Here is a 72089-nt window from a genome sequence, read left to right as displayed (position 1 = left end):
TTTGTGGTGATTATGAACAATGAAAATATACAATTTGCTTACAGTTCTTTGTAAGAAAATATATTTTCATTTCTGTTGGGAAAGTATCTTTGCATGGTATATTGCTGGGTTGTATGGTAACTGTATGTTTAACTTTAGAGCACCATACTGTTTTCCAAAGTGGCTGTACCTTTTGCATTCCCTTGAGCAGTGTATAAGAATTCCAGTTGCTCTGTATCTTCCCCAGGATTTGGTACTGTCAGTTTAAAAAAATTTTAGCCATTCTAATAAATGTATAGTTACAACATTGTTTAAATTTGCCTTTATCTAGTGACTTATGATAAAGTGCATCCTCTTATATGTTTGTGTATCTTCTTTTGAAAAGTGTTCAAATTGGGGACTTCTTGGGGGTAAGGGCAGGGGGTTGTTTGGGTTCTTTAATTATTCTGGTCATAAACCTTTATCAAATATATGTTTGCAAATCCTTTCTCCCAGTCTTCTCTTTGAGCTGGTGTTTGCCTTTTATTTCCTAACAGTGTATTTTACAGAGTAAAATTTTAAAATTTTGATGAAATCAAATGTGTCCAGTTTAAAATCTTTTATGATTAATGCTTTTTAATTCAATTTATGGGGGACACAGGTTTATGCTTTTTATATCCTATCTGTGAAATCTTTTTCTACCCCCAGGATCACAAGACTTTCTCCTGTGTTTTCTCCTAGAAGCTTTAGATTTTAGGCTTTACAATTAGGTCTATAATTAATTCCAGTTAACTTTTTATGCATGGCTTGAGGAAAGCCTCAAGATCAATTTTTGCATGTAGAAGTTGAATGTTCCAAAACCATTTGCTGCAAAGACTACTCTTTTACCACTGAATTGTATGTGTGGTTCTACTTTTGGATTCTCAATTCTGCTCCATTAATCTCTATCCCTATTTCAATACCACACTGTTTTGTTTCCTGTAGCTTTAGAATCAGTCTTGAAATCAAATAGTGTGAGTCCTTTTTTTTTTTTCTTTACCAAAATTATTTTGGCTATTCTAGGTACCTAGCTTTTCCATATAATTTTTATTATGTGATCTACATACTTTTTTCCTACATAGGTAATATCCAGTCTGTGATCTCAAGGTCAAATAGAGATCGCCTAGGACTTTAGGGGGGAAATTTTTTCTTAATTTTATTAGCATAAGGAATAATGTTTTTTACCAATGAATTTGAGTTTAGTCTAAATATGAGAAAAATTAGTTACTTGCTACACCAAGCACCTAAAACTGGTAAAAAGAGGTGAAAGGACTTAATAGATAATTAAAATTTACATGAAGAACCTTACCATAAGGATTATACTCTGAACCTTCAAATGAGGCTCACTGGTTGTTGTAATAGTGAAAATAATGAAGGCGGTACAGTCAATCTGAGACATTAATTAGTTAGGAGTAGTATTTAGGAGAAGCTGAAGTAAAGTCTTATGTTTGAGTTTATTTTAGTACAACCCTATGGCTATGTATCAGGAATGGTCCATTCAGAAAATGGAGAATATGCCTGTTGTTTTAACTGTGAGATTTCATATGAAGAATTTTTAGCCCAGACATTGGAAAACTCTAAAGTCAAAAAGGAATGCTGAAGCATCAAGGAGATAATAACAGCAAGAAGTAACTACAACCTAGGCTGAGGCAGGAAGTGGATGGGCTTAGAATTATACAGTAGAAGCTTGGAGGACAAGGGGCTCCAAGAATGAAGAGGCAGAATCTCTGAGGAGGGGGTCTCTGGTCAGCTGGTACTGCTATCTTCAATACTCAGAGGAGTGACCCTGCATAGTTGGAACCCAGACTATGAGAAGGAGGCACCCGCCAGCCATTGCCAGGATCTCTACAGGGGTTCAATGAGCCTGGTTTGGGAACACATTAGAAAAAAACTAAAATGCCTGCTACTACCAGAAAAAATATTTTTACTGCCAGAGTGAGGAAGCATTGCTGGAGTAACAATGACAGAAGCAAGTAATAAAATCAGGAATAGAAAATAAGCAGGAAGGAGTCTGTCCCTTCTTGGTCCTCCAGCCTCCTGGTCTTTCTCTAGTGCCTCCTGTAAGCCAAGCACAACAGGGAGTCAAGTGGCAAAACAGAGACGAAATTTCTAGAGTCCCAGCCTCAGCCTCCCAAAGCTGCATATGCTGTCTTGGTTGGTTTGAAGCTCACAGAACAGTGTAACAACTGACACAGCCAATGAAACTTGACAAAAGATTCACTAAACTGCTTCACCAGATCAGGCAATTTAAATAGATGTCCCTGGGAATCTCCAACTTGTTGGCTCACCAGTGGTTCACAAGATTGTATTTTTTACTGATACAACAGAGTAACCCAACACAATGAACTTGAAACTGGAGGAGGGAGTATAAGAACATTGCTGACTGGTTCCATGAAGTTGAGTTGCTTATGTGGCATTGGCCAGTGCCCACCATAGATTCCATTCCCTTCCATTGTTAAACTATTCTTTGGTGAATGGAACCATGGTTACTGAAGAACTATTGAGTTATTTACTGGAAATGCAGCTGCAAATTCAGGGAGGTTCACAATCTTTGAGCATAAATCAGGCTTTAAGTTTTTATGATTGCTTTTGAAGCATGAACCTGAGTGTGTGTGACTGAATTGGCAAGTATCTGCCATATCATTTAAAGATGATTTTATTCTGGCTGATTATATATAAAAGAGGCAACTTTAGATATAAACAGTATAAATAGAGAAAATTCCAAAACTATTCTGTAATTTTGGCCATGTGCCCACCATTGGCTCTGCAAAAGTATGTTCTCTTTCTTAAAAAATAATTAGACTAAAGCTTATTGTCATCCAGTCATTATCTGAATAAAAAAATATGGCCTGATTTGCATTCCTCAAAATATTGAGAATAATTTATTAACTACCTAACAATTTTTGTTGAAGATTTGAAACTTGAATGATTAATCATAGGATGATTTTTATGAAAAAAACAATTAAACTATCTGATAAATTGTGTTTATGTTACTTTTATAAGGTTTCATATTACATATTTGCTATGTATACATAGCTACAAGTAATACAAGTCAACAGACAATTCCCAAACCTTTGAGGCCAGACATGTTTCAGAACTCAGAAGATTTCTGACTTTAGAGAAGTAATATAGCACAAATACTCAAATACCATTTGGATAGTCACATTCACTGAGATCAATAAATAGTCCCTTGTTTGTGCATACAAAATCAGAATTTATCATCATTTATTATCAAATGAGTAACAAGAAAACCTTTTGATGTGTAGACCACGTGAGTTTTTAGAATTATGAATAATGTGTTGCAGACTTCTATATTATTAACTACTTCCATTTATAAAATACCCACATCTCTAAAAATTGGTATATCCAGTCTTATAACCTCTACTATGCATCAAGAAAGCTTTACCAACATGATTCTTCAATAGAAAAGGCTTTAACATGTTTCTATGCAGAAGCAGAGAAGTTAGTTGAGAGTTGAAGATATGACAGGTAAAAGTAATAGATTATCAATAGAGCATGCACAAAATAAGATGAGGGAGAATCTTCCATTTTTTCCCTCTAAACATCTACTGAACAACTTCTACATGCCAGAATTGTGCCAAATCTGCACAATACAAAGACAAATAAAACTCAGGTTTCTTGCCACTAAGAAGCTTTCACTCTAGTTAAAGAAATGAAATAAAGTATAAAAAAATCTTAGTTTGGAAATCCATAGAAGTACAGTAGAACAGAAAGAATGAAATAATCAATTCTTTCACATATGGGAGAGTCCAGACATTACATTGACAGATGATGCTTGAAAAATAAGTACTTAATTTTTTTTAGGTTAGGGGTGGAGACACTGAGGGGAAGGTGACTTTTAGGCATAAAAATAGTTTGAGCTAGTGCCCATGGTAGTGTGACAGTGTGTCATAAGAAAATTAATCAACAGGGTAGAGAAAGTCACCTTAAAATAAATGCAAAGAACAGGATTTTGAGTGCCTAGTATGTGCTATATCTACTTTGTACAGTAAGATAGCTGCTGAAACTTGTCATTATGAAGTTCTTGAAATGTGACTAGAGTGACTAAGCAAGATAATTTTTTATTGTATTTAATTTTCTTTTTGAATGGTTATTATTTACTTAAGGTAACCATAATAAACCCATTATATGTTAACAAGTAATATATTTCTTATGAAAATAACAATAGTTTTCAAACCACTCAGAGATATCCCAACCTGGGACCATTTCTAGCAATCTAGTATACCCATTTCTTAGTTGCTTGGGTTGTTTTTGGCAAGGTTCTTACCTGCAGCATTTCCTGAAGAATAACAAGGACTGCCTTGGAGCTAGTGGATCTGCCATACCCAAGGGTTCCCGGTTGCTTTACCCACTCTCCTGGTGTGTGTGGCACACTGTGTGGCATGGTGCACAAAAGTCTCAAACCAGGATAGACTCTGCAGCTCAAGTTACTGACCAGAGCTCCTTGGGGATAAGGACGAGACTAGACTTCACTTGCAATCATAGTTTGCTTAACTTTTTTTCCCTCCCAACTTGCCTTCCTCACTTTCTTATGGGTTTCCTCTGAGAACATTTCTTAATAAGTCACTTGCTCCCAAATCTTCCTCTCAAGACCTGCTTCTAGAGAAGCTAACCAAAGAAAGTACGTAAAAGTTGACATCTAAGGACATCCAGGTAAACATGTTAAGTAAAAGGGTGCATCCTGACCCTGGTGCTTAGAGAAGCAATCTGGACTTGGCATATCAATTAGGAAGTCAAGAAATTATCAAAATATGGCATTTTGATCAATGAGAATTTGTGTTACATAGAAATATAATGTCAAATGCTAAGCGAAGACAGAATCCTGACGGTAAGGTATGAGGAAGAGAAGAAGAAGCTAACAAAGACTGAAGGGTAAGGGTTACAGGTAGAATAGGGAGAGAACTATAAGACAATGAGATAAGGAAATTCAGAAGGAATGATGTTCAGTACGAAAAATGCAGATGGATGGTTGCACAGCTCAGCAAGACACAACCCAGACATCGTAGAACAAAAGAGTCACCATTGCATTAGGAGACATGCAGGTGATTGGTGGCATTTTCAGGGTAGTTCTGGTGAACTTGGTCATGGAAATCATATGATATTGGGGAGATGAGTGACAAGAGATGTTCAAGAAAATACAGTTTGTGGAAAAAGTGGAGCAGTTTGACTATTTTAGGCAGCAGAGAAATGAAGTATCTGAGACTGATTCAATAGAAAGAGATTGAAGTTGAAAAAAAGAGGGTAAAAATCAAAGAAGTCAATTTTTTTTAAAGAAAGTAAGGCCCACTGCTGAATCCCAAATCCAAAGATGTATATTTTAGAATTTTGTAATGTTATATCCACCAGACTTGAGAATAATTTTCGAAGACCTTTCAGGGTTTTGATCTTATTTTATTGGCCAAGCTTAACCTGTGAAGGGGTGAACTCTCGGAGTGTCCTGAGACACGGTGCCCAGAGGGCTGCAGATGAGAGTCGCGCCGAGCACTTACAGCTAAGTCCTTATATAGGGGCGAGCAAGCAAGAGTTGAACAGAAGCAGATGTGGCAGTTAGCTATTTGCTGACAGAGACCATGCGTGGGAACAGGGTGGGGTTTCAAAATTCAAAACTAAACAGATTACAATCTGCCTATCTTTCTCTAAGTAGGGCACTCACATGCTGCAGGCTGTCTGCTCAGCCTTTGTTTGCATGTTGTTCCTTGTTCCTGTTTTGCTGTGGTCAGGCTATGTTCTCAATTTCCCAGATCTCAACAGTAATGGCAGCACCAACACCCAGTATCAATGGCATTTAGAATTCAATTAAGAAAAGCATAACAAATATGAGTGACATGGGGTAGGAGTTCATTATAGGGATAGGAGTTCATTATAGGGTGGGTTCTGGGGAAATAATGATGGGGAAGGGGATCGGTTGATGATCAAAGAAATGTCACTAACCAGGGATCACAAACGGAAGATTTTCAAAAAGTCGGATAAAGGTTGCTGTCTTGACAAGTAAGGGTGAGTCTAAAGTCACTGTCAATCACCAACAAGAAAGGCAGCCAGGGAGGCAACTCGACATGTAGCGTGGAAAAGCTAGGACAAGCTGGAGCTTTTGAAGACAAATGGAATCCACAAGGACAAACTGCGAACCATTTTTTTCTCTCACTGTATCTAACCTCAATAACACAGGTGGCCCGCAGACAGAGTTGGTGCAGATTTCTATGGAGTTGTATACATGCCTGGTTCAGCACTCAGAGAACAGGAAAAGGCTGATCTGGCTGCTTCGCCTGAGGAGTTGAACCAGCCCGAGGCACTGCGACAGCCCTCAGAGCCTCGCATCTGCCTGGAGAGCAGGACCCAGAGAATTTTTTCTTTATGCAAACAGTATATAAACAAATACGGCTATGTTCCAATACGACTTTATTTACAAAAATAGACAGTGCATAGTATCTGATTCATAAGCCAGTCTGACAGCTATGCTTCAGAGTATAATGACTACTATTTCACACCCTTTTGCCAGATCCTACACAAATTTATCTTGCGGCCAACCCTGAACTTGTACCGTACAGATAAGGGAATTCTGGGAAACATCATTCCACATTAGGTATGGTGATATAATACAAAATCACCAAACCACATTCTCAAATTGTCTATAATTATCATACCTTACTCCTATAATCAGAAAAACAAAAACAAAAACTCAACAACTCACAAGCGCTATAAAAATACACCTGTAGTAACTATTCAGGTCTTGAGGGCTCAGCAGGTTTTGGTAAATATTAATGAGAGGACTTGGCCCTGGCAGGATTGAGAACCTTTCATAGGAAATGTCACAAGGGTGATTAAGTCTCTGAAGGAATCCATGACCTCTACAGGACTATCCCCACTGGGATGCGCAACTGAAATGGTAACCCTTAATCGAAAGATATTTTTGGCGGATGATATTTTACCTCATTCTGGATCCTATAATATGTATAGGTCAGTGTTTTTAAGAATATTTCTCAAAGAACAACTGTCTCTTCAGATGAAATCTTAATCAGAAGGAGAACTAAATAAAACATCGAGAGGAGCTTCTACATAGAAGTGTAAAGATATGAAAGAGATAGAACTTGAACACCTCCAGTTAAAACAGTGCTAGAGAGGAGTATTTGCATTACAAATATTATTCACTATGCACTGCAGGCCTTACCACTTTTCCATATGATTTACATGTAACTATATTATGGTACATTCCTAAGTTTTCATAAACAGTACTCTCTGCTCATGCTGTGCACTGACATCTCTTTTGCCAATGAGAACAGGTAAGAGCAAATATGAAGCATGAAGTCAGGGCAAAAGTAACCTGAATAAAGAAATAAGCTGTCATAGTTTCTCCTAACTCTGACATTATCTTTTGCTCTGATAACCCAGGCTACTTGGTATCCTGGGAGACCAATGTAAAGATATTTCTATATCTAGGTTTTCATTAATACCCTGGAAAAGGGTGGCAATTTTAATAAGACCTGAAAACAGCTTTTTCCTATAATTTCTAGGCAGATTGGGTACACCAACAACAATGATGAAGGAAAAGTCATCCTTTAAATTTTGTTTCCAGATATTGGTAGAGAGAGAACACAGATCACCTCCTGAAAAGATGCCTGAAGATCTAAAAATTCTAACCCTGTATCCTCTAAACACCTAGTAGATCTGCACAACAATTTGTCTGACTGACAGGAGAGAGCGATTTCAAATGCCAGTGGGTAGCCTTCCAGCGAACAAGACTACAACAAGGCTTTTCCCCCTGCTGCTAATGGCTAATCCTGGCACTGAGCCTTCGGCTGCTGCTTCTCAACATGGGTATCCTTTTAGGAAATGTGCCTGCCACAGCTTGCCTGGAACTGATATGGTGTCGAGATGCAGAGAAAAGAAATGAGTGTGAGAAAGAGACAACTGGACTCTATTAACATTGTATCCATTAATGAGCAGGGTGGAGTCAGCTGGAAGGGCAAACGGCCCTTGCCAGACAGGAAGTTCGTTTGTTCACTATGGTCAAATACTAGTTTCAAATGGTGAAATATTTTAACACTCTAACCCCCATCTATGTGTATTTCTCTTTCATTAGAATTTTTTTCTCCTCTTTAATCTTAAGAACAGAAGTATTCTGAAATTAAGGACAACGAAATATCTTAACCAATGCAGAGCTTATATAGTTTTTCATACTGTGAGATGAGAGCACAATGATGAGATCCATACTAGGCAAGCACGGCTTAGAGAAAAAATGTCCTGTTTTATGATTCCACAGCATTTGGACAGAGATTGCCCTTTGTCTCAGCATTGTAGCTGCTCTTTGAAAACCCTGGTGTGATTCCTGACTGTGCCTCTTAGGCTAAGTCACCTCGAAGTTTTTCCTGAAAAAAATTAAATGTGCCCTGGCTGGTGTAGCTCAGTGGATTGAGCGTGGGCCTGCGAACCAGGGGATCGTGGTTTGATTCCCAGTCAGGGCACATGCCTGGGTTTCGGGCCAGTTCCCAGCAGGGGACTCACAAGAGGCAACCACACATTGATATTTCTCTCTCTCTCTCTTTCCCTTCCCCTCTAAAGATAAATAAATAAAATCTTTTTTTAAAAAAAATTAAATGTAAAATATAATAACTACCATCTAAAATGGTACAATAAGAGTATGATAAAACAGAGAATATTTAAGTCCCCTTCTGGAAAGGCCAGTTTTCTAAAGAAGGCTTTGCAGTATTTTCTGCATAAATTATCGATATGGTAAGTGTGAGGTGAAAACTGGGTGTAATCTAACAGACACTAATCAAATAAAACTAATACATGTTCAAAAAAATAGAATAATATACATTTTTCTAGCGTTTCAAATACCTGCAAGAAATGGTTAAATAATCTCAGGAAGGAATACTAACTTTTAAAAGTAATATTTGTCAGATTTTTGTATAAAGGCTAGATAATTGGTACTTGTCAGACCAAAACAGGTAGAAAATCAGGAGTATGCACACCATCTGAAAGCATTTTAATATATGATTTTGGCATCCTTCCATTGATATATAATTAAATTACATTAGGCATTTATTGAAGCCTACTATGTACCCAGCATTGAACTAGATGCTAAAAATAGAAAAACAAATGACATTTATTTCTTGCCTCAGATTGGAGCTTGTAATTTCATGAAGGAGATGGAAACTATCAAAGATTGAATCCAATGTTGAAATTCTTGTTTGGTTAGGCTCACTTGGTGAACCACAGCATTTTCACTTGGTGAAAATCCACCTTCCCGAGTACGCCACTTTAGCACTAACGTGTTCAAACCATTGTGTGGTACCTGTGTGACAGACAAACAGTGTGAACCCAGGACTCTGGAAATGTGCTAGATGACACAGGAAGGTTTCGCAAAGGTGACAACGACTGAGTGGATCCTGGCTCAGTGAAGAAGGAAGGGAGGAAAGGAGGTTGGAGTGGACTGCTCTGTGGGGACGAGCGAGTCCTGAGGGGAGGCAGCTCATGGCGGATGCTGCCCAGGGGGCTCTGGCAGGGAAGGAGGGGTGAGAGGTAAATAAGAATTGAAATCATTCCATAAGGGAGCTAGATAGTTTTTGACCTAATAGGTTCCACTGATGTGATAACTCTATCTTCTGAACTTTGTAGTTTTAGGATTAACAGTGACACAGCTCTTTGTTCTACTCAGAGTTTTTTTTTTCCTGAACTCCTACCTGTTTTATCTCCATGTCACAATTAAACAAGCCATAAAGAGTAAATTCATAGCTACACATCCTGGTCAATGTATCAATAATTCTTTAGAATAGAGTCTAATATACATTTTAAAATAATAAGAGTCGAAGATAAAAATTTGTGAATCTTTGTAGCGTATTTCTATTTGAAAGAGCAAAACAAGTGGAGAATGAGGAAGTGGAAGAGGTAACAGCAGTGAAAAAGGAAAAAAAAGATAAATCTGAATGATGCTTTGAGGTAAGAATCAGAATTATTAAGAAGAAAAGGAGGCACCCTACACTCTACATTCTGGGAGAACAGGCTTTCCCTGCCATTGGGAGAGCAAGAGAGTGAGGCAAGGTCATCTGTGTGAATGCTCATCACCCTGCACCCCACTGGCCCCCCTTCTGTGTTCTGCTGTGTTGCCACCTGACGACCTCTCTTGCTGGGTAACCTCTAGTTAGGTCCTGCCAGTAGAGGCACTGGTGGGTGAGGAGAGAATCTTTCAACACGTAAGGCACACTGTCTTCCTCAGTCCTAGTTTCTGTGTATCATGCCCTCTTAACAGTGCTAGAACCTGGCTTCCCAGAATGCCCTTGACATCTTCAGTACTTGTTCCAGGACTATATTTGTACGTGTCAAGTAAGAAAATATCTTGAAGGCCTTCATGGCACTTCTGCATGGTTTTAGTCCCTCCTGGGGTGCCAAGACCTTTCTGTACTCCCAGTCACATTGTGGAGGGTTGTCACTAACCTCTCATAACACCAGTCATTCTTTCTTACCACTGACTTAGGGATATTAGCTGCATCCTGCATTAATTACTGGATGATATCACCTTCCTTTTTATGTTGTTGTTCTTTTGGCTCCTCGACACATTTTTAACTAGTTCCCTATAGTAAACTCCTCTTTGAAAAATAACGCATCCTTTCTCCTACTGACTGGACTCTAAGTTATCTAGTACTTGTTACAAACATTGGGCCAACGAAAAACATTCACCAAAATTGGATTCCTATAGTAAGTTGCTGAGCCTTCTGAGCTTCAAGGCAGGGATGCCATAAATCCCACAGGAAAGCAGGGTACTAGTAAACTGTGGCATGCATTGGAAATACGATTTCTTAAATTATCAGTTGAGATTATTTGGGATGAACATCCCATAACAGGCAATAATTTGAGAAGCAACTGGATGCTTCATTGAATTGTTATGATAGTATTGGTGATTTTTAAGTACTATGGGGTGAGATGTCTGCCTCTGGGGAATTTATACAAATTCATAAATTCAGGGCTTTAAACTCTCAGCACAAGGCATGATCAAAAATTGTACACAGGTTCCAACCAGTGGGACTCAGTTGGGCATCATACTGCAAACTGAAAGGTCACTGGTTCAATTCCCAGTCAGGGCACATGCCTGAGTTGTGGGTTTGGTCCCCAGCTGGGACACGTACAGAGGTCAGCCAATTGATGTTTCTCTCACATCAATGTTTCTCTAGCCTCTCTTTCTCCCTCCCTTCCCCTCTCTTGAAAACAAAAAATAAAAATAAAAAACAATAAATTTGTATAGTTTACCTAAAAGAATCATTTATTTATTTACTTATTTCAGTGTAGGGCACATATGCCTGAAAAATCAATTTTAAAAGCTAGTTATGCAGGGTGCTATGATAAACTCAGTCCCTTCTGAAGGTTTTCAGCTGAGAGTAAAAATATTGATGGAGAAAGAGTTTGGACCTTGCAACTTAAAGTGGAAACTTTGGAGTGGATAAGAAAGAATCTGAGATATATGAGCATCCCTGGCCAAGCAGAAGCAACACCTCCTCTCACCTCCTTTCTTAACCAAAGAAACTAATCTCCCCTAGCTTTAAGATCCTTGCTGTAATAACCTTTCAAGATGATAACTGTTGTCCTTAAGATAACCTCACCACCCATTATTGCTTCTATATCCATAACTAGAATCTACTTACATATTCTTCAATGGAAGCAGTTATAAAATCTGACCTTGGAAAAGATATTTTAATCACTAAGATAGTTGCAAGATTTCTCTAATAATATATCAGTAGACATTTGGAGAATATGGATAGGAATATATTCTAAGGGTAATAGGCAAAAATGGATATAATACTATATTAAACTAATTTTTAATCATTTTATTTATGTATTTGGTTTTAGAGAGAGGGGAAGGGAAGGAGAAAGAGAGGGAGAGAAACATGTGAAAGATCCATCTGTTGCCTCTCACACACCTCCAGCTGGAAACCTGGCCAGCAACCAGGCATGTGCTCTGACCAGGATTAGAACCTGAGACCTTTCAGTTCACAGACCAGCTCTTAATCCACTGAGCTACACCAGCCAGGGTGAAACAAGTTTTTAACTTTGGGTACATTTATTAAAAAAAACTGAAATTAATGTTAGCTTAAACAACAATAAATGGCTATGATGGTTAGCTTTGTTAGTTGATTAAATCAGGGGTCAAGGTGACCTATATTCAATAACCTTTATTCACTATTTAGTTGAAAACACCTCTGTAAAATAATGTCGAGGGAAGAATCCAAAAACTTACTAGATAGAAATGTTAAAGTGGATTTATATGTGATTCACCCCATTTCCCAGTTTCTCAGAAGGGCCCGGAGGCATTCATTTCCTGAGGCAGGGTAAAATGTATTAGTGAGGGAGGACCAACATATTGAAAATCTCTGTGGTTTCTGTGCCCTGAAGGTGACAGATGATAATAGAGAGAGCTGTCCCATTGACCTGAGTTCCCTGATTTCAATGGAAAACACAGGGAATGGAGTGTCAGAGGACAAACACCAGAGAAAAGCTGCATCCACTCAGTGTAACAGGCAGAGGGAGAGAATGACAACAAGACAAGAGTTCTATTTTGGTAAGGATATTCGATATCAGCTAAATAACTATAGTGTCTTTAAGAATAAAATAAATGGGTTAAATACTTAATCTATATGTCTACAAAAACTCTAGCAATCCAAAAATGACTCTGTAGTATCACTAGTCAAAGCAGGAATTTATTACGCTAAATGACATATGGAATTTAGACCCAGATTTGCCTCAGAATGTGCTCAGTGTCCATGGTTTGTTTTTTTGTTTTGTTTTTTTGTTTTGTTTTGGTTTGGTTCCAGAATATATATCGGAAATAGATAGAATTTCTGTATTGACTCTTTGACCATGGAGTGAGACACTAGATTAGTAAACCAATATCACATTTTTATGGAAATTGCCAAGATTATTGTGCTCACGGAAACTTGGAAAATGTAGTAGCAATGATGATACCCCCCAACTCCCAATGTGGCCATCTGAACCAAAGGCAGGTAGGCGCTAGAGAATGACTGTAGGTCGTGATGAATTTAATTATGCATTGATTCTAATCACAGCTGCTGTTCCATATGTGGGATCTTCAGATACGGTCTAGGTGTAAAGCAAATCAATTGAGAAATTAATTGTGCAGTTTTTTCTATGCCAATTATAAAAAACTACAAGAGCAATTTTCTTTTACCAGAAAGGGTCAGCAGTATCCTTTCACTGCACATTTTGAATTATATCAATTCCCCTGCTCTTTGTTATAACCTGGTCTTCAAGGACCTTGATAATCTGGACATTGCATAGGTGTGTTAGTGAACTAAATGATATCTAAGTGACTTTCTAAACATGATTGCCGACACATTGCATTCTTTGAAGCAGTTAAAATACATTGGTAATCTATTTTTCAAAGGTTTGATAAAGAATAAAGTCATGTGAGGTAGTGACTGACAAACTTCTCTATTTCTTCCATGAAATTATTCTAGTTTTTTTTTTTTACCTCTTTACTGGTTAATTTTTGTAAATTATGATTTCCTACAAAATTATTTTTTCTTTTATATCTTTTAAAGTCTTTTTAATTTTTAAAGACTTCATTTATTTTTAGAGAGAGGGGAAGGGAGGGAGAAAGAGAAGGAGGAAAACATCCATGCTTGAGAGAAACTTGGGTGGGCTGCCTCTTGCAATCCCCCACTCAGAACCTGGCCTGCAACTCAGGCAGGTGCCCTGAGTGGTGATCTAAGCACTGACCTTCGGCTTTGCAAGGTGATGCCCAACTCAGTGAGCCACAGCAGTCAGGGTTACATGTTTAATTTTTACTACTACCATAAGCTAAAAGGGAAGTTAAAGTCTTCTATAAAGTGTGTATTTCTCTATCTTGCAGGTTCTGTTTTATGAAGTTGAGGTATTTGACTCTTAGGTATTTAACACTAATATATTTTCATTTCACATGGTTCTTACTAGCGTTGCAGAATATCCTTTGTCTCAGTTAGTGATTTTTGGTCAGAAATGTGCATTGACTAGTAGATTATGATGCCACTTTCTTTTTGTTTGCCTTGTCTAGTACAGTTTGCCACTCTCTTATTCTCAATCTTTCTGAATTACTTCAGTTATTTATTATGTATATTTATGTAGAGTATACTTACATATTTATATAAAGTATTTCACTTTTTGAATTTTTTCTGAAAAATGTGTTTTTTCTGCACACATAAGTGTATAACTTTTACATTTTATTCTGGTTTTATAGTTACATATGTTCACTGTTCAACAAAGCAATGTCACCAACTATTTTACCAAAACTTCCCCAGTTCATCTCTTGGTTTAAATTCATTTTCAACTAGTTTTCTCAAAGAAGACTCATGGTTTCCCTTGATTTTTTTTAAATGTTCAAAGTTGTTTATCTGAGATCTTTTAACTTGAGACATCTTGGTTAAATAAAAAATGTCCTTGGCTCATTTTCTTCCCTTGAGTGTTTTGTAGCACTTCCCCTCTCTCTGTTGATGTGGAAAAGTCTATTTGCCCCCAAAATTATTTCTTTAGCTTTGAAGCCCAAGAAATTAATTTTACTAGGCTTATTCCCAATGTTGAGTTTTCTTATCAGCTTTTTTAAGGGGTTGATGAGGAGTGTTCTGGAGGAAGTGTACCCTTACAATATATAGATTTAAGGCTTTTAATTTTTGTGTGTTTTTTACATTGCAAGACAGCTCTTTTGAATTGTATCTTTAACATATTTTCTGTCACATTATTTTGATTTTATTTTTCAGATACTGCAGCTATGCATCATTTGAATATCTGTTGCCTGTCTCGTAGAATGTCTTTTTCTCTCTAATCTTCTAAAACTGTTTAAAATTCTGCATAATTTTGTTCCTGTTCCCTAAGCTATTTTTGGAAGCTTATGTGTGTGTGTGTGTGTGTGTACACGCACAGTCTATAAATTGTATCGATCCATAGTTTTAATGAAGATAGAGGTCATGGGTCTTTTTAAAAATGTATTTAATGTTTATTATATTTTTTAAATTACCATTTAGTCCCTTTACACCCTCCTCTGGACAACAAATCCACACTGTTGTCCAGGCCCATGAATCATTTTTCCTTTTTGTTCAATCCCTCTACCTCCTAACCACACAATTAGATGTCATCTGCTCTCCATCTATGAGTCTGTCTCTGTTTTGCTTGTTAGTTCAGTTTGTTCATTAGATTCCACATATGAGCGAAATTATATGGTACTTGTCTTTCTCTAACTGATTTCTTTCACTCAGCATAATAATCTCCAGGTCCATCCATACTGTATATGCTTGCTTCCTCTGCCAAATATTAATCGACTATAAAAGTGTGGGTTTATTTTTGGGCTCTTTATTCTGTTCCATTGTTTTATGGGTTTGTTCTTATGCCAGTACCATTCTGTTTTGATTACTATGGCCTTATAGTGTAGTTTGATATTAGGTAATGTGATTCCTCCAACTTTGTTCCTTTCCCAGGTTTGCTGTTGCTATGCGTGGCTTTTTGGTGTTCCATATAAATTTTTGAAATATTTGTTTTAGTTCTGTGAAATGTGTCATTGGAATTTTGACAGGAATTCATTGAACTTATAGATTTGGGTAGTATGGACATTTTAATGATTTAATTCTTCTAAGCCATGAACACGGTAGGTGCTTCCAACTTATTTGTATCTTCTTCAGTTTCTTTCTTCAGTGTCTTATAATTTTCCATATAGAGGTCATTTACATCCTTGATTATATTTATTCTAGGCATTTTATTCTTTTTGAAGCAATTGTGAATGGGGTTGTTTTTTTTTAAATTCCCTTTCTGCTAGTTTGTTATTGGCATATAAACATGCAACTGATTTCTGATATTAATTTTGTATCCTGTTACTTTGCTGAATTCATTTATCAGTTTGAGTACTTTCTTGGTGGAATCCTTGGGGTTTTCTATGTAAAGTATCATGTCATCTGCAAATAAAGAAGTTTTACCTCTTCCTTTCCAATCTGGATGCTTTTTATTTCTTCTTCTTGTCTGATTTCTATGGCTAGGACTCCTAGTACTATGTTGAATATGAGAGGTGAAAGCGGACATCCCTGTCTTATTCCTGATCTTAAAAAGCATGCTTGTAGTTTTTGCCTATTGATTATGATAGTGGGTGTGGGTCTTTCTTATTTCAAAAAATTATTGTTAATTCTGAGAAATTTCAAAGGAGAACTGATGTCTTATGAAACCATACTTATACAAGAGGTCTCTCTAGGAACAAAATTATGATTGTCAGATGGGAAGGTAGCTCCAGATATGAGTGAAAAGGGTAAAGGCAATTAAGAAATACAAGTTGCCAGTTATAAAAATAGTCATGGGGATGTGAAGTACAGCAAAAGGAATATAATCAATAATATATAACTATGAATGGTGTCAGGTGGTACCATCCATATTGGGGTGGTCACTTTGTAAGCTATGTAATTTCTAAACATTATGTTGTACACCTGAAACTAAGCTAATATTGTACTTTAACTGTAATTGAAACATTTTTAAAAATATTTAAAATAAATAAATAATATATAATAAAAAGAAGGCCTTTTAAGTATTTAAATTAAAATCAGCAACAAGATAAGGCTGTTCTCTAGAACCACTGCTATTTCAAGTTTTACCAAAGATCCTGGGATACAGTACAGAGAAGTAACAATAGTCAAAACAATTGGAAGGAAAAATAAATTGTCACCAATCACTAATATATGATGTTCTGCACAGAAAACTCAAACTAATTCACTTAGAAATTATTTAAATTAACAAGTTTAAAAGAAACTAGATAACACACCAGTGTAGAAATATCACTTTCATGTCTGTATCACAAAAACAATCAGTACAAAAATGTAAAGCAAAAAGATTACAATAGTAATAAAATACATAAGGTACCTAGGAATAATTCTTAAAACTATAAAGAGGTAAAAGATTTGTATGGAGAAAATCATAAAGCTCTATAGGATAACATTAAAGAAATTTAAGTTAGAGGGAATCATATGATCTGTATGGCGGACTCACTACAAAGAGGTCAGACCTGCCCACAGGGCACGAAAGATTTAAAGTGATTGAAGCCATAGGTATAGTTGAATCTAAAACAAAAATTTGACAAATTAGCACTAACGCATGTATAAAAGTGAAAAGGGTGAATTAGAACCAAGGCAATCCTGAAGAAGAAAAAATAAGTGAAGTGTTTTGTATTACTAATTATCGATTTATAGTATTGTTGTACAGTTTTGTTGTAGACCGCTCTGCCTGGTTTTAGGAATTGTTTCTCAATCCCTTGTGGCTAAGGGCGAGGAACAACCTCTGGAATGCCAGCTGGCAGGAGACAAAGCCTGTCTCTGGTAGCAAATGCTACCTCAGTTTCCTCTCCCTGCCCCCAAATCTTGGTAGGAAGTCAATGACAGGTTAGACCCCTCACAGTGGTGGGCAACCTAAGCCAGACTCGATCACCTGGGAGGCCTTCATGGAAGGACTTGGGGAGCTGCAACAAAGAGCAATGGACTCTCGCCCCCAGGCTTTGACAAAGCCCGAGTCCCCATGTTCTCTGGGAGAAGTGCTTCCTGGCTCTAATCCCCTTAAGCCTGAATACCTGATGGGGAGGGGTGCAGCTTCTTGCCTTGCTAGAGCATGTCCTGGGGAAAAATTTGGCACCACAAAGACTTCCTGATAAACCTGTGAAATCTGCTCTGCTAAGAGTGCTTTCATTCATATGTTAAGGGTTCCAGGAGAAACCCTAAAATTCTGATCCTGACAGACTCTGACTCGGACTAAGCCCTCAGATTTCTTTTAAATGTTATCTACTGTTTGATCCTTGCCGCCCTGCATTCCTGTGTATTACAACCCAATAAAAGCCCCTGGAGGAAGGGGCTCAATGCCTTTTCCCCTTGAGAAACTGGCTGCTGCTCACTTCTCCTCCCCAAGCAGATCACATCATGTCTCGGTCATATTTACTCTCATTCGTGGCACATGGGGGGACTTGCGAGGAAAGTCACCCCCACACAGTTTGATGTTGACACAGAGAAAGAAACCCTAGAAACATGCTTATGGACACAAATTTGTTATATGACAGAGGCTGCATTGCAATCAGTGGTAAATGAAGAAATATTCAATAATTCATGCTGATATAATTGATTGTATGTATAAAAAGAAAAATAAATTTGTTGAACTCCTACTTTAATTCCAAATAGATTAAGACTTACATGTAAAAGTACAACTCTGTAAAAGCTTAGAAGACATTACAGTAGTATATCTATACAACCTGAAATAAGAATGACTTCCTAAATATGACAGGGAAACCACTGACTATAAAAGAAGAGGTAATAAATACAACCACAGTAAATTTTTAAAATCTCCATTCATCAACTGACATCATTAAAAGACTTAAGCAATGAGCCACAAAGTGGGAGAAGATATTTGCAAAACATTTAGCCAGTAAAAGTTTATTTCAATAAATCGAATCAGTAGAAAAAGCAATCCATGTAACAACATGGAAAAAGAAAATTACAGAAAACTACACAGAGTGTACAAGCATGTCTGATAAAACTCTAAAACCAGCAAAACAAAAAGTTCTGTTTAGGGTTATGTACACTTGAGATACAAACCATTTTTTAAAGAAAATAAAGGGAAAATTAATAATAAAAATGCAAGCCAATATAGTAGTTACTTTTAAGAAGAAAAGATGGAAATGGACAAAGTGGAAGACAGATAAGTAAGTTTAAGGGTATTGATAAATTTTCATATTGTTATTTAGATAATACTTCCTGGTGCTTATAAAGACTGTAAAGAAATCTTTAAAGGTTTTCTGTATGTTACATACCTAAAATATATATGATTTATAGTCTTTTAAAATCAACTTTATTCTTTATTATAATGTGTGCACACAGAAAAATGCACAGTTCATAAGTGTTTATATAAGTTAACAAACTATCACCAAGTGATTACATTCACATAACCACCACCAAGGGTAAGAAATAAAACGCTACCTCGAATCAAATGCCCCCCCCTTTCTAGCTACTCTAACCTTCCTCCCTGTATAGCCAGTTCAAGTATGCTTTTGTATTTATGCAATTGTACATATAAATATCATACAGAATTTTAAGCAAGGGAAGTACACTTTTCTGAAGTTACCTATTTCCAGGAAAGTTTTCATCTCCAACCAAGTAAGAAATTTTATATAGTAAGGGAGGAATGGGGCACCTACCCTGCCTGCCAATCAAACTGTTACACCCTAATTGTTAAAGGGCTAGCAAAAGATAATTGCTGGAGTGCCCTGATATTTCATTATAGTTTGGTCTCAAGGAAATCTTCAGTTTAGCTTTATACATTTTTCTGGTTGAAAGCTCATCAATGTTTGAAGACAACTGCACTATGTCCCAAAATGTTCTCTTTTCTGAGCTATCTATGCTTCACTTTCTTTAGCCATTTTTTATGCTAGTTCCATTTTATAGAACTTGACCATCTGGGTGTGTTCCTCTGGGCATATGGCAATTTGAAAATGTCTGCCTTAAAAACATGGTGCCAGAAACTGAATCCAAAACATCAGCTGTGCTCTGACCATTGCAAAATCCAAGGGAACTATTACCTTCTTGGCATTATACTACTATGGCTGTAGCATAAAATTAGATTAACTGTGTTTTTTTCTATCAGGCCTGTAACTGACTTGGCTATCATAAATCACCGAGTCTACTTTCACATCAACTATTACAATTTTAACCTCTGTTCTCCTGCTCTTATTTAAATAATTAGCTTATTTTATTACAGCTATGTTTGGGCTTGTCTCATTACATGAGAGTCCATCTTTGGTGGTCTATCTTCCAGTATTTTGACTTGGGAGATAGACTGACATTAAATCTTACATCTATATGCTGATTGTTTTCCAATTAAAAAAAACAATCACCTGTATTATTTCATTTTCACAAAGTCCTCTAAGAAAGGACAAGGATTATTATTTCCACTCAAAAATTAGGGGAACTAAAAATCAAGAAATAGGCAATTTGCTCCAAATCAGGTTTATTAAGTGGCAGATTCTATACTTGAGCCAACATATTTTGGACTCAGAGTTATTTTTACTGCACTACACTGCCTTTCTAACACTAGGCTGTTTTAGATCGATTAAACTTATACTTTAAAAACTCATTAACTATAAAGACCTAGAATGGGAATGTGTATGCTGAGAAGAATCCCAGAATCTCTTCACTTTCATAAGTAAGTGCTAACTATATGGGTGATTCCAAGAATCATCAAAGAAAATTACAATACACATTTTGATAGCATAAGTCAAAACACACATGTCAAAAGGAATAATTAGATCATCTTGGCTTCAATTTAGGAAATTGTCAAGGTTTCATAACGCTCTTAACTTGTAAGGCAGCTCACATGCCGATGTTTCTATCCACTGCGAGAAATAAAGTAGGCTGAGGATGGGAAGTCTCACCTGGATTTACTGGAAGAAAGTCTGAAAAATCATGCATCAGAGTCCTCAGAGGCTTTGTACGAGGAAATGTGGGGCGAAAGTAGTGCTCTGGAGCCTCATTCAGAGGGAAAGCCTGTGCACATGAAATGTAACCAATTAGATGGTCCAAATTTCTCACTTTGGTGCCTTTACAATAGACCTGCCTGAATGGTTGCAATGGTCTTCAATTTGGCTTTACCAGTCATTGGGAAACTAAAGGTGATAGATGTTCTTCAAATTAAAGGAATTTATCTTGAAAACCAAATAGCACTAATTGAAAAGATCCATAATGTAGTAGGATGAACGAGAAATTAAAGCTCGTGTGTGCCCTTGGTCAAGTCATTTCACTATTTTGCACCACTATTTAGTGTCCAAAGTGTGAAAACTCAGAATTATTTTCAAAGCAAAACTGCAAAAAAGTTCACAATATATCCAAATAAAACTGATGTAAAGAGAGGAAGAAGAGCCAATGAAATTGTAAGGTCCAGAATGTTAACAAAGAAAACTGGAGTAGTTCCATTTATCTCTAAGACATCACACAGTCCTCAACTATTGAAAACAAGTCTATGTACTAAGTAAGTACTGTAAGCATTATACAATTGTGTATTAACTGGCATAAGCAGTCCTGGGTAGTATCAGATGTGTTTTCAGAAAACAACTTCTGGAAGCTGTGTATATTTTAATGAACAAAAAACAAGGCAGTTTGCAAAGTTCTGTCTCAGAAAGACAAACCAGGACTTAAAACAAGAAGCAGCCTATAGTGAGAGACTGTCTACCATTGCCAAGAGTTCTCACTCATTGCAATTCTCTGTCCAGGTTTTTTTCCCCTCTAGTATCGTTAGCAAGTCTGTAAGAAAGATTTACAAATACATAATTTCTCTTTAAAAAAAATTAGGAGAGCAAACAAAGATATCATATTGTCTTAACCCAAACTTTCTCCAGTGAACACAATGGCTAAATTTATAATCAGGCTTCCATCTCTATCAAAACTGGTGTCAACAAACAGATTGGACATTTTGCTTTTAGGTAAATGTACCACAGCTTCTGCACCCCGCCCACCTTATCTTCGGTGGATACGCTGCAAGACTTCCAGTAGACACCTGAAACCAAGGATACTACCAAATCCTATATATACTGTTTTTTTCCTTTTCATATACACCTGTGATAAGGTTTAATTGGTAATTTAGGCAGAATAAGAGATTGAAAACAATACCCAATAATAAAATAGAACAATGACAACACGATAGTATAATAAAAGCTATGTGAATGTTAGCTCCCTCAAAATACCTTACTGTGGTCACCTTTTCTCTTAAAGGAAGCGCGTTCTGCCTTCTCTTTGGCACATCTAAATTCCCAGCATCACTACTCGTGTTTTTTGGGTACATTGCTAAGTAAAATAAGGGCGACTTGAACACAAGAGGGCTACAAAGTGACTAAAGAGCAAGGAGTGTGAATACTTGTAGATATACTAGAAAAAGGGATGAGTCACATGCTGGGCAGGACAGAGCAAAACAGTGCTATTTCATCACACTATTCAAAATGGCACTCAATTTAAAACGAACAAATTGCTTATTTCTCGAATTTCCCATTTAGTATTTTCAGACTGCAAGCCCCTGAAGCCATGGGTAGCTAAAATAAATGAAATAACAGTGGGGGGGGGCTACTGTATTTTTTTACATTTTTACAACTATTGTAGGAGAGCAGAACCAGAAATATTTTAATTAGCTCTCTGATAACCAGTGAACAATGATGTATTCTCATTTTAATGGCTAGAAAGAGAAATAAAGAGAGAATGAAAGTTTGGATAAGCCAGTTCCATTCACTGTGAGCTTTCTACTTGGTTTGAAACATAAATTCACCCCAGCATATTAACAACCTGAGCCCTCCTCATTTGTCCTTTTGTGATGCCGAGAGGAAACCATCAGAGCCAGGACTGAGCCAGGACTTACATCTGTGAGGTCTGAGCAATCCACATACGCTGAGCTTTCAGGAAAAGCCAAAGCATCTTTTCCCTCATCAATCGCCAAGGGCGTTGGCAGACTCTGCTTAACACGAGTAAGACCACCTGGACCCCCGAAAAGTCCCACTTAATTAAGACATCAGCGCCTAACACACCACAGAAAGCTTCCTAGATTCATGTGTTGAGAGTAAAATAAGGCTTTCCTCACTGAGACGTGTTGAAATTTGCTCGCCGCTTGCTTTTGTGCGTAGCAACCCGCACGGCGTCGCGTGCCAGCCCAGCCTTGCTAACTTTGTTCGAGGGAGGGCCAACAGCAGCATAGCTGATGATGGAAGAAAAGGACGAGTCTCTGAATGATTCTTATAACATACCTAGTGTTATTATGGCACTCTGCCCAGGGCTCATCAAAGATAAATGAGGTTTGAAGAGAGCGGTTTTTTTTTTATGTTAAACTCAACAGACGTTCCCCCCTCTTTTTTTTCTTTCTTTTTTAAACTGGCAGGGGAATGAAAAGACATCAAAGCAGTTTTCCTATAAATCTTTATGAAAATGAATTTCAGAATTAACTTTTCTGCTTATGGTGTTTTTATTTTTTGGAAGCTGAAAGGGAACATAATTTAGTGTCTTTCAAATTGCTTTAGAGAAATATAATAAATCTATATATATGAAAAAGTTTATAGGGTTGGGGTTTTTTTGCTAAATATATACAACACAGATCTTTCTCTGATATTGGGATTGTCTCTAAAATAGTCTTCTTCAAAGTTCTTTATATATATTTTATTAGATTTTGTAGACATTTAGTAACTTACAATTCTGAAGTCCAATGACAGGAGGCAGGATTACTATTTTGACTATATAAATGGTCATCTTTCCTAGCCTGCTACTCCTAAAATCCTTATCTAAGTTTTAAAATACAGTAGCAATCTCTCATTTTAGTTTCCAAAACTAAAATTTTGATGGAAAATGGGGAATTAAAATCGCAACATTGGCCTCTGAATGTGCTCCTTGTGTGTGAAATTATATTTTTATGACACTTCTCTGGTTTTGTTTGAATCAGCTCAATTGAAAATCATCTTGAACACAATTTTTATCCAGTAACTGCCTCTCAATACACATTACTCTTATAACTGTTAAAGATTTGTTGGTTCAGCTTTTCAGGCAAGCCTATTTGAATGCACAAGGGGTTTGCCAGAAAGTTGTTATGACTATGTCAAAGTTAAACGAATCCAAAGTTGCTGAATTATATCAGGGGTTAAATCTCCATTACAAAGCCTATGTGTTAAGAGAAAGTTCAAAGTTCACAGCTTCAAAAAAGGATCTTAGTTCTAGTAACATAGTGTAAAATCCAGATTAATAAGTCAAAATGCCCATGGATTTAAAAGAAAGCTTCTTTGAGTGGGAGGTAGCTGCAGAACCTGGATAAATTCTTTTGACCAGAGTTCTGGGTAAGAATCTTAATTGTTCCCATAACTTTCTGAACACTGGGTTCATTTTATAAATGGTTTACCATTTAAAAAATAAATCCCAATTACCAGACACCTATGATTAATACCTAAACATCATCAGCCCTCCTCTCTGTTGGACCCAAAAGGATGCTATCTGTACTGACCGCAAGAACATGGGGCAGAGACAGATGTTTCTTCAGTTTTTTTTCATTTACTTAAACTGCAGTTGCCTTGCAGAGTGGAAGGAGGGAATTAACAGGCGTAGTAAAATTCTAGTGCTTTATATGGTACTCAAAACCATTAGTACAGCAAGGAAAAGTTTAAATAGATGTTAAAGAACTGAAAAAGATTTACCCTCTTGAAAGCCAACCTTTCTTAAGTGTTTCAAACAAAGTTGGCAGCCACTCAACAGTGTTAATGGTACAGAAACCATCCCAGATTTAGAAAAGGGTGGTGCATAAGATCCTTCCCACTGGACTCAACCAATGTGCCTCAACCCTAGCTAAACATTACAGTTGCCTAGAGACCCTGTGACTTAATTACTCAGTGTTGGAGAAAGGTATGTTTTCCGAGCTCTTCAGGTAACCCCCACGTGCAAAGATGGAGAACTATCAGATTCAAAATCTTCCAAACAGGTTGGAAATAGTAAAGAAAAATTTCAAAATATTCACAATTAAGACATATATGTATGCAGGCTCTCACCACCTCCACCACATAGAATAGCATCTTTTTCAAGGAAAGAGTATTATTCCAGAGTGAATGGAAGGAAAATGATCGCATTAGTAAATTGAGACCTGGTAAGTAGCAGAAGAATCTCTCCTTTTTATGCCATCTCCACCAGATGTAGCAGTGTTACAAAATGTAATATACTTAGTTAGGTTTGCAGAGAAAATAGATTGCCTTGATTGTGTCTATAGCTTCCCTCAAGATAATATCCTTTGGATAGCAGGAAAAATTCATATACTTAATAGAAGTTTAAGCTTAGTCTTAATAGTCCTGTCAGGTAGTATTGTCTTTCTTGAATAACAACAACAACAACAAAGTTCAATTTCACAGGCATCCTCATTTCCTATTTGCTTTCCCAAGATACTGAGCATAATGTGGTGTGTGGCTGGTGAGTGTTAATGACATGAAACAAGGGTGGAGTGGAATTGTGGTGACACAGGATCCCCAGGTATGTGTGGATACCATCGCTGGGTCTCTGGTAGGCTGGCCCACTATCTACTGTTCACTAAATAGCATGTTTGCTTTGCTTCTCACCTCTGGCTAGTGATCCTCTGATGTGGCTTTGATCAACTGCCTTATGCTGACTTAGCTTTTTTTCATCCTTGCTGTTTTTCAGGCTCTTGGGTATCTGCCCCATGGTCCATCCAACCTTACGCCTTCATAATCCACCTCGATCCTATGCTGTAGGCTAAACTCATGCACCACACTTTTTAGAAGACAGCAATCCTTCTATCACTTCATTTTCTTTCTGGAAGATATGATAATTTGTTATTTAAAAGCCCTCTTACATTATAATAATACAGAATAGCATTCAAATATATGTACTACTTGGAGGGCTCTAATTTTATCACTTTATATGGCAAGTTTCCCTCACTCATCACTCACTTTTTCCTGTCTTGGATTTTTTTTAATTCTATTCTCTTTTCTTCCTAGAAATGTGAGGATATAAAAGCTGGTTAGAGTTTATCTTTTTGGGTATGGATAGAAGCAATAAGGGGTTATATCAATTTTTACTTTTGCTTTTGTTTTGTTTTCTATTCCACTTCACTTCTCAGTTTGAGGGCCAAAGCACCGTGTCAGCACAAGCCCCAAAATGGTTTGTCAGCTTGACACTATGAGTCATTATGTAAGGAGTGAAAACTTCTTGAAGGAAAGTTAGAAATGCAGAAGCAACCAGGCTGTTGACCCATCTGGATATTATCTGTTTAGATATAGTGGGGGCTTCAATACATATTTTCTAAAAATACTTTTTGAGGGGAGGCAGAATTTGTTGAATTGGATACTAAAATCAAATGGCTATCAGAATTTTCAAACCTATAGTTCTTGAAATGCTAAGAAAAAAAGATTATATTCCACTGCTGCTTCTAGGATTCTCTCCTTCATTTTAATCTTGGCTAATATAATTATCATGTGCCTTGGTGTGTTCCTTCTTGGGTCCAACTTCTTTGGGACTCTCTGAGCTTCCTGGATTTCCTGGAAGTCTATTTCCTTTGCCAGAATGGGGAAGTTCTCTTTTATTATTTGTTCAAATAAGGTTTCCACTCATGACTGTTCCTCTTCCCCTTCTGGTACCCCTATAATTTGGGTGTTGGAGTGTTTAAAGATGTGCTGGAGGTTCCTAAGCCTCTCCTCATTTTTTTGAATTCTTGTTTCTTCATATTTTTCTGTTTGATCATTGTTTCCTTCCTTCTGGTCTGCTCCCTTGATATGAGTCCCAGTCTCCTTTCCATTACTATTGGTTTCCTGTGTATTACCATTCATTTCAATTAGTTTAGCCTTCATATGTTCCTCTAATTTGTGACTAAAATCAACCAGTTCTGTGAGCATCCTGATCACCAGTGTTTAAGGGGACAGTCACCTACAAAGAAGTTCCCATCAGACTGTCAGCAGATTTCTCAGAAGAGACCTAACAGGCAAGAAGGGGCTGGAAAGAGGTATTCCAAGTCATGAAATCCAAAGACCTACAACCAAGATTGCTCTATCCAGCAAAACTTTCATTTAGAATGGAAGGACAGATAAAGTTTTTCTCGGATAAGATCAAATTCAAAAAGTTCATCATCACCAAGCCCTTATTATATGAAATGTTAAAGGGACTTATCTAAGAAAAAGAAGATAAAAAAGATGAACAGTGAAAGGACAGCGAACTCACAGTTATTAACAACCACACCTAAAACAAAAGCAAACTAAAAGGACAGCTAGATCAGGAGTGGAAACATAGAAATGAAGATCTCAAGGAGGGTTAGCAACAGGGGAATGGGAGAAGGAGAAGGGGGGAGAAGGTACAGAAAATAAGTAGCATAGACAGTAGATAGAAAATAGATAGGGGGAGGGTAAGAATAGTAGGGGAAATATAGAATCTAAAGAACTTGAGACACGTGTTCATGAACTAAAGGGGGAGAATGGTGGGGGAGGGATTTGCAGGGTGGAGGGGAATGGAGGGGGGGAAATAGAACAAATGTAATGGCATAATCAGTAAAATAAAAAAGACTCCTAAAAAAGATTATGTTCCAGATAGAGTAGTCTTAGATGTTGGTCCTTGCCTTCCATGACTTCAAATATTTCTTTCCAGCCCCTTCCTGCCTGTAAGGTTTCTTTTGAGAAATCAGATGACAGTCTTATGGGAACACCTTTGCAGGTAATTATTTCTTTTTCTCTTGCTGCTTTTAAGATTTTCTCCTTATCTTTCATCTTGGGTAATGTAATTATGATGTGCCTTGGTGTGTGCTTCCTTGGGTCCAGCTTCTTTGGGACTCTCTGAGCTTCCTGGACATCCTGGAAGTCTATTTCCTTTGCCTGATTAGGGGAGTTCTCCTTCAGTATGTTTTCAAATAAGTTTTCATTTTCTTTCTCCCCCTCTTCTCTTTCTGGCACCCTTATGATTCAGATGTTGGAACATTTAAAGTAGTCCTGGAAGTTCCTAAGCCTTTCCTTATTTTTTTTTATTCTTGTTTCTGTTCTAGCTGAATTTTTGTGTCTTCATTTTGTTCCAAATAGTTGATTTGAGTCCGGTTTCCTTCCCTTCACTGTTGGTTCCCTGTACATTTTTCTTTATTTCACATTTTATAGCCTTCACTTTTTCCTCTATTTTGCTACCATAATCAACCATTTCTGTGAGCATCCTGATTACCAGTGTTTTGAACTCTTCATCTGATAGGTTAGTTATCTCTTCATCACTTAGCATTAGAAGGGCAGATAGAGTGCTTTCCAGAGAAGGTGAAGTTAAAGGAGTTCATCATCAGCAAACCCTTGTTATATGAAAGGACTTATTTAAGAAAATGATGATCAAAAATATGAACAGTAAAATGTCAATAAACTCACAACTATCAACAACTGAACCTAAAAAACCAAAAATGAACTAAGCAAACATCTAGAACAGGAACAGAATCACAGAAATAGAGATCACCTGGAGAGTTATCAGCAGGAAGAGGAAGAGGGTGAATGGGGAAAAAGGTAGAGGGAATAAGAAGCATAAATGGTATGTACAAAATAGACAGGGGGAGGTTAAGAATAATATGAGAAATGGAGAAGCCAAAGAACTTATATGTATGACCCATGGACACAAACTAAGGTGGGGGAATGCTGGTGGGGGACACAGGGCAGAGGGCAATAAAGGGAAGAAAAAATGAGACAGCTGAAATAGCATAATCAATAAAATATATTTTTAAATATTATATTCCTGTAGTTGCTTATTTGTGTATTTTTAAATGGCAGCTTTTTAAAACTATCATGTTCGTTCAGTTCCTCAGCAAGCATGACACTTCTAGAAAACATGTACTAAAACTTTAGTAATATAGATGTATAATAATCACTGTGTGTGTATGTGTGTGTGTTGTTTATAAAGAAAGAGAAGAAATTAATCCTAGCTGGAAAGGTAGACACGAGACTACAAGGTCACTTAATGAGTCCACATCATTGTGCAAATGAAAACTCTTTACATATCTACTTATTTAAAATCTCTCCAGGGTGCAGAATCAATCAGTAAGAATTAATTAGACTAAACAAAGTTGATCGCCAATGACCAAGAACATTCTAATTCAACTAAAGATGAATTTTTAAACATTTCTCAGTTTTCATTCTAGAAATGAGTATACAATGCATGTGTTCAAACATGTTCTATATCCCATATTTTTCTGACACTGACCTGTGTCTCAATTTCTCCTTCTGTAATTTAGAAATTAAAGAAAAAAATTTCTCACTACCTCTCTCACTGGACCACAGAATGCAATTTTTGATAAGGATAATACTCTATTTACCTTTGGTTTTCCACAGATAAGAAATCATGTAATATATACAGGGTTGGGCAAATGTAGAGTTACAGTTTTTCATATGGAAAATAAGGCATTAATTAATAAATAATAATACAAGAATAAGCTCTTTCATGTGCTCACAACTATCAACCTACATTTGCCCTACCCCGTATTTATATATATACACATATATATGTATGTATGTACTATACATACATACATGCATGTATGTATATACACATGTTTGTGTGTATATGTCTATTATATACATATGTATGTATGTGTATATATGTGTATGTATAGTTTAAAATTTATTTCATGGCCAGACTGTGAACTTCTCAAAGAAGTTTCTAAATGCCAAGAGCTTAGTTGACTATGGGATAAACTACAAAATGTCTATTGATTACAAAAATATTTTTTAATGTACGACTGGCTACAGAAAGATTATAAAAGTACCAGCCCTGGCTGGTGTCGCTCAGTGGATTGAGCACGGGCCTGTGAACCAGAGGATTGCAGTTCAATTCCCAGTCAGGGCACATGCCTGGGTTGCGGGCAGGTTCCCTGCAGGCCAGTTCCCTGCAGGGGATGCACTAGAGGCAACCATACATTGATGTTTCTCTCCCTCTCTCCTTCCCCTCTAAAGATAAATAAATAAAATTTAAAAAAAAAAGATTATAAAAGTACCAAATATCTGTTTATCAATGATAATGACTCAAAGGAAGATTAAATTGTACTCATTGTGAAACTCTGTTCAGCTCCACTCTATCATTCACCACAGACCAATCCTAAAGAAAAGAAGAATGAATAATGAAAACAAAAACACATGTTCAAAAAATGTACTGTTTCCAAATGACTCCATGGAGTCTCACAAGCATGCTGTTGTTTGCCACATTCACGGAAAAAAGCACGGGGCAGTGGTATCTCTCTGCTACCAAAAAGGAGATTTAGGTTCAATGTGATAAATGATTCAATCATCACGTCAGGGAAGCAAGACAGGATCTGAGTGGGATGCTGTTGCAGCTTCTCCATTTGAAGAGATTAAGTTGAGCTCAACAGACATTGAAATAATGGATTTGGATGGGTCAGATGTTTCCACACAGCAGGAGGGTGTGAATATAAGGCCCTGAGGTCCTTTCAACAACTATTTCCCACTATTTTTATTATCTCATTAATTCTGCCACTTTCCTTAGCAGGATGTTATGTGGTATCATTGGGTCTATTTTACTGGGGGAAAAAACCCAAGAAAGGTGAAGTGGAATATGTGTTTGAGGTCAGGTGAGTCATCACCCAGGCCACCTATGCACTTGTCACACTAATGTCTGTGGCCTCTCTGATAACAGACATTACGGGATGATTTAGCTCTAGACCCAGTTTTCTCCAAGTTGATCTACTTCTTCTTTTCCAAAAATACAAATGTAACAAAAATTAGTCACAAATGAGCAAACATCATGCATGGCTCCCTTAACCAATTAGTATGTCAGGTCTAATTTACTGTTAGACAAATAATTTGAAATATCTGTAAGAGAGCAGCATGAGAATTTATTCTCTGCAGTTTGGCACCGATTTCAGTAAATTCTTGATATTCCTTGAGGGAGTTTACAACCAAAAATGAACCACCATTTTTGCTGTCCCCAGTTATATAGGGAGAGGGCCATGCTGGGAAGCTACACAGGTGTTCAGTCCTAGTATTAGAGGGAAACTCAAACACGCCATCAGGTTAATAAGCACAGAAGCTAATCAAGGGAGTTACCAGGTCATAAAGATCTGAAGAGGCAGAAGCTGCAAACTCTTTAAATATGAGATTCTAGGGCGACAAAATGTTTTCCTTGGGTCTTAAATAGGTTTTCTCTACTGTAATTACAGGCTGTTTCTTTTAATCCTATGAAATAGAGTAATTAAGGAGTCTGTGATTTCACCTAGAGCTCCTAAAAATATTAACTAAATTCCTCCCAGCATAAATAATTTCAAAATTGTGTCACTTCCTTCACCAAGGGTGTTTGCCAGTCATTTTGTGATTTGGAAAATGGAAAATCTGGAGGACACATTATAGTGTATGTCTGTATGACTATTTCCGCTGTTTGCCTACGTGGTTTCCCAGGTCTGAACCTTTCCCAGGTTCATCCAAATGTCAGATTTAAAGTGAATGAAAGGACCATCATATCAAAATGCACCTTTCTTACCATTCTCTTACAGTATCAAAAATAGCTATGTTATTTTTTTTGGAGTAAGACGTTAAGAGTATCATGTTAAGATAAAAATATTATCTAAACTGACTTAAGAGCTAGAAATTACTATCTATTATTTAGATAATTACTTAGTTTAAAAATAACTTAGTCATATAATTTAGATTTTTTTCCCCTAAGATCTAATTAACTCTGGTCACATTTGGCGCTCTAAATGTCTGGGATACTGGACAGGTATATTCCGAGGGATCTTGGAGAAGTTTCAGCACACACATGTGTGCTGAAATGAAATTCACAGGAGGCCTACACTGAATGCCAGATTATATATTATGGCTGCACCCAAAGGGAGACTAAAGACAAATGAAAAAGAAATAGAAAGACTTTGAAAATAATTTCACTCACTTTATACTTCTGCCTAGAGTTGGCCATAGTTCTTATACACCCTTAAGATGAAAGAGTGAATGATGAAAAGGAAACTCATTGTTTTTTGTGGTTTTCTTCCTCTTGGTTCCAGTGATTTTAGAATTGTTCAGACAAAGAAGAAGGATTCTGTACCTCTGTATTTTTTGTCCTCTTTCCTCATTCCAATGCCTTTGTGTTGTATCCCACTTCCAAGTCCACAATGCCCCTTGCCAAATACATGTTTTTTTATGACTTTACCTTCTCACACACATATGTTAACCTAAGAGAGATTTGTATTTCTTGTCAGAAAAACAGGGCAATACAATAAGTATTTACCTACCTCACAACCTAAAACCCAAGTCCCCAAATTGAAGGAAAGGGAACACACATTCGAAAAATTCCAGCACAGTGTCAATTGGCATCACTCTTCATCAAACTTCTTAGTTCAAACTTCATCTCTTATCTCTTCATTTTTTCTCTCCTTTTTGACAGCTCTAAATGGTTATAGAGACTAGGGCTTTCTAAAATAATTTGGGTGGTAAAATTAGCAGTTTCAAAGGTAAAGCAATACTTCAAAAAAACCCACAGTGAGCTCCTTGTCCCCTCTTTTTTCAGCCATCTAAGACAATTTGACTCAAAAATCAAAGCCCCAGTCACATGGTTCACCCAATATCCTATTGCTGTGTACTAAGCAAGGCCATTCATTAACAGGCCCTCGGTGCTAACTGGTTATGAGCAGGGAAGACTCTCAGGCTGACACTTCTCCGTTCTTTGTTCCTTGATGAAAGTCGACCTTAGACATTCCATTAATTACACCAAATAATCACACATGAAACAATGATCCAATATAAGCAGAAATGCAAGCCAAATATAATACATCCTAAATAAAGGTACACTATTGATGTCAACGTTACCCTGAATTTGCTGAGCTCACAGTGAGTGCTTGTGCTGCTTTCTCTCTCAACTTCTTTGCATTATTGACACGTTTTCCAGTATCAAGCCAGTGCTGGCCCTGAACAGCCCTGCTCAGGCAATATTTGACAATGAGTGGCAGCCGTGTAGGAAACTGACATCGTTACACATAAAAAAATGTTTAATAACTCAATTACTGGTCAGTAAAGAAAAGTATAGGTACAAAAAGTAAATCACATTGCTTCTCCCTTACTTTTTCCTTCCCTTCCCCTCTTTCTAAAAAAATTAAATGAATAAAAATTTTTAAGAAAATAAAAAGTTTTCATTAGCTTCCTTTCTCATTAGGGCTCATCATAAATTCCATCCAGAAAAAAAGAAAGCCCAGTGACTATTTAATGAATGCCAATGATGAGAAAAAATTATCAAAGACAGTAAGCCACCATTGCTCTAAGCCACCTGTATATCTTATGTGTTCAGTAAAAATAGATTAAGTTAATGAACATTCCATCTTTTCATTTGCTCTGTCCACAAAGTTTGAAGTCATTTTTTAACAGTCCCTCTTTCAGGCCAAATCCAGTTTATCAGGAGATTCTCTTGCCCCCAGCATTAGAAAATACTCATAATATGGATATATTCTGGATACATATATATGCATTATATATACATATATATGCACATACATATAATGCATATAAATTATATATATATATATATATATATTTGGATATATTCTGAAGCTGGGGCTTCTTATTCAATAAAATTGATTGCCTTTGTAAAAACATTCTGAGAGTTCATAGACTTCACCAAATGTCTCAAGAGGTCTCTGACACAAAATATTTTAAGAACTTCTTATTAGAAGAAGGTCTAGAACTAACGTCTCTCTGGGACCCTATAGAAAACTAGGCCGGACAATTCTGTCCACTACCTAATATGTGAAGGGGGGCCCTTTGTTGTGTTAGGATGTGAGTCTTACATTGTACTTTGAATAATTTTATTATTTATTTCACCACTGTCCTGGGATCTTCTCTCTTTGCTGCACATCCTTAAAATATTCTTAAAATCATTTCTTGTCCTAAAAGGTTTTCTGGGGTATTATTCATTTCTAATATAGTAATAACCCTAATCTCAAAATAGTGCCTAAAAATCTGAAACAAACTTTGAATCCAGTGCAGCTGTGTAAGTAAAAGGAACGTAGATGTATAATCCCAAACCAGGAAAGCTATCTAGGTCCTTTATACTGATGGCTCCAAGCTGGAGAGAAAACTAAGGTGATTATAAGTATCTTTTGCAGGATGCCAATCATCACATTTATGTGTCTGTCTGTCTGTCTGTCTGTTTTGAGGAAACCTTGTTACCTGAAATAAGTTTCTACAGTGCTGGGGTAAATGAAGAAGTCTGAAATTTCTTTGAAAAATTTTTATAAGAACAGGATCTATTTTATGGGTGCATTTTTTTCTGTTAATCTTTCTCAGTCAGCCTGTTTTTTCACAGAAACTTACTCCTCTCATGCCCACCCTCCCCTTTAAGTTCTTTATTTTATTTTTTATTTTAAGTATATTATATTGATTATGCTATTACAGTTGTCCCATTTTTTTGTCCCCTTTATCCCCTCCATCCTGTACCCCCTCCCTCCAGCATTCTCCCCCTCCTTAGTTCATGTCCATGGGTTGTACATATAAGTTCTTTGGCTTCTCCATTTCCTATGCTATTCTTAATATCCCCCTCTCTATTTTGTGCCTAACAGTTGTGCTTCTTAATCCCTGCACCATATTCTGCATTCTCCCCCGCTCCCTCTCCACTGATAAGCCTCCAGGTGATCCTCATTTCTGTGACTCTGTTCTAGTTGTCTGCTCAGTTTGTTTTTGCTTTGTTGTTTTTAGGTTCAGTTGTTGATAGTTGTGAGTTTATTGTCATTGTACTGTTCATAGCTTTGAACCTCTTCTTTTTCTTAGGTAAGTTCCTTTAACATTTCATATAAGAGCTTAGTGATGATGAACTCCTTTAAGTTTACCTTATCTGGGAAGCACTTTATCTGCCCTTCCATTCAAAATGATAGCTTTACTGCATAGAGTAAGCTAGGTTGTAAATCCTTGCATTTCATCACTCGAATATTTTTTGCCAGTCCCTTTTTGCCTGCAAGGTTTCTTTTGAGAGATCAGCTGCTAGTCTTATGGGAACTCCTTTGTAGGTAACTATCTCCTTTTCTCTTGCTGCTTTTAAGATTCTCCTTATCTTTAATCTTGGGTAATTTAATTATGAAGTGTCTTTGTGTGTTTCTCCTTGGATGGAACTTCTCTGGGACTCTCTCAGCTTCCCGGACTTGCATGTCTAGTTCCTTGGCCAGATTGGGGAAGTTTGCTTTCATTATTTGTTCAAATAAGTTTTCAATTTCTTGCTCTTCCTCTTATCCTTCTGGCACCCCTATGATTCAGGTATTGGAATATTTAAAGTTGCCCCAAAGGTTCCTAAGTCTCTCCCCATTTTTTTGAATTCTTGTATCTTCATTCTGTTTTAGCTGAATGTTTATTTCTTCATTTTGTTCCAAAACATTGATTTGAGTCCCAGTTTCTTTCCCTTCATTGTTGGTTCCCTGTACATTTCCCTTCATTTCACTTTTCATAGCCTTCACTTTTTCCTTTATTTTGTGGCTGTACTCAACCATTTCTCTGAGCATCCTGATTACCAGTGTTTTGAACTCTACATCTAGTAGGTTGGCTATCTCTTTGTCACTTAGTTCTTTTTCTGGAGCTTTGATCTTTTCTTTCATTTGGACCATTTTTCTTTGTCTTGGTGCATCTTTTACACTGTAAGGAGCAGATCCTTAAGTATTCTCCAGGTTGAGGCAACCCACTTCTCTGCATAGTGGTGCTGTATGTGGAGGAGGGGTCAGAGAGGGAACGATGCTGCTTGCTGGGCTCTTGGATGACTTTCAGTCTCTTCCCTAGATTCCACAAGCTGATCGTGCCCTTTCAGGTGCTGATTCCCAAGTTGGTGGGCTTGTGTACATTCTAGGATCTATAGTGGACTCTCCTGTGAGACTGGGAGTCATGTTTTCACACCTTGCTTTCTTACCATTGTTTAAGTGGACTATCAGATGAAGCTTCTCAGTTCAAGTTCTATTTTGAACATGTTTCCAAATTTAATTTTTTCTATATTTCTTAAGCAGCTTTCAGTCAGATGTTGCTTATGTGTGAACATTTGTATGTATGAGCTGTAAGTGACTAAAATTCCTGAATAATCTAGGAATTATAAACAAATTAGATACTTTATCTTAGAAAATAATTTCTCATAATTGTTCAGAATCCTGTAGTGTATAAACAAAAGCACAGGTACTTTTTTTCTTTCTTTTTTAAATTTATTTTTCTTCCTTTTTTCTTTCTTTCTTTCAAGAGAAGGGCAGGAAGGGAGAAAGCAAGGGAGAGAAACACCAGTGTGTGAGGAATGCATCGATAGTTGCCTCTTGCACACCCCAACCAGGAGCCTGGCCTGCACAACCCAGGCATGTGCTCTGGCTGGGAATCGAACATACAACCTTTTAGTTTGCAGGCTAGTGCTCAATCTACTGAGCTACACTAGTCAGGGCTGGTACTTTTTTTTCTTTTTTATCATGTGGCTTAATCATATAAAGTTTCAGTACCATTAAGAAGTTTGATTTTAAGTAGCTCCAATTTAGCTACACATAAATTTGACTTATATTAAATGGAACAAATTAAATGGAAAATTTAAGTAGAGGCTACAGCCACATCTATGATGAAGTTGGCCAAAATTTTTCATTCTAACCTTTTGTGTTCAGCTAATGCTGTGCTCTGTAAAAAGCTCTCATTTGATAAAAGATCTTTCTTGTCCTTTCCTCGGCTAAAGATGATGACATTTTGAAAAATTTCATAAAAATTAGTTCAGCAAGTATTATAACTGTGGAGAAGCAAAAGCTGTCTTCTGATAGTAAACGTGAGCACCAGTCAAATGTCAACTGATCTGAATGGCTGAAAATAAAATGTCAGAATTAGTAGCCCTTGATGAAAGCATGGTACTTTAAATAGCTTTCAAGGACAGGACTTGGGGGGTGACTGTGGCCACTCTACACAAGATCTGCAGTCCAGAAATCAGGGAAGAGTAGGTGCATTCCTCACTCTACGAAGGAGAGATTTATTCATAAATCACATACCTCTGGGCCCCTCTACTTCTTCCTCAGGGTAGTCCTCCTTCAGGGCCCATCAATAATGCAACCTCCTTGTCTTCAAGGGCATGTAGGATCTGAGTGCCAGAGCGCTGACACCCCCCGCACCCCCACACGTATACCACAGAGCCACCACATGCATTTGTTATTAACTGGATGCAACTCGTTAATTTGTTCATTAGCTATTTATTTTTCTCCTAGGATGGTTAAGTCTTTGGCTCTCTTGTAGTTCAAGGTGAGCTTGTCCTTGTTGGACCACAAACCCATTTGTTAACTCCAAGCTGAACAGCTCTCTCTACAGGGCCCCAAACTCAACTCTTGGCTTCTATTTTTTATCTTTGATTACCTTGTCTCCTCGCCCCCCAAACCAATTTTAATGGAGTTTTCCTCCTCTAATTTTATAAAATAGCACCTCAAATAACAACACTCTGCTGCAAATCTTGCAGAATAATTTAGCTTCTGCTAGGGTAATTCTTTGCTTTTCTTATTCTACCTTTAAAAATGCATGTGAAAATCAGTTGGTGCTGAAAAGGATATTAATCTCTTTCTTCTAGAGCCAGTCACATTTTCACTTTCCCATCTCTTATTCTGAGTTTTAAATTTTTTGTAAAAAAGGCCAAATACAGATTTCTCATCTTCATTGACTATAAAGCCCAGTTAAATTACTATTGTTGTTCTCATATCTAAAGAGTGTTACATTAAATCCACCCCAGTGTGGGGCCAGGATGCTCAGCAGGCTGTCCTCAGAAGTTGAAAATGCACTTATGGCTTTGAAAACTAGTCATATATTAAATATTGTTAAATTGCAGTACACTTAAAAATCTCATCAAAACTTTTTTATAATTTGAAATCACCACATAATTTATCTTCCGTTGACTTCTAATATTAATACACTTGATTATTGTAAAGTAAGGCCCACTTCATCTGTAAGTACCTGAGGCACTAAAGATAAAGGCATCACTTCCTACTTCAGCTCTGCTCTGCTTAATTTATGAGCCAAGGGTTCTCGAATTCTTTTATTTTAGGATTTCTTAACATTCTTAAAAATTATGGAAGAACTTTTTCATGTCGATTATATCTATCAGCATTTATTGTATTAGAAATTAAAACTGAGAAATTTTAAACACTTTATTAGTTATTTGAAATAATAGCCTAATTTTGTATTAATACAAATAGATATTTTAATTTTAAACAATCACCATATTTTCCAAAAGAAAATAATAGTGAGAAATGGGCATTGTTTTACATTTTTTGCAAATTCCTTAAAGGCTCATTAATAAAAGACAGCTGGAATTTTGTATCTGCTTCTGCACTTAATCTATTGACATATCACACTTCATGTTCTTCGGGTTGCTTCTGGAAAAACGTGCTTCACACTTCTGAGAGAATAGGAGTAGAAAAGACAGATAACATTGCAAAAACATAGTTTTGAGCTTGAGGACCTTCTGAAAGGGACTTGAGACTCTCCCAAGAGTGCCTAGACCACACTTGGAGAATGACTGCTATTTGTTCTATTTAGGAAATCAAGGCTAAATGGAGTGAGCAAAAGTAGAGGAGGGAGTAACCCCAAAACACCCTGCTGTAGCTAACTAAGAGAGGACAAGGTTGTGTTTCCGCTGGAGAGCATTTGCTGGCAATGAACTGGCAGAGTCATGCTGTGTTATGGGATGGTAACATGGGACCAGTTATAAACAGCGTTGGAGGCCTTATTTGACAGAAGGGGTGGATGCTGTGGGCTGGTGGAGTGCTCTAGTAAATTTAAGTTCTGTCCTTTCTTCTCTGCATTTCCATGGGGAATAATCACCACCCTTCCCGGCAAAGCCTCTCATTTCTCAAAGCATCCCATTTTACTTATTGTTCAGCTCTAAGCACCACTTTGACCTTTTGTTTCAACCATATTGGGAAGACACACATGTCTGGCATAGTAAACAAAAAAAAACAAAAACAAAAAACAAGCAAATAAGCAAACATTGACACAAAAAGCCTGTTTATACCCTTGCTTGTGGAAAAGAAAACTCTGGTGTATCATCAAATTTTATTAATTTCCATTTGACAAATTTCAGCTTGACATCATAATTTTCGATCTCCTTATTTCTCCAGTTGCTGCTTCACTGTTCACCATGGAAACAGAAAACACCTAAATAAATCTTCCTGCAGTGGGAATTAGATATTTTCCTGCGAAGATGTGCCCTGGCCTTTCTCTGGCTCCTTGCTCATTCTCCTTGCAGGCTTCCAGTTTCAGGAAGGGCAGGACCAATAGGGAGGGGAATACTTTCCAAGTTTGGAGATGAGAGAAGGGCCCCACTTATAAAGTGGATTCTGCTTTGGGGTGGTAGATACAACTTTCTATCTCCACTCAAACATCATAGGAGACATAGTCCATTTTCTACAGAGTCCACTTGCTGAGCCTGGATTCTTCAATAATATAATTAGACCTAAGTTTCTCTTTGAAGCAATGATTACACATAATTTTTTCTTAGTCTTCATAGAGTGAGGAGCAGTGGTTACTTAAGTTTAGAAAGAATATATTGACATTGTGTGTGTGTGTGTGTGTAAGGAGGAGAGAGAGATGGAGACGGAAACAGAGAAAAGAAGGATGATGTTGTGTCCAGGATTAAGAAGCTATGTCAGAAAAGATCTGCTGGCCTAACTTTCCAAGGCCATAATATGGTTTGGACTATGAGAAACTAATCTTTTGTTGAACAGCCTAATGTAATAAAGTGCATTCGAAGGGCTTTAGGTTTCTGTACAAACTTTTCGAGCAGATCTAATTGGAAATGCTACTCATATAGCCAGGGGCTTTCTGGGGTGGTGGGGTGGGGAGAGCAATAGATTAACACCATTTTTAAAGTGAAGAAGGTCTTTCTCCTCCCAAGAGACAGTTTTTCAAACATTAACTTCAACTGCCTAACATACAAAGTCTCCCGCTTTCTCTCTCCCTCTGCACTCTAGTCTTCCCTTTTTTTTCCCCATCCCACCTCCTTCCATTCTGCCCCCTCCCCTCGCCATTCCCTGCTCCTCCCCCACCCCAGCACCAGCCACCAGTGGTGCTGCATCGGGGAGCCAGGCTTATATCATAAATGCCCTACCAACCAGGTGTTTGTTAGATGTTTTCAATAAGGGAAACGTAGTTTCAAAAACCTAAACTGCAGTCAAACACCCTACCATTGAGTTGCACTTCACTGTGATGCCAATAATTATAACTTTGATAATAATCGGTCATTTTTATAAAGTCATAAGTTATAGAATTTTCCAACATATCTGCTACTTTAATATCATTGACTTACTTAGAGTAAATTTGTTAGAATAGTGAAGGGGGGAAGACTAAAATAAATATATAACCTAAGTTGGTTTCTAGTCAAGCAAGAGAACGTTCAAATGTATGTTTGAAGCTTTTGTTAAACTAGAGAGCTAGAGGTAAGAATTACAATTTAGGTTACTGCAAAAAAAATCTTTTAATCTTTTTTCCTAACCTATGAACTTTTCTTATGTGGCAACACTTGATTTGCCCATTTTTCTGCCCAATTGGAATAATTAACGCTTTAGACATAACCACATTTAAAACGACCACCTTTGACTGAGACATGCGGGGGGGGCAAAAGGAGGTTGACAGTCAGTACACAAAACAGCTTTTTCTTGTATTGCTAGTTATTAATTATTGTATTATTTTCCATACACACAACTGTAACCCTACTTCAGCTTCGCCCTGCATAATTGGGGGATAGCGACTTCTCCAGTCTTTCCTACTACTTGCCCTCTTTCCCACCCATCACTACAGTCTCTCCCAACACTGGAGCAGTTTCCAACAAGTGTCTAATGAAAATAAGAGCCAGGGGTAAGACAACAGCAGTTGCAAGTTAGCAAAACAAAGTTTGAAAATTGGAAGTAATACAGAAAAGTGAGAGCTTGTCTTCCAGGATTTTGCATTTCTTCTTCACAATATTTGCATTGTGTGCAGAGGATTTGCAAAATAGAAACCAGAATATTTTGATTGATCACACAAAATATAAGAGATGGCAGAGTTTGCCAGAGGAAAACTGAATATAAGAAACATTCAAAATATGTGGCAAAACACCCCAAATATTAATGTAGCCTCAGTATTCTCAGCACGTCTAGATTTTGCATGAACATTTTATTTTCTTGTCAGTGATTCAGAATTTCCACCACTCCTGTTGAGCAATGAGGGAAAATCATGCCAAGTGGGAGAAAGCTTTATTTTAAGGTTGAAGGCATGAAATAAGCACTAAGAAGACAATTGTACACCTGTTTTCAAGAGTAAAAAAGCATCTCAAATCTGCTTTGCTTTTGAAAATTTGGCCAAGGAGTATATTTCAAAGGCCCAATAGCTCATAACATTATTCCCAGGGCTCCATGCTCTCTGCCTAATTGGGCTTCTCCACATTTGCATAAGCATGATACTTCATGATTAATGCATAAGAGACAGCATGGAGCTCAGTATCAATTCGTCTGTGGAGGCCTTTCCCCCACTGAAAACAACCATTGTGCCTAAAATATAATCCATCATATTTGTAGGTTCCACTGCATTATAGAATATCAGACTACTTAAATGCCATGATAAAACCTTTACAGAACTGCAAACCTCTTCTGTGTAAGACTTTTTATTTTAAGACGCCTGCGGCACTGCTGCCTGGGAACCAAGTGGATGCAGCAAAAGTTTTATTTGCAAATGAGGTGTCAAGGCCACAAATTTTTTTCCTATTTGGCCCAGGCACTGAATAAAGAGGAAACAAAATATTGTTATTAAAATAACCACCCATGATTCCTTGGGATTACAATATAAACAATAGCTCTGCCCTTGGCGCCTTCAAACACTAAGCATCAGCAATGATGGCTTCTAGAATGGGGAGTCAGAGAGGTGAGGGGAGACTTGGTCAACAATGCTAGAAGGTGTCCAGCTTCAGGAGTGAAATCCGTTGCAGCTGAGATGGACTGCCGCACAGTCAGGGCCTGCAACTCTCAGTGTGAGTCCTGGTGTTCCCAGCGGTGCCGCCTGTGGCTTCCCTGCTGGCTGGGTTGCTTCACTGGGCAGGAATCCGTTCCCTGTGGTGGGGAGCAGGGAACCTGGAGTTCAACAACAGATCTCGGTGTGATGCGGGAATAAATACAGAAGACCCACTGGAAAAAAACCTCTCTAAAAGCATCTAACCTGGATTTTTAGATAAAAAATATGTAACATGAGAAAAACAAATAAACCATTTGGAATCCTACAAAATTAAAAGAAACAATCTGACATCTTCATCCTTTTCCATGTGACTTCCCAGAGGTGACCTCTTGAATGAGGTGTGTATTTTTCCAGATGTTTTATTTTCTATGTATGAGTACATGTGTGTGCTGATAAATTAGGAGGCAAAATGCTACTATGCACGCTTTCTGATGGTTTCTTTTTTGTGTCACAGGAGTTCATGAACTTCTGCTTCACAGTACATTTATGTTTATCTCATTGTCTTTAACAATTTTGTGGCATCATGTTATATGAATTACCAAAACACACAGATTCTCCTACCATCAGATTTTTTAAAAAATCGTTATAAGTGATGCCACATTCCATTATTTTTTTAAATTCTCACCCAAGGATATGTTTATGGTTTTGGGAGAGAAAGAGAAAGAAACATTAATTGGTTCCTTCCCATCCCTGCCCTGACTGGAGATGAAACTGGCAGCCTAGGCAAGTGCCCTGACCAGGGACTGAACCTGCAGTCCTTGGTGTAGGGACAGTGCTCCAGCCAACTGAGCCACCCAGCCCAGCAGCAATGCCCCATTTTAGATTCCTAGTAATGTAAGAGCAAAGACTGTCTCGGTCACTGCTATATCCCACATATTCAGTACTGAAAATAGCACAAAGTACATATTCAACAAATATTTGTTAAATATATAAATAAAATCTGCAGAGAAAACCCCCAGTCTTTCTTTTTGTAATATATGAACTTAAAATACCATATGATCTCACCTTTAACAGGAAGCTAAACAACAAAACAGACAAGCAAGCAAAAAAAAAAAAAAAACAAATACACTGAAATAGAGAACAGGGGAACAGTGACCAGAGGGGAGAGGGGAGGGAATCTCGGGAAAAAATGGGAGGGATTTAGAGGAACAAGTATAAAAGATACAGGGACAAGAACTAAGGGGGGTGGAAATGGGAGGGAGGTGGGGTGCATGGGGGAGGGGTGGGCTGGGATGGGAGAAATAAACAGAAAACTGTACTTGAAAAATAACTAAATAAAAATAAAAAATAAAATAAAATAAAATGTGTATATAAACTGCCTATTAACCTCCAAAATACTGTAACATTTTATACTTACACAGAGAATATCAGTTACTGTGTATTCTATTTTGCCAAAAATTGGATTATAGACTCGTTTAATTTTTCCTGTGATTAATGAGAAAGTGTTCCATTACTTTAAATTACATTTTATTGATTTTGAAAAATGTCAGGAATATTCCTGAGGGTGTTAGCCATTTGTGATTTTTCCCTTTGTCTATTTGTTTACATCCTTTGACCATTTTTCTATTGGATTGTTTGTTCATCTTTTTCACATTAATTTTGACATGTTTTTCTGTGTATTAAAGGATCCAATCTTTTTGCTACACATACAATTCATAAATAGTTTTGGTCAGTGAAAAAAAATCTTTTGATTCTACTTGTGTATCTATTCACCCATCCATTCATCTATGTTGCCCAACAGAAAAATTTTAATATTTATGTTCAAAATATATCAGTTATTTTCCTTTAAAGTGCCTCAGTTTATTTCTAGAAAAATATTCTTCATATAAAAATAAGAAGTAATTCAGTCATGTGGACTTTTAATATTATAATTTTCACTTGTGCATTACATTTTCTGCTAATTTGGAATTTATTTTGACATAATGAGAAAAAGAGGGACCAAAATTTATTTAAACTTATGCCATGCAAGTAGCTAATATCCAATTACCGTATATCGAGAAGTACACATTTCCAAAGATGAGAAATACCAACTGCATTATAGCCCAGTTTCCAAGGTACTAGAGTCTATTTTGACTTCCTGCTCTTCTGCTTCATTGTCAGCCGGTCTATTCCTACCTCAGGGCCATACTGTTTTAATAATCATAGCATTCATGTACATTTTATTTTTAGATACAGTTAGCCTGCCCACATTACTTTTATTTTTCCTCTCAGTATTCACCCAGACTTATATTTTAGAATTATTTTGTCAGATTTAAAAAGTGAAAAGTAAAACACTTTGGTAATTTGATGGGAGTAAATGGTCTCTGCAGACTAATTTACATAGAATTAATATCTTTGCAATGTTGAACTTTCTAACCAAAAAACAGGATATGTCCTTTCACATCTTCGGAGATTCTTTGTTCTTCTCCTCAGTGCTACAATGTTTTCTTCATGCGGGTTTGCATATTTTCAAAAGCTTTCGGGGGGTTTCATTTTTCTTACTCTTTTTTGTGGGTTTTGTGACTAAGATAGTTTCTTTCATATCAGTTATATTGTTTTTTTAATAAAAGCCCATTATTTTATAAATCAATTTTATAACCAGCCATTTTATTAAATATTCATTGTGCTTCTAATAGCTATTCAGCTGGTTCTTTGGGGCTATCTAAGTGTATTACCATAAGAAACATATTTGTCTTCCTCTTTGGAAAGTTTACGCTGTTATTTTATTCTCTTGTCCTCCTTTGATACATTAATATGATAAATGGTTTTGAGATGAGCCCCAGTTGCCCATGATTTATTACTTAGAAAATTACTCATTGAACGGTTTTATTTTAATATTTTATTTAACATTTTATTTAGAAGCTTTGCATTGACACTCATTAATAAAACTAGTTTGTCATTTTCTTTTGATGCTGTTTTTCACATTAAGTGATGAATTGGAGTGGGCTTTATAGGAATAATGCAAAAGTTTACTTTCTGTATCTGTCAGGTTCCAATCTAAAGCAGAGAAATCACTCAGGGTCCTTCAAGCAAAGAAGGAGTTAAAATAGGAAATTGGGTCTCAACATATTTGAAAAAGCTGGAAGAGCACAAGAAACGTTTGCTTCACGCTGAACTTAGGAAACAGAGGAAGCAGCCACAGCCTCTGAAAGAGAACTTTCCACGCCTTTGCCACGGCCACCACGGCCACCACGGCCACTCCTGACCTGCCCTGGACCTGCCACCACCGCCACAGGCATAAATTGGCCTCTCCTTTCCTCTTCCCACTTAATCTTGCATTAGTATCTCCACTTGGCAAAACTAACCAGAACCCTGCTAGCAAAAGTCCTGCTTCCAGACCCTTGAAATACAGAGCACAACAAAGATGGTCAGACAAGAGGCTAAATACCAGTAGATAAAACCTGGCACACCCCTTTCTCAATGTGCTGGGATCACGTAGACAACATTAGGATTATCCGTTTCTTGTAGGTTTGAAAAAAAATCAGCTGTGGAACCATTTGGACAGGTGCTTTTGAGGGAAATTTTGATATTCTTAATTCCTTTTCATGGACTGATTTTTTTCCTGCCTCTTGTAAAATTTAGCAAGTTGTATTTCCTTTAAAAGCATCCATTTCAGGAAGTTTTCTCACTTATTTGCATAGATTTGTGCTTTATGAATTATTTTATGTTTTTCTGCATTAATGGTTATTTCTCCCTCCTCATTTTTTACAGTACACAGATTAATGCCCTGTCTTCTTGGCCACCCCCACCAAGATGCTCATGCCCTAATATCCCCAGAAGTTGTGAATCTGTTGTGTTACATGACCAAAGGGACTTTGGAGATGGGATTAAGACTATAGACCTTGAGAAGAGGAGAATTTTCTGATTTATCCTGGGAGACACCAAGTATCTGAACCCTTAAAAGCAGGGCATTTTCTCCAACTGGAATTAGAAAGTGTGGCAGAAGGAACATAGGGAGGAGTGGGCGCACAGGTGCTGGTTTGAAGATGGAGGGGCCAGTTGAAAAGGAATGCAGGAAAGCTGAGGAGATGAGAGGCTCCCCTCTGACCGCCAGCAAGGAGCCAGTAACCTCAGCCCTGCACCCATGAGGAACTGAATTCTGCCAACACTGAAATGGGCTTGGAAACCGAGTCTTCCCCTGAGCCTCAGCAGGAGAGCCCAGCTTGGCTGATACCCTGACTTGATCCTTGTGAGTCCTAGGCCAGAGGAGCCGGATGACCAGCTGAGCTCACCTATTCTGACCTACAGAATTGTGAGATAATAAATTTGTGTTGTTTCAAACTGTTTTGTGGTAATTTGTTAGAGCAGCAATAGAAAATACATTTTTACTATTATAAAGGACATATGGACAATAACAAGCGGGGTGGAAATGGGGCAGGGAGACAGGGAGGGGTGCAGCAGTGGGGAGTGGTGGGGGGAAAGGCAGAAAATTGTATTTGAACAACAATAAAAATTTTTTTAAAAGAAAAGACACAAATATACAATAAACATTTGAGAAATATTCAGCTTTACTGGTAGGTGGAGAAATGCAAATTAAAACAATAAGGAAACACTATTTTTATTCAAGAAAAAGAAAACTAATACATTTTTAATTGTGTATATATATTTGTGTTTGTTCTACTTTGTTTCTTGATTACATTAGACAGCTTTCTGGTTTATGGTTTGGTTTTGATTTTTCAAAGATCAAACTCTTATATTTATTCATTGTTTCTGCCACTATTTTTTCTAGCTCACTAATGTCTGAGACATTCCTCGAACTTTGCATTTATATCCTGTGTATCTTGCCATGATGGGCTTTGTTCCCTCACATTATGATCCGGAGATGTATCCGTGCTCTTGCAGCAGATGCAATGATTCCTTTACATGAGTTCTAGCACTGGGTGTAATGTATCCACAAAGCAGTCCTTCATTCCATTCCTGAGTGATATTTGGGTTCTTTCCAGGGTTTGTTTGTTTTTTATTTGTACAAAGTGTGCTGCTGCAAAAATTCCGACCTGTGTCCCAGTGCTCACATGCCTCCTTTTCTCTGGGGCACATCAGGGAAGTGAGGGAGCCGGGATTATCCAGGAGATAACACACTCGTTTCCAACGCAGCTGTGCTGATTTATAGCCCCACGAACAACGCCCAAGGCTTCTAAGGGCTTTAAAACTTTGCCAACAATGTCTGTAAAGTGTCTGGTCTGAGCCCAGGTCACTAGTTTTATTTGAGTCAAATTTATCCATTTTTCCCCTTTAGATTCTACACCTCTATGTCTTTTTAAGATCTCTTTCTTTATCTAAGATATTTAAACAATTCCCTTCCATTTTCATTTTAAAATTTAATAATTTGCCACTCTATATGTAGGCCTTTAATCCACTTGAAATTTATTTTTGCCTAAGTATAAGCCTGGAGTCCAATTTCTTTCTTTCTTGTTTTTATGGCTCACTAATTATCTTAGCACTATGGACTGAAAAATCCATTGTTCAATACTGATCTGCCATCAGCTCTATCATAAATCAAATTTTGTTATATAGGTTGATATGTTCAGGAATTCTCTAGTATGTTAAATGTGTGTACTTGTTCATTCTGTGCCAATACTACACAGTCATAATTATTCTAGATAATTAATGCTCTAGTAACACAAGTCCTTTCATCTTCTGCTTCTTCGGGATTGTTCTGGTTATTGTAGGGGCTGAGAGCTAGTTACCCCAAGATGTGCCTTTGTGGTAAGCAGACGGTTTTAAACCAAGTGTAACTTTAGCTGCAAGCTCAGGAGAAATTTCTGCCCCTCCCTTGACTTCCTGGAAGAACTTGCATTAAGGGTTTTACTCATAGTGGGAGATTATCAAAGATAACCTCTTCGACCTGTCCCTAAGGCAGGACTGACTTTTATTTGCTAAATATCTGCTCTTATTATCATCGTGCAAAGACTCTTCAAAGCCCCCAAGGCACCTCACCTCATCCCCGGCTCAGAATGTCTCGTGTACCCAGGTCCCCTTTCTGTCTCTGCATGCGGGGTCTCTGACTCTCTCGTGTGTGCAGGGTCCCTATACATATATGTGTGTATTAAATGTGGTTCTTTTGTCATGTTAATCTGTCTTATGTTTATTTGATCATTAGACCAGCCAAAAAGCCTTAAAGGCAGAAGAAAATTTCTTCCTCCCCCACAGTTTTTTGGTATAAATTTTAAATTCCTTGTCAAGTTCTATGTATACTTGAGGGTGCACAGGTGTACATGTATGTAGATATATATCCCTGTTCACATGCATTTGAGGCTTTTAGTAAGGTAACATTAACTCTATGAATCAGATTAATATTTTATCCTAGGGGACATTTCCGTTTTTGGAATTTAAAACCAAGAATCTTTCTCTTTTTGTGGTGGGTGAGGTCTGTTCTTGAAACTCAATCATCTCCCCAGCATGTGTTCATATGTTCTCTGTCAACAGTTTTTTTGTGGTTTAGACTAAGAATTTTTGATAAATAGATTTGTGTCTTCTTTTATTTCAAGGGAGTTTTCTATTACATCTTTAAAAATAGTGCATTTTAAGTGTATGACTCTCCAGAGAACATCAATTATTGACATTTTAATCTTCAATCTATGGCCTGCATCTTTATCAGAGCCCCTTTTGATATCATTTCTTTATTTTTTTTCTGCTGTTATTTTTCTGAGAATTTCCCCATGATACAGATTGGTTAGTACCCATGGTAATTCTACACTGATCTATTTGTAATTTATAGACTAATCAAGTAATGTAGCTATTTTCACCCAATATTTTTAATTGACTTACAGATACCCACATGTATTTAATATTCACCTTAAATTTTGAGAGTCCCCAGCATTTGCTGTGAGAAATCTTCCTCTGTTTCTTGTAGCACATTTTCTTCTAGAATGGTCACTTTACCTGTAATCATTATTACATTTTCCCTTTTTTGTGGTTTTTTAAAAATGATTTATGTTGTTTCTTTCACCATACATATATTTTATTCAAAACCCCGATTGTGGCCATTGATTGTGCTTCCCCAACACTTCTTCCTTTGAGTTTGAAACACACGGAGCTGTGCTCCAGGAGGGGCTATGAGTCTTCCACACCAGTTAAAACGTTTTCATCGCATTTGTTCGAGTGAGCAGTCAAAGGGACAGGTTCAGTAATTGACAGTGAAACCAATTCGTGTTTTCACGTTTGAGAAAAATGTTTCCTGAGGGTTTCAGATCTAGAGTGTTTCTCATGATTCTAACAAAGCTATTAGACAACAGACCTCTTTTTTCTTCCTAAGGAATGGTGCCTGCGTGAAATCTAGACCGAATGTGGCCATGTCGCTGCTCTGAGGGGTGGTTTATGGTTATGCATAACAGGCCTGCCTTTGATAACAGAGTCAAACCCCAGAAGCAACTCACCTGGAAGTCTAGCCCATCTTTGGACTTTTCAGTTATTGGGCCAATAAAATCTCTTTACTGTTTTGATCAGTTGGAAATAGGGTTTCTGCTATTTACAACATGCAGCGTCCAAGCTGATATAACTGGTACTTAGAGGGATGTGGGTATAAATTACCCTTGCAGTTCTCCCCACCTTTTCCTTAGTCCTGTTCATAGCCTGCCATTATCGATTAAACTCAAAGTTCTGAATAATTGTCTGTATCCTATAGACTACTTTTTGTTGTCTATTTTTTAAAGATTTCTGGACCTGTTTTTCTGTGCGTGGATGCATCCTTTTAATAAAAAAATATACATGTGTACAAAAATGTGTACAGTCTCAAAATAATATTATCTTCCCCGCTCAGCTAGAGTAAAAACAGAATGGCTTCCTCGAATGCACGGTTGAGCTGAGCTGAGAGCAGATTTCAATTTCGGTAAGCCTCAGTCCACCTCTGTCCCACCTGCCCCTGTAGCCAGAGAGTACAGTCCTTTAGGTCCGCTGACTGAGAGCCTGGGATATATGCTGGGCTCCTCTCCTTCGACATATCCTGATGTTTTCCTCTCCTTGAAATAAGGAGAATACAGACAACTCCATGTTGTTTTCAGCACACTTTTGCTTAGCTGCTTAAATTCTAACCTTGAGCAGTTTAAGAATTTCTCATGTTCAGGCCCTGGCTGGTGTAGCTCAATGGATTGAGCATGGGCCTGTGAACCAAATGATAGCGGTCCGATTCCCAGTCAGGGCACATGCCTGGGTTGCAGGCCAGTTCCCAGCAGGGGACTCACAAGAGGCAACCATACATTGATATTTCTCTCCTTCTTTCCTTTTCTTCCTCTCTAAATAAATAAAATCTTTTAAAAAAATTCTCATGTTTCCCAAAGTGAAAAACACAGAGGGTCAGGCTAATTTCCTTGTGCTTCTCTTGACTCCAGAATCTTGGACCCTCAAGTCCTGGCTGCCTTAACAACCCTGAATCCAAGTTTTGTCTGTCCAGCCTCACACATTGCCAAAGCTTTGCTGGCTCCCCTTTCTCTTAGCAAGAGTTCCCCCAGATTCTCCATCACCCACCTAAAATCAGCTCATTTCCAGAAGGGATAAGCGAAGCATAGAATATATTGGTCTCTTCTCTCTGTAATCCTGGCCTGTCAGGTACTGGCTGCTTCTCCCTAATGGTTTCGAACAGTTGTTTGTAGTATTTTACCTCCATTCCTTATTCTTGTCAATAGGAATGTTTGGTTGGTGCCAGCCACTCTCCCCCAGTTGGAAGTGCAAGTCTCAAGTCTGAACTTCTCAAAACACTCCACTTTCTGCCTCCTTTATTTTTCCAGCCTTATTTCTTACTACATTAGCTTCTAGTGGCATACCTAAAATTTGTAGAACATAGAATCATGCAATTTCAAAACTAAAAGAAAAAGACTATCTGACTTAAGAATCTTATTTTCCAGATGAGGAAACTAGGGCCACAAAAGATTAAGTGGCTTATCTCAGACCACAGAGCAGAGCTGGTAGAAAAGCTGAGTACTGTTATTCCTTCCAGTAGCTAGCAGAGCAAGGTACAGAGCAGGACAGAAGGGCATGCTTCACATCAAGGAGAAATGGTGCAATTCCTTTCTCCAGTGAATACACACTGACACACGCCTCAACTGACACCACACTTGTCTCCTAGTGTAAACTGCGATTTCCCCTCGTTATTATTATAACTGTCTTTTCTGAGCCCAGAGTCAGAGGTAATCATTGTGCTGAAAACCAGGCCGCTTCTTAGACTGAGAATGAGGAAACCTGGTAAACACCTATGAACCATCCCTCCAACCTGGTCAGACAGAGACCTGTATGTCTCAATATTTGATAGTCAAGCCTGTAGGAGTCAATTGGCAGAAAGTCATATGACTTAGTGTCTAAATGAAATGCTTTTTGAGAGTGATAAAGAATGCCATTCATAATTATGCCAGGACAGCAAGCATATACAAACGCTGGTCTAGGTTGCCCAATAATTTATCTCTAAATTGCAAAAGCAGTTCTCCAATACTTCTTTAAAGTTCCAATCACTTTCACATGTGAAAAGAAAACTTTATCATCAGAGAATGCATTCTATTCCATTAATAGACTATTTTTAGAACAGTTTTAGATTTATCGAAAAATGAACAGACACCACAGAGAATTTCTACCCTTATTCCTCCCTACTCATTTTCATCTGCTATTGGCATCTTGCTTTCATGTGATATGTTTATTATAATTGTCGAGCCAATACTGATACATTATGGTTAACTAAAGCCCATAGTTTTTATGTTAGGATTCACTTTTTATATTTCTACATTCTTTGAGTTTGACAAATGTATAATGCCATGTATCCACCATCACAGTAACAACAGAATAATTTTACTGCCCCCAAAACCCCCTGTGCTCCAACTCTTCATCCCTCCCACTCCCCTTAAGCCCCTGGAAACTTGTGACTGTCTTTGTGGTTTTGCCTGTTCCAGAACATCACATGGTTGAAATTATACAGTATACAGCCTTTTCAAATTGGCTTTTCTCCAATCATTTGTTTTTTAAATTTTAAATTCTTGGCGTTAAGTGAGATCTCAACTTCCTGAAGATACGGTATTTCAAATTAGGCAATAGGATTTAAAGATTCCTCTCCAAGAATTTTTTTAAAAGAGGAGAAATTTTCTTTTAAAAAAAGTATAAGAAACAGGGTTCATGGAAGAAAAAACTCATAAATATTAAATAAAAAACATTTATGAGACAATATAAATGAAATAAAAAGAACAGCTGCAAATTAGAAGATATTTATAATTCTTATATCTAAAAAAGGTTGTAATATGGAATATAGCTATTTAAATATTCTATGACTCAACAAGAAAAAGACAAGTAACCCAATAAAATAATATAAAAATAGAGAAAAAAAGAACTTGTTGATAAAATTTGTCAACTTAAAAGTTGTCAATTTTACTAATAATCAAAGACATAAAAATTAAATGATGAAAGACTCTTCCAATACCCATCAGGTTATCAAAAATAAATAGCCTGTTAATACCACACAAATGGGACATGGTTAATATGGAAATTCTCGTGAGAATGTAAATTATTCCAATTATTTAATATTCTAACATTAAAATATCCAAATAATATAGTTACTACAAAATTCATAAAAAGGCATACAAACCTATGAGAATAATATAAAATAACCAGAATAATTTTGGGATAAGAAGGGGAAAAGAATGAGACATAGTTTTGATTTATATATTAAAATGGATATGTGAAATAAATTTTGTAAAATATTAACAGTTATTTAAATGATGGTTGATATATAGATTTTTATTATTTTCTCTAGATTTTTGTTAATTAGGTATGCCTCACTTTTAAAGATTTAAAGGATTTTGAAGGGCTAACTTTTTCTCTATAAACACTGTGCAAGAGCCCCTAATTAAGGGGAAAATATTGTATACTATAATGCACAAAAGAACACAGAGTATTATTTGGAAATAAACAGTCATGAGACTTCAAGCCCTAGCTTTTGTACTTGTTGAACATGAAGTTATTGCACAAGTCACTTAGCCATTAATTTTCTCAGCTATGAAATGAAAACATAGCAATGTTAATAGTATTAATATCTATTAATATCACAATTTTGAAAGAATTAAACGAAAATGTGAAAACATTTGGTACACTAAAATCAAACGTAAACATTAATTTTCATTATTGCTGTTATTGCCTCTGATAGAATAGAATTAAATTGCTGCATCTTTTTATTTCTTTTACATCGATTTTGTCTGAGATGTTTTTGATTAAAGAAATGATAAACATAAAAACTAGGATAAAGAACAATAAAATTAAAAAGGGACATATAATTTGCAAACTATAAATATAACATTAATATATAGTGTATATAATATGTAATGTGACATTATAATACCACATATATGATAAATAAAAATGATCAAGATCTTAATGTTTATTAAAATTTTAGGCAGGATTTAAATTATACTATTCTGCAAAAAATGCCAAGAATTTTCAATATGTAAAATATAAAAGTGTAAGTTGAAAAGTAACTGATGCTTTTCTAGATCTTAGGAAAAGAAATATAAAACATTAAAAAATATATTTTTCTATATTTGATAAAGTTTTTTATATTTTTAATTTAAAATAGTACTATAAAAGTTATATTTCTGAATTTTTGTCAGCTATAATTAGATTTTTGTTGCTTATATTTCACAAATGTATGTCACTGTATAACATTTTGAAAATATAAGTAAATATAAATAAGAAAATGAAAATAACTTGCCATTTTAATTATTTTAAAACATAATTAAAATTACATTTTTTAAAAAATTTTATTTAGTTATTTTCCAAGTACAGTTTTTTTTTGTCTATTTCTCCCATCCCAGCCCCCCCGCCTCATCTCCCCACCTCCCTCCCATTTCCCCCCCCAGTCCTCATCCCTGTGTCTTTCATACTTGTTCCTCAAAATCCCTCCCCATTTTTCCCCTTAAATTCCCTTCCCTCTTAGAATTATGTTTTAAATTTTAAAACATAAATTAGTTTATGTTTTAAATTACTGTTCTATCTTCAGCAGTACTTGAGATAGAAGGTGTGGACAAAAATAGGCGTTGTAGTAGTAGAAATTACAAACACAAAAGAACATTGCATTGAACAAGCATCATTGGAGAACAACTTGAGCACCACATTCACCTGCCTCCACATCATTTTTTTCACATCTCCCTTCCCTGGCTCCACTCTGGCATCTCTAGGGCAATGGCCTCAAAAGTAGGCATGTGAACCACAGGGGTTCCTCTGATGATTCCCTGGGGTGCGGGAAGAAAATGCTAGATTGTTCTATTTTTTTAACCTAAAAGTTAGGGAAAAGTAGGTTTTACTTTTGTGTAACATAAAAGTTTACTCTGTACCCTTTCTGGGCTGCATCATAGATATTCAGCTGTCACATCAGTTTGGCAAAGGAATCTTGCAGAAAGCGAGCATTCTATGATGTGGTGTGGTTGACATTGTTTTAACCAACATTTTTATTTACTTTTATTGTATCCTAAGCATCACGTTCCTTAGCAAGTGGGTTTCCATATCGTATTATCTCATTTTAACAAAATTAGCATTTACCACATGACACAGAGCTTAGAAGGATTATTGCCAATAAAGCAAAAACTAACATAAATTAAAGGTAAGCCTAAAAATGCAAGCACAAACAAACCTCAAGCAAATGGAAGCACAAACCATTTATTTCTAGAACAAGGTCTTTGTCAGGTACATTATGAGGTATAAACAATGAACATCTGTCTTATGTGAGAAAAATTCAGAAAGTTATCGACTTTCTGAACTAAGAATTTACAACCATATCTTTCTAAAGTGTATATTGTTCCTTGAGATTCTAGTTAATTATAGTAGGAAATAGTGTGGCAGAAAAATATCATTTTCTTCAACTTTATAGCATACTTTATTATTTCTATTTTGTGTATGTATGATGGTGCATACAGTAGATGAACACAATACCCCACATTCATAGTCATACACAAACAAATTTGAGGGTATGTGAGTCAAGAGTTTTATTCTAATGGTGTATCATCAAACGTTTACAAGGCAATTATATATATCTGGTCCTCCTGCTTTACATTCTTCCAGCTCACCTTCCACACTGCAAAGAGGGTGCTTTCTCAAATCAAAAGAATTAATTGACTGCTGAGTGCCCATCACATGTCAGACCCTGTGGTAATGATTTTCTCAGCAAAGATTTTCTGCAGGAATAAATGACCGAATGGAGGAATAAATGAATGGGACGGCGAGGGAGTGTGAAGAGATGAATTTTGGAGTCTTGGTGATTTGTAGGGTGGTTCTAACATTGAGCAGAAATCAGCCTCAATGACAAAAGAATAAAGAAAATTAAATATTTTTTTAAATTCACTAAAAATGGAGCATTATTTGAGTTAAGATTGCTGATTTTGGAGTAAGAGTGAAAATCAGGACATCAGTCAATGAGCATTTATCTGGATCCCACTGTACAGAAGTTAACCCAAAGCACAAGAGGAATAAAGATTTAGAATATAGCTTTAAAATAATGTGTTTTCTTCCTACATTCTCATTTTTTCTTCCTATTCCCCAAATAAAACAGGCTGACTCTTTTAACAATAGTACATATTTCTTACCACCTAATTCACTGTTTCTCTTAATTTTGCATGCCAATTCACCTATTTTTCATTCAATCAATAGTGGTTTAAGAAAAAGAAAAACAAACAATACGTCTCCTGTTACTGAGCTTAATATCCTGTGGTTTAGATGATAGTCATCAAACTTTATTAAAACCCAGTGTTGTAACTGTCTTCATCATGAGAAGGGCACCCTCCTAAAGTATTCAGAACCTTGTCAATGGAATCTTTACTTTGCAGTTACATATTATTTCCTTTAATCTGTTGATGTTCACTTATCCATCGATGGACCACTTGTTATCTACCTCAACTGCTAGACAGTGGAGATACAGCAATGAGCAGGGGAGGGCTCAGCCTCCTGAGCTCTATCTTCTGGTGGGGAAGGCAGGTGAGGCTTTTGTCAGGGATGCCTGAGTACCAGAGTGGGAAGTGAGTACTCTTGTCATTCTTCTAAGTTTATTTTCTCCCCTGTTTTTAATTAGCATAACTTCTAGACATATTCTGCTCATCGGTTTCCTATTTCCTGAAGATCAACTATTTAAAGGTTTGCTGATAAAGGTTCTAACTCTTTCTAATGCATATTTTATTTTCAGTAAAGTCTCATAAGTCATAAAAACTACAAAAATTAAAACATTTTAAGAAACCGTTCTCTGACTCTAGGGATACTTTAACGTATTTGGCCTTGTTAGAATTGTTTTCTCAGAGCAGTTCCCAAAATGTTGGGAGATGGCTGGTCAGTTATTTCCAGGAGAATAACCCACTGCATGATAGATTATGGGGGCCTGGTCAACAGCTCACAAAGCCTGGCAGGTAACAAAGAAATCTTTAAAGTATGATTGTCATACATTTATCTAGTTTTCCATTTTTAATTTTAATTAATTATGAGGAAAATCACTTAGTCTTAGACATTCCCTGTCCTTATCCCTCTGAAAAGATAGCATGCCCTTTTGACCATTTGTTTCTCTTTCATGTGACCACTTTAAGATTTTACATGAAGCCCAACACTTTGACAACATAGAAAAAGGAAGCAATGGTTTCTACATCTGCTCTGAAAAAGTTTATTTCTCATTGGAGAAACCATTAGAGTCTTAGTATCACAGTGTATCTAAAATAGGAAAACACCGTCACTGTCCTTCGTGTTGCTTGGATTGCAGTCCCAGTAGGATGGCAGACTAGCAGCATCACTTGGGCAAGTCACTTTCCTCAACTTCCTCATTCACAACATGAGGAAAATCACGTATCTGTCTGGAAGTATTAAATGGACCAGTGCATGAGGCGTGGGAGGCTGTGAATGTTATACAGTCAGTGCTCTATAAATGTTGGCTGATTGACCAGAACCTGTGAGCCACGAGGGCAAGGGCTTTTTATTCATATTTTTTAACCACTACAACTCCAATACCTACAATAGAATCTGACACAGAAAAGAAGTTTAATAAGTATTTGAATAAATGAATGTCAAAGCAAACATAACTCAATTAGACATTTGGACATACCTATCTAATGTATGGGGTTTTCCGATGAATTGTGGTTCTGTCTCTCAGATCAAAATGAGGGCTGTGCTACTTCAGGGTGACAGCTGAGCGTTCCCAAGGCAGAGAAGGAAACAGAGCAGAAAGAAAAGTGTGAAGACTCAAGGGAGGCATTGGGTTTCTTTCTTCCCCAGTCCTCTCAGAACAACAGTAAAATAGATGCCTTGGGACACTCACAGAAGGGAGAGGGGGAGAACAGAATGGAGCACCCCACATGGCCAGCCTCTTCTCCACAATGACGTAAGCCAGAGCAGAGTCAGCACACAGAGTGGGAAGGTGAGTGGGAAGGACTCCAGGTTTCCACAAGGTAGGGTGTGCAGATGTGTGTGCATGCGTGTGTGTATAGAAAGGTTTGATGGCAAGAGTGGCCTGAGGAAATCATGATAGACATCAGCGTTTTAGAGCTGCCTCACCCTCCGTCTGAACACCAGGGTTCTCCACCCCCCGAACCGAGTTCCCAGCACCCCACAGGGATCTTTTTCTTTGGCGAATTCCAAAGCCTCCTGTGTTCTACCACTCCACACAATGCGCATCTACCCACTCTGCACCTTATCATTCTAAGATTTTCCTCAGCTTTCATCCCCACTCAGAGAATCTGACAAACTATCTGGGACAAAGACACATGACTTATAAGTTCTTGTCGATGACAAAGGACTCAATGTCTGCTGAGTTGGTGCATATCAACTATGAAAGGCTGGGGTGAGGCTTGAACATGGAGGTGGCCCACCATAGTAAGGGAGCCCTTCCTTGGCTCTCATAGCACTCTGCACTGGCAGTGATTCAGACCAGCCTGCAGCTAGGCTATGACCAAATCAGGAGAGAAAAGAGGGAAATGAAACTGAGCAGTAGAAAACAGTTTGGATGAAGCCTGATAAGGAGCAGAGAATACAACACATATTCTACAACACACAAAGCAGACCGATCAGAAATATACCCGCCATCTGACACTGTTTATCTTTGTATGAAAAAAGGGCAACATCCGCAGCATCAATTTTGTGGACAACATTTATATGGAATCTGGTGATTATGAGTTAGCTCTTTTGGTAGCATTTGTATTCCTGAGAGAAGATGCAGCTAAATTGTTTGCTGTGACACCCAATCCTAAGAGCAAATACTGTTGGTGAGGTGCCTGCCTGACTTCACCGCCACAGTGCAGAGTAGATCAGGCAAGCTGGCCCGGACACAAGGACACTGCCTAGGGCAGGATTCTCGTTCAAACACAGCAGGGCCCAGTAGATGAAAGCATCACCACAGCCACTTACTGGGAAGGTCAGACTCACTACCGATCATTTCTGATCCTCACAAGAACCTTGTGAAGTATTATTATCCCCACTTTTCGGAAGGAGAAACAGTGCCTCAAAAGTCATCTTCTACTAATTGAACCCCCATTCTGCTATCTCAGGGCACAGTCACACAGCTGCATGAGGTCATGTCATAAACCCCACTCCCTGATTCAGATAGATGTGCAGATAAAGCAAGATAACAGGTGGAAATACTTGGAAAATTAAACGATACCCACGAGAAGCATTATTATGTACAAACTTTTCTTGGATGGGAATAGGCATTAAAGTCTTGGCCATGTGCAAAATTGTTCTTAATTTAAAAAGTTGTTCAACCCTGTTTTTAGCCCCAGGACTCTCTGCTTCCTATGTATGAAGAGCAAATGAAATATAGTCATGCAAGAGGCTATTTCTTTAATTTTCTGGATTGTCACATTCATTCAGCATGAAATTTTCTACAGAAAGTCAATTTTGGAAAGTTCCAAACTTAATTAGATCTTGCAGTTTTGTGATCTTCATTATAATTATCAAATACTGAAGAGCTAATAAAGGATCAACCTCTGGGCTGCAGAATAACCTAATCTATTCATACCTCAGTGGCATCCTGAATTACAATCGGGGGGCTGATGAACTCCAGTGCACCAGCCAACCAACCATAGTCAGCAAATTCCGATACAAACAGCCTTGGTCAGACCAAGATGAATATATGATATGCAAAATAATCCAATAAAGTTTATCAATAATACATGAGTGTATGTCAGATGAGACATACACTAGTGTAGCAAGTCTAATTAAGAGCATTTCCATGATAAACTGAAACCCGATTTCCTGCTATAATGCAATTATTCATTTGAGTCTATTGTTACAAGAACAATGAGCAGTGAGTATCCTCCTTATTAGCGATCCTTCTTCCTGAAACTTGCAATTTTACCAAGTAATACACGTCACCTTTTTCATATTCCAAAGGTCTTTCCATACCCAGCCATTCCCCTTCACGTAGATTTTGTTGGAGACAAAGTGGTAAATTTTGGATCATTTGGGGTTTTTTAATTTTGTCTTTTTTCTTTTCTTTTCTTTCCTTTGAAGATTGCTACAGATAATTTGGAGCATGTGTTTATGACTTTTGGGGTTAACTATATTTTGTAAATAAATTCTCGACAACAAAGCCATGATTCTAGCAGTATTAACAACTTCATTAACTCCTTCAGGTCATTAGCATCTTAATTTATTATCACCTCTGCAACTGTCTCCCAGACTCTTAATGTTTAGGAACTAGATGGGTAACCCAAAGATTGCATGGGAGAGAATTCTAATTTAACTAAACATATTGCTGTACACTGATGGAAACTCAGATTCTAAAGTTTGGGGAAATTTGAAGATAGAGGCTGGTGAAAAAACACACATCCATTTAAAATTTTACCTTTTTTAAAGGTATATATTTTACATTCGGGAAGTCTTTTTAAGACTTTTTGAATAAGCCATTGAGTTATGCATGTCCTGAATTTTTTTAAGCTTAATTATCTTTAATGCCAATGCACAAAAATGTTCAAGCGAGGACAAACTCCTTACTATTTTATGCCTTTGAGGGGTGAGTAGTAGGAAGAGGTTAGAAATGCTTAGAGGGAAAAATCACGGCACTTTCTCTGTCTGTATACGGATAGAAGAAACATTGTGCCTAAACTGTCCTTTCATTCTATGCAACTTTGTGTTGCTTACGTATGTCTGTCTGTCTATTTGTTGGAAGCATTCCTTCTTGTTAGCAGAATCCTTGGAGAGTTGTTTGTGGGAAGTAAAGAGAGGAGGAAATACTGAAAAGGCTTTGTGAGAATTTTTTCAGATGCTGAACACAAGCAGAATTGCTTTGGGGTCCAAGCAACAAAGTATGCCTCAGATCCAGGCAAAGGATGGTTCTCCCATCTCCAAACAAAATCCAACTGTATGTACCATCATGTGAACGGGAAGCTTTGAAGAAGAGGAATAAAGTCTTCTTGTCATGGACACTAGTGATCTCATGAATGCTATGTTAAGAATGGCAAAAATAAAGCTTCTTCTTCTGGCTTTGAGAGAAGATGACTGGCCAAGAACAAATTTAGTAGGCGTGGAAGAAAGTGACAGATCCTTAAGTTATGTCACTCATATAGACTGGTAGCGAACATAAAGGCCAATGTGGAAACACACCCAAAGAGGAGAAATTTTGTTAGTGGGAGGCACAGAAATCAGGGAATAGGATCCACTTGGGTTCTGAAGTAACTGCAAACAGACACGACCAGCTAGTTGTCATCCTGCAGTATAATCATAGGCTGGTTTCATTGATGATTTCAAACCAGATTTTCTAGCCCGTCTTAATGCATTTTTACTTGATAAATTCTAAAAGAAAGGTAATCTATTATGCCAAAACATTTTATAAATCTAGCATCAGTTTTTCCTAAAACTTGACTTTTAATATATAGTTTAAAGGCTTCTTAGAGAATGCGCTTTCCATTCATTCAAAGGTGTTCCACAGTTCTTAGTAACAGGCCAAGAAAACAATTGTTTTTCTTGTATTCAGCCAAATGGATTTGCTTGCAATTTTGTGAACTGAACTTATATGTTGCATTCTTGTTGGAAAGGATGTTCTTTTTCTTCTCTGTATAACCAAATCTATTCTGTTTAAAGACATCACTTTAAATTTTTACCTCTTAAGTAAAAAACCCAGACCAATTGAGGATAAATTTATTCTCTCTCTCCCTAGATATTCATGTATTTATTCAGAAAAGTATACAAAGTCTGTATGGAAAAAATCCAGTTATTGTTAATATAATGAGAATGGTTTGTGCAATGTGATATAATCTGGCAGCCAAGGAGGATGGACTGGAATGAGCATGCGTGAACAATGATGACTTCACTGTACTAGTCAGTGGGGGCAGTAGATGATTTTGAGTGAGCATGTGTACTGTGTGGCCATCACATTTAAAATGATCCAGTCACCCTGGGTGGTGTGGCTCAGTGGATTGAATGCTGGCCTGTGAACCAAAGCATCACCATTTTGATTCCTAGTCAGGGCACATGCCTGGGCTGTGGGTCAGGTCCCCAGTCGGGGGCATGGGAAAAGTGGCCATACATTGATGTTTCTCTCCCTACCATTCCCTCTCTCTAAAAATAAATAAATGAAAAACAAAACCAAAATGAGTGAGTAGAGCAATGAATCTGCATCATATTTTTTGTTAAGCTTGATCATTCCTCCACAGAAACTATTCAGATGATTCAGAGGCTTTAGGGGACGATGCAATGAGTGCAGTACAAATAAAAGTGTGGTACAAACCCTTCAAAGATGATTGAGCATCTGTTGAAAGTGATCCACATTCCGAAAGGCCTGCGACAAGCAGAACCCCTGAGAATGTTGAATGTGTATGGGCTGCAATCAACAAAGATTGGTGACTGACAGTGTGAGAACTAGAAGCTAATCTGGGGATTCCAAAAACTACTGTGTCTGAGATTTTGACACAGGATCTTGGTATAAAACTTGTCCTGGCAAAATTTGCTCTATGGCTTCTTCTAGCAAAGCAGAGGTTACATCATGCTGCAGTTGTTAGTGACTTGATTCAAGCCGCCACCAGTGAACCAGATTTCCTCGAGAAGGCCATAACTTTGAAGGGGACAGAGGCATCATTGTCCTATATACAGTGTTTTTTATATCTTCTTAAAAAAATGTCTCTTTTTCCTAGCACATGGCTGGATACTTTCTAGACAGACCTAGTACTTCTGCTGAGGATGAAGTTTTGTCAAGCACCCATCAGGAACTTACTGATGCTTTTGAATTGTTGGTTTTCCTGTTGCATATTCGATTTTGTGTTCAACTAGATTTGAACTATCAGAAAAGGTACAGCATTTCACATGTCTTTGCTCACTGCCTTAGTGCCTAATTTCTTACACATAAGTGGCATTCAACAAGTGTATGATGTATTTGACTCAGATTTCAGTCTTGGAATAAAAGAAAATGGAAATTGCATTTTCCTCCTTTAATAAGGGCTATAAGACACTGCCACCATTAACCATGTGCCCCTTGCGTGTTCAGATCTTTCCACAGGCGATCTCTGGTCCTTAAGGCAGTCCACTAAGACAAAATTCAAGTTGCCCAATGCATCTGTGAGGTAAAAGATACTGTGAGAAAAGGCATTATTCTGCATTTCTCTGCTGGAACTGTCTCTGAAATCTAGGCCTGGTGATTCTTAAAAACCAAGAGGATTGATTCTCAACTAGGGAAGGATTCTGCCTTTGCAGTTGTTACCATGACAGCTCCTTTATAGATGAGCCAAGGGAAATATGTCTTAATATCATTCAGAAAATGACATACGTGTCCTGCTTTTTTCTGTTTCTTGCCTTTTTATGTTTCCATAGCTAAAATTCCAGTGATGTACCCTTTTTAGAGACTTAAAAGTCACTAAACAATAAATATCACTCTCACACTGTAAAATAAAAACTGCTGAATACAAAAATAATAATAAAAAGTTTGTTAATTTGTGAATACATGCTAAATAATGGATTGTAAATTTATTCAATACTACCTATACATGTCAAAATATTATTCTAGGTTTTAATGATTGGATTTATGTAATTGTTTTGAAATTGCAAAAACATAGAAAACTTTTATATAATTAAGAAAAGTATTTTATATAGTCATGGAAAAATATTTTATATAATCAAGACATGTACATTGAGCCATGGCTGGTGTAGTTCAGTGGATTGAGCACGAGCCTGTGAACCAAAAGATCGCGGTTCAATTCCCTGTCAGGGCACGTGCCTGGGTTGCAGGCCAGTTCCCAGCAGGGGCCAGTTCCCAGTAGGGGATGCACCAGAAGCAACCATACATTGATATTTCTCTCCTTCTCACATTCCCTTCCCTTCTAAAGATAAATAAATAAAATTTTTTTAAAAAGACATGTACATTGAAAAGAAGTGAGACACCAAATTGATTTTCAAAGTAGCCACTATTCCTCATATATGAAAATACAGCAATAAGAGAGAGATTAAAATAGTAAGAATTTTACAAAGCAATTTGTCATTATGTAATGACATTCGTAGTTCAGCATTTGTAATTACATATCATAATTTTTTGCGTATTTCTTACAAATGGAGACTTTTCAAATGGTTTCTCTAGCTATTGCCAATACCTGCAGAAGCTTGGCCGTAAGACCTTCAATGTCTCACAAGATCCAAGAGGAGATGGGTTATGTCAGGAACAAGCTGGGTTAGAGGAACAGGAAAATGATCTGCAGTCTCAGTCACAGCATCTAAGAACCCACTTCCCTGCCAGAAGCTATTCATCAGTAGCTGTTTATTTTCATAGAGACTCACTGTTCTTAACCCTCTGGTATGTCAGAGATGAAAACAACAAAGCTGATTATTACTAATCTTGTCGCTAGTGAAATGTATAGCCAGATGGGAGGTATAGGTAGTAGCATCCAGGCTGAAGAAAAATCATTCCGATTTGAAGCAGCTCTACATCCTTAGTCTATTTGCTAAGGAGAAATTGACAAAGATGAAGAGGACACCAAGCCCAGGATGAGAGGACATGGGCGGGGTGAGTTCCCAGCAGCTGTTACTCAGGAAACAAAAGACTAAAGAAGGAATACTGAGGATCAGAGGCTTTCACCCCAATGTCAGGAAAACTTTTAATTCCCAATATCCCAAATGTTGGAAAAGGGCCTTGTAATATATTTCTGGACTTGGTTGTAGAGAATTAGATATAACTGATTCTACAAATTGAGAATATTGAAAAGGGGTAGGAAAGACAGAAACTTAGGGGTAAACACTATAAAGACTATACAAGTCTTTGGGCAGTGACAACACAAGACCTTTTGGCAGTAAAATATTGTTATAAAAATGTATGATAGGCACTAACATAATGGCTGTTGCCATGACTTCTATGCAAAATCTTCTCGGACATCCCAGGTAATACAAAAAGATGAGGGAAAATAGAAATAATTATCAAGTTTCAGAAAGAAAAACAATGATCCTTTATAGACAATATGATTTTCTATATAGGAAATCAGAGATAATCTAGAAATAAATGTTTATAACTAATAAGATAATTCAACAATGATACTAGATACAAGATAAATACACATGGAACAATGTGTTCCTGAATATCAGCAATAGCCAAATAAGAAAATAACGTTAATAAGTATTTTATTCATAAGAGAAACAGTAACCATTAGGCATATAGGGAAAATTTTTTAACACAAAAAGAATGAAAAACATATATGGAGAAAGTTAGAAACATATAAAAGTTCAAGTAGGTAGACTTAAATAAATGAAACTACTTATCAATACATATACTATCACAAATATGTCAATTCTTCCCAAATCAATCTCAAAATTCAACCAAAATTTCCAAAATAAGATTCCATAGTTTCTGAAGGGCACAGCAAAGCCATGTTTGAAGACTTAGATTAGAGACAGTTGAGGACTCATTGTACCATATGGAAAGACTTACCGTAAAACTACAGTAAAAGGTGGCTTTGGCACAGATGTAGACAAATAGGCCAACAGCACAGAAACTGGGCCAAAACAAACTTTACCAGATTGAACTGTGCTCCACACCCACTCCAAATTCATGTCTACCTAGCCTCGAAAAATAAACTTATTTGGAAATAGTTAGCAGAGGTAAATAGTTAGATGAAATCATACTGCACCAGACCCAGCCCTAATCCAATGACTAGTGTCCTATGAGAAGGTCAACTGAGGACCAAAGACACCCAGGGAAGAATGTGATGGTGAAGGCAGAGATTGGAGTCAAGCATCTACAAGCCAAGAACACCAACACTGATGACAACTACCAAAAGCTAGGAAGGGGCCGAAATATCCTCCCTGGGAAGCTTCAGAGAGAGCACAGTCCCTGCCAATACCTTGATTTAGGACTTTTTGCCTCCAGAACTGAGACAATACATTTCTGTTGGTTTAAGCCACACGGTTTGTGGTCATTTGTTTCCGCAGCCCAGAAAACTAATACACCAGCAAACACATATATTGGAGATTTATACAAGGCTGCCACATTGTACAGCTCCAGGGCACACCATTTACTTTCTATTCTGTGTGCTCTGGGACTGTGCCATTCACACAGAATATAATGTGAGTGATACCCCCCCTAGGCTTGTGCGGAGCAGCCTTCTTTATGGAGGAGAGAGGACGCAGTACAAGTGACTATGAAAAAGTTAACTTCCCCATCAGGTGTGACAACTTGTCATGTGGAAGAAGATAAAGTTAGAACCTGATTTTTCACTTTATAAAAAAATAATCCTAGATCGATTGATGGCCTATATAAGGGAAAAAATTAATTCTAAAAGAATTATTCCCTAAGCAAAACACAAAAAAACCCCTAAAACACTGCTTCGATAAGTTTGACTATATTAAAATTAATATATTCTGTATGACAAACAACAACATAAACAAAGTAAAAATACGAGCAGCAGAAGACATTTGCATATGTATTCCCTATAAGAGATTAAAATCCAAAATATTTAAAGAACTCTTATAAATCTGTAAAAAAGATACATAATTCAAAAGAAAAAAACTAGTATGTGAACAGGTAAATCCCACAGGAGAAAAGACACCATATTTATGAAAAGATGTTAAACCTTGTTTATGTTTAATTTAAAGAACCACATTTAAATACATGAAAGTATATACTCTGGAGATTAGGAACAATTAAGGATGCTGATGATACCAATGAGTGGCTAGAACATGGGCACATGGGAATGCTCATACATGGCTTGTGTGTGTATTATTAACATTAATGTAGCACTCTGTGAGGTTACTGGCAATATCTGGTGAAGTTAAAGATGTGCATCTTTATGCTCCAGGTGATGCACTTTAAGGTTTCTGTCCTAGAGGAACTTAAGCAGGGGGTATAAAGAATCGTAAGTTTTGTACTATTGGTAATAGGAAAATACTGCAAATAATCTAAATGGCCATTGATAGAGGAGTGGATAAATTGCTGTATATTTATAGAATTAAATATTTGTTTATTATGTACTTACATAATTGTGTATTTATAAGTGAATTCAGACTACATTTACATATTTTTTATTCTTTATTTTATTCATCGAATAAATTACAATGTTTGATTTTTTCTTTTGTTTAAAAAGGATGCTGTAAAGCATACATGCAGTATAGCACCACCATGTGAAATTTTAAATCTCACAGTACTATACTAAACATTGCAGAAATACATGCTTTTTTGGATAAATGCATATGTTTTGATGATATAGCAATGCACTAGAAGAATACATAAAAACTTCAGGATAATGCTCACTTATTAGGAAAATAAGCAAGAAATGAAATGAGGTGGCTTTAATCAAATATATATTTTGATTATATTTTTAAAATCCAAAGGAAATATTGCAAAATGTTAACACATACAAACTCCGGTTGGGGGCAGCACACAGATATCTGATACACTACTGTCTAAACTTTGAGTATGCTTAAAATATTTGGTAAACAAAATAGAGACAAAGAAGGAAGGGAGAAGGGGGAGGGGGGAGGGGACAGAGGGCTATCCCCAGGGTCTCTGGCCGCTGACAGCCCTGTGTGCTAGTGATGGCAGAGTGTGCGTCGGTGCAAGGAGTTCGGTGGGGGGCTCAGGTGTACTTAATTCTAGTTTCCTTCAATGAGGACAGACTAGCTAATCTAGGATTCTGTTTGCCCGCCAATAAAACAGATTAAGTTCAACAAAAAGCGTTCTGTGAAGACTAACTGGTGAGGTATATAAAATGCCAGTGAAGTGCCCGGGATGGTAAAGCCCTTTCTCTCCAAGCAGTGAGAACAATAAAGACTGTGTAGGAAGTATAACATCTTAACTCACTGGATAGAATTGAATTCTTCCTTCTGATGCAGTCTTTTTTCTTTTCATCTCAGTAAAATTAATTTTGAAAAGAGATTAAACGCCTTTGGCATGAACAAAGATGCAGACTATAGAGAAAATTGTAGGGCTTCTGTTTCCACCGAAGTATCCATTAAAAAGGTAGGTGAGAAAGTTCCCATGGCTCTGCGTTTAAGCGCCAGTCACTTATTTAAGGAGATCATGGCATAGGCCCTTCACCCTTGGTTGTTAATGACCTTACTTTGAAGCACTGAATGGAACACGCAGTAGGGTCAATTGCAGTTTCAATGACAAGAATTAAAGCGCAAAGCTCCCTAATGAGATTTGCACTTATTCCTTGTGGTTCAAGGAGCACTGTGGTTAATAGTTTACAGCCTGCAGGGTCAATCTCCTTGCAGAAGCGAGTTAACTTAGGCACTCCCTGGGCTGTATAAACAACACTGTCTGTAGTAGGAAGCTTGACCCGCCTTTTGTCATGCCAGGAAATTCTTGGAAAGCAGCCACTGTCTGATATTTATGGGTCCATAAGCATTTGACTCTGTAAAGTCCCTAATTCTGGAAAACAGCCAGTGGTTGGTTAGTTGTAAATGTACAAGTGAAGTGTGTGTGTGTGTGTGTGTGTGTGTGTATGTGTGTGTGTGTGTGTGTGTTACCCTTTAGAAGGAGAGAGAGGACAAAGGGAAAAAACTTGTAAAGCCAAAGTGTGACGTCATTGTATAGAGTAAATGAATACACATGCTTAATAGATACATATAGAAGCCCTATATTTGTAGTTTTACGTACAGAAGCTAAAATGATAAAATAAATGCTTTAATTTTTTTTAATTACAGAGAATTTATTTTTTGTCTGATAAAAAATGTGGTATATAGTACTTCTCAAAATAGTGAAATAAAATAGTCTTAACTCACATAGACATCTGCCCCAATATAAATTCGCTTTCTTGGGCTCTTTGGGCTAAAAGAAACCTTGAAAAGTTCTTTTATCCATTCTCTCTTTGCATTAAAATGGATCTGCAGGGCAACCCAAGCATGCGATTGTTTACATTATTATTTTTTAAATGGAAAAAAAACTATTTTTAAACTTCTTTGTACATAGCTATCTCCATGTCTAAAATATAGTTCTTCATCTCAAACCCATCATATCCCTTTCTACAGCATGTTTAAATTAAGCATAGAGAATACATAAGATATCTAATAACTGAATCAGAGGTAGCGGTTTCATGCATTTTCCAAACGTCCTGTCTCCAAGGTAACCTGCTTCTTCCTGACAGGCCGGGGAGGCTGGGGAAGTGAGAAGGTGGAAACATGATGAAGTCTCACCCAGGGATGAGGTGGCCACTGGCTGATGGATCGATTCTGACAAGAATAAAACAATTCATAGAAATCAATGTCACAACCTGCAGGTGCATCTCAGAATTGCTGCGGCACTGGAGATGAGTTGCAAACGGTGCGCTCTTTCTCCCCCTAACACTAGCATTCAATAGTCAGATTAGAAACTACCTATCAAACCCAAACACCATAATAAAATGTCACCTAGAAATCTTCATCAGGATAGCCTGGCCTAAAAAATCCAAATAGCGGCCTGGCTGGTGTGGTTCAGTAGATTGAGCAGCAGCCTGTGAACCAGAAGGTCCCCGGGTCAATTCTTGGTCAGGGCACATGCCTGGGTCCCACCCTGGGGCAAGTGAGATACAGCCAACTGATGCTTCTCTCACACATCAATGTTTCTCTCCTTCTCTTTCTCCCTCCCTTCCCTCTCTCTGAAAAATAAATAAATTTTTTTTAAAAATCCAAGCAGGTAGTAGAGAAATCAGAGGCACTTTATTGGAAATAACTGATAACTTACTAGGAATTTTTGAGATTATTACAGAAGTGATGGAATCTCCTTTCCAGAAAGATTTGTCCTTGTCTGCACAAGGACACTTTTACCAAGGAAGTGGCCCAAGTTTGAACAGAATTGACTGGTTATTACAGGTCCACGCAAGATGGAAATACCCCCAACCGTGGTCCAGCCTCTAGCATTCTGGACTAGCTCTGGGTTAAAAGACATCAGGCAGGGCATCTGACTGCCCAGGGTTTGTAATAGGATGAAACTCAGTCCTCTGCCCGAGAGAACCCAGACCTTAATGAGTTTGCCCAGGTTGGCCCTTCCTTGTTTCAAGTCAGCTTTTGCTTCTCACTAACCTAACACATTACTCCTACTTCTACTACCACCAGCAACAGGAAGACACAGCACTGCTGGTCTGAGAGAGCTGGGGTAAGAAAGAACTGGCCTACAGAGGCAGAACACTCAGTTAACACCAGCTCATGTTTCTTAAGAAGTCACTGCTTGCTGGGCACTGGACCACATGTCAACACTTAAGTGTCACAAAATCTTAATGAGGGAGTATCATCATTACTTCCATTTTAAGGAGAAAGAAACTGACACTTGAGGAACAAAGTTATTCAAGGATATGAAATGAGTAAGGGGTAGAGCTGGGAAGCCAGCCTTGTGAGTATACCTCAAAGTTCATGCTCATCATGGCATATTCTATTGACTAATTTAACAAGATTTTGCCACTAGTTAAGTGTAGAAACTTGGTCCCCTCAAAATCTCTCTGAATTTCAGCCTTCTGAATAGGATAATCATTCTTTCTTCTTATTTCAAAAAGTTGTACTACATTTCTGAGAGGGAGAGGGAATGATACAAAGACTTAAGAAAGAAAGATTAGAATGAAGAGAGTGATAGGTCCTTTTATGTTCATGGGGTGACCTTTGAAAAGCTCCTAGATCACTAAAGGGTGGGGACCGGTCACCAGAAGAACCAAGCATATGATGAGAGGGTTGTAACTTTCAGTCCCAAGCCCCTGACCTCCAAGGAGGGAAGAAGGGCTGGGGGTTGAATCAATCACCAATGGCCAATAACCTAATCAATCACACCTACACAATGAAGCCTCCATAAAAAACCCCAGAGGATCGAATTTTAAGAATTTCTGGGATGGTGAACACACGGAGTTGCTGGGCTGTGGTGCCCCTGGGGAGAGCAGGGAAGCTCTCAGCCCTTTCCCCACGTCTTGCCCTATGCGTCACTTCCATCGGGCCCCTCCTGGCTCATATTCCTTTATAATAAACCAGTGATCCAGTAGGTAAAATGTTTATCTGCGCTCTATGAGTTTCTCAGGCAAATTAGTAAGACCAAAAGCAAGATTTGTTGGAACCTCTGGTCTACAAGCAGTAGGTCAGAAGCACAGGTTGAGGGCAGTTTTGTGGGACTGAACCCTGGACCTGTGGGATCATGTGACTGAGTGGTCAGGCCAAATCCCCGGAGAAAGCAGGGTCAGAGAGAAAACCCCAGGGCAGCACTAAAGATTAGAAGCAGCTTGCCCTTCCTGTGTAGGGAGGGGCAGCTGCAGGAGGGAGATTACCCGAGGTAGCTGGGCAACTTGTGACTGGGGAGGAAGGAGTTTGTACAGGGTTTGCGTGACTGGAGGCTTTGCCTCCTCACAGAACGAGGCGGCCAGAAGAGGGGCAAAGGCAAATAAGGCCAACACTGGCCCTCATTTATTGGAAAGCCAGACTCTCCCACTAGCTTTTCAGTTTGTGGGAGTCTGGGGAAGGACTCTTAAACAGAGAACACCAGGAAGCATGAGGTGGGCTCTTTCCCCTCCCCTAGATGATCTGGCCAGCCACTGGGAGCCTGAGTTCCTGAGACCTGCGAGTTCCCCAGAGATGCATAGGCAGGCTCCAAGCCCCCTGCACCACTCCTGCACCACTCCTGCACAGAAAACGGCATCACTAGCTGAACTGCCCCAATCAGGAACCTGCTGCGATTACTTGCATTTCATTAAAGGTGGTACTGTTAGGAGTAGTAAAAGGGATTTCAGGTGCATTCCTGAACTGGCAGAGGGTGGCAGGGCTATTTGTCTTTGGGTATTTCAGAGGAAGTGGGCTGTTAGGCAAAAACCTACCACCATTCCAAAACTATATAACCTTTAAATAAACACCCCCTTTCCTTTTCACCAAACTCCTGTCTCCAGGGTTAGGCCTGTAGGCAGAGAACAATAGAACCTCACTGACTGTTCTGCAACAGCACAAGGCTGTCGGTAATAATTTGATGCTATCTCCTGGTAGACAGTGTCAGAACTGAATTGAACTGTAGGACACCCAGCTACCCCAAAAGACTATTCCCAGCAGTGGGGATACCATGTACAAAAGCCCTCAGAACAGAAACTGTCTTTGTGGCTGGAACAGGATCTCAAGTAGGAATGTGAGGGTGCCTGAGGCTGTAGGTTTCTGGGGAGTTTGGATTCAAGTCTATTCTATCTTATTGTTTCAAAAAATATTTATCTATTGCCCTCAGTTTGTCAATGCAAATTATAGAAACCGGATTCCTTTAAAAAGTCTCTGATGTTGAAACATGAAGAGACAGAAATTGATTGATGATGAGTGTGAAATGTTTTGGGGAAGCTAGTTTTAAACCAGTTTAGGTTATTGTTGTTAATGTTCGTTTCGTTTTGTTGTCTTGTTTTGTTCTTTCCCTTCTCTTTCACTCGAGGAAACACACAACTGAGCTGGCTGACGGTGGGCGGGTACGTTATTCCAAGGAGGAGCTTTAAAGGTCCTGTGGAACCATAAAGCCAAGCTCCCAAAACCCTCATTAATTCACCCAACAAACTTTCATTAAATGTGTGGCAGTCACCAACACCAATTGGCTTTGTGTAGAAACCACAAGGTTTGCTGATGCTCTTGGCATCCTGATATTTTCATGACATCTTATCCTCTGTCCCAAACAGAGTGTCCCAAACAAAGTCAATTCCAGTTTCCCAGTCTCCTTCCCAAGTAGGGAAAACTATATGACCCAGGTCTGGACAAGATGTCAGCGGGAGGTTTGGGGGAACAAATGGGCTCACCTGATATTGTTATACCCAGCTAGGAAAATTACAGCTAGGGCATTACCCAACCCTAAATCTGCAGTTCCTGGAACAGGGTAATGAACAAACATCCGGGAACATTTGGGTTTAAAATTCTAGCCAAATAAGGTAACTAACCTGGGCCCGCCAGAAAGTGCCCGCCAGCAGCAGCACCCACCAATCAGGGACCCTCGCCGTTTTTAAATAAGCCAATAGCTAACCGCCACCTCTGCTTCTGTATGCCTTTGCTTGCTTGCTAGAAAATATAAATACCCAGTAGTCTGTACGCCAGGCGCGACTTCCATTTTGTAGCTCTGTGTAGCTACCTGACTCCGGTCACAGTTGGGGAAGTTCGCCCCTGCGCAGGAAAATCTTTGGCCATTAAAATTTTTATCAGTTCGGTTCCGGACTCCGAGAGTGTGTATTTACCCGCCGATCGTCTACAACAATATGATACTGTGTTACAGGCCTCCAGTTACAGGGGATGCAGCTAACCAATGGTGACTCTGGATGAAGGCTCCCTGATAGTCTTGCCAGCTGTA

This window comes from Artibeus jamaicensis, unplaced genomic scaffold (genome assembly GCF_021234435.1).
Source record: "Artibeus jamaicensis isolate MK-2021 breed Jamaican fruit bat unplaced genomic scaffold, CSHL_Jam_final contig_588, whole genome shotgun sequence".
NCBI classification, from domain to species: Eukaryota; Metazoa; Chordata; class Mammalia; order Chiroptera; family Phyllostomidae; genus Artibeus; species Artibeus jamaicensis.
This window is presented reverse-complemented; position numbering follows the sequence as displayed.